General features: G+C 42.8%; 2 protein-coding genes across 6 annotated transcripts in view; one reads left to right on the top strand and one right to left on the bottom strand.

Annotated features, from left to right (window-relative positions):
• Positions 1-2,901: 2,901 nt before the first annotated feature.
• On the bottom strand, positions 2,902-42,538 carry LOC106600370 (uncharacterized). 5 transcript variants are annotated; one of them, XM_014191674.2, is made up of 22 exons: positions 42,451-42,538; positions 42,149-42,205; positions 17,639-17,710; positions 17,477-17,539; positions 17,318-17,389; positions 16,940-17,017; positions 16,782-16,853; positions 16,564-16,638; positions 15,087-15,164; positions 10,688-10,738; positions 10,501-10,578; positions 10,157-10,234; positions 10,008-10,067; positions 9,799-9,888; positions 9,470-9,523; positions 8,495-8,572; positions 8,225-8,284; positions 6,196-6,258; positions 5,449-5,523; positions 5,219-5,261; positions 5,079-5,130; positions 2,902-4,938 (listed from the first exon to the last, which is right to left on the bottom strand). In XM_014191674.2, the coding sequence occupies exons 1-22, from the start codon at positions 42,451-42,453 to the stop codon at positions 3,972-3,974; spliced, it is 2,319 nt and encodes a 772-aa protein (XP_014047149.2). In that variant the 5' UTR covers positions 42,454-42,538; the 3' UTR covers positions 2,902-3,971. The 5 variants fall into 5 exon arrangements, with proteins under 5 accessions (XP_014047149.2, XP_014047151.2, XP_014047152.1 ...); XM_014191676.2 differs by having other exon boundaries at positions 5,219-5,258; XM_014191677.2 differs by lacking the exon at positions 17,477-17,539.
• Positions 42,539-54,572: 12,034 nt separating this feature from the next.
• The window catches only part of LOC106600378 (E3 ubiquitin-protein ligase ZNRF1), a 17,923-nt gene continuing 11,547 nt past the window's right edge, over positions 54,573-60,948 (top strand). Inside the window, exons 1-3 of the mRNA XM_014191683.2 lie at positions 54,573-55,293; positions 58,523-58,618; positions 59,152-59,257. Coding sequence (XP_014047158.1) covers positions 54,780-55,293; positions 58,523-58,618; positions 59,152-59,257 — 716 coding nt within the window. The 5' untranslated portion in view covers positions 54,573-54,779. The remainder of the gene's footprint in view (positions 55,294-58,522; positions 58,619-59,151; positions 59,258-60,948) is intronic.

The raw sequence follows: 60,948 nt of genomic DNA, 5'->3' as shown, positions 1-60,948 counted from the left end.
AATACGAGCCTTTGGTCAATAATATGGTCAAATCCGTAAACTATAATTTCGAAAAACAAAACGTTTATTCTTTCAGTGAAATACGGAACCTTTCTGTATTTTATCGAACAGGTGGCAACCCTAAGTCTAAATATTGCTGTTATATTGCACAACCTTCAATGTTACAGTTGAAGTCAGAAGTTTACATACACCTTAGCCAAATACATTTAAACTCAGTTTTTAACAATTCCTGACATGTAATCCTAGTAAAAATTCCCAGTCTTAGGTCAGCTACGATCACCACTTTATTTTAAGAATGTGAAATGTCAGAATAATAGTTGAGAGAATTATTTATTTCATCTTTTATTTCTTTCATCACATTCCCACTGGGTCAGAAGTCTACATACACTCAATTAGTATTTGGTAGCATTGCCTTTAAATTGTTTAACTTGGGTCAAACGTTTCGGGTAGCCTTCAACAAGCTTCCCACAATAAGTTGGGTGAATTTTGGCCCATTCCTCCTGACAGAGCTGGTGTAACTGAGTCTGGTTTGTAGGCCTCCTTGCTTGCACATGCTTTTTCAGTTCTGCCCACACATTTTCTATAGGATTGAAGTCAGGGCTTTGTGATGGCCACTCCAGTACCTTGACTTTGTTGTCCTTAAGTCATTTTGCCACAACTTTGGATGTATGCTTGGGGTCATTGTCCATTTGGAAGACCCATTTGTGAGCAAGTTTTAACTTCCTGACTGATGTCTTGAAATGTTGCTTCAATATATCCACATAATTTTCCTACTTCATGATGCCATCTACTTTGTGAAGTGCACCAGTCCCTCCTGCAGCAAAGCACCCCAACAACATGATGCTGCCACCCCCGTGCTTTATGGTTGGGATGGTGTTCTTCGGCTTGCAAGCCTCCCCCTTTTTCCTCCAAACATAACGATGGTCATTATGGCCAAACAGTTCTATATTTGTTTCATCAGACCAGAGGACATTTCTCCAAAAAGTACGATATTTGTCCCCATGTGCAGTTGCAAAGCCGTAGGCTTTTTTATGGCGGTTTTGGAGCAGTGGCTTCTTCCTTGCTGAGCGGCCTTTCAGGTTATGTTGATATAGGACTCTTTTTACTGTGGATATAGATACTTTTGTACCTGTTTCCTCCAGCATCTTCACAAGTTCCTTTACTGTTGTTCTGGGATTGATTTGCACTTTTCGCACCAAAGTCTAGGAGACAGAACGCGTCTCCTTCCTGAGCAGTATGACGGCTGCGTGGTCCCATGGTGTTTATACTTGCGTACTATTGTTTGTACAGATGAACGTGGTACCTTCAGGCGTTTGGAAATTGCTCCCAAGGATGAACCAGACTTGTGGAGGTATACCATTTTTTTTCAGAGGTCCTGGCTGATTTCTTTTGATTTTCCCATGATGTCAAGCAGAGAGGCACTGAGTTTGAAGGTAGGCCTTGAAATACATCCACAGGTACTCCTCCAATTATGTAAATTAGAAGCTTCCAAAGCCATGACATCATTTTCTGGAATTTTCCAAGCTGTTTATAGGCAGTCAACTTAGTGGATGTAAACTTCTGACCCACTGTAATTGTGATACAGTGAATTATAAATGAAATGATCTGGCTGTAAACAATTGTTGGAAAAATTACTTGTCATGCACAAAGTAGATGTCCTAACCGACTTGCCAAAACTATAGTTTGTTAACAAGAATTGTGTGGAGTGGTTGAAAAACGAGTTTTAATGATTCCAACGTAAGTGTATGTAAACTTCCGACTTCAAATGCATGTCATAATAATGTCAAATTCTGGCAAATTAGTTCGCAACAAGCCAGGTGGCCCAAACTTTTGCATATACCCTGAGTCTGCGTGCAATGAACACAAGAGAAGTGACACAATTTCCCTAGTTAATATTGCCTGTGTGACGATCGTCGAAAGGAGGAGACCAAGGTGCAGCATGGTAAGTGCTCATATTTCTATTTTAATTTAACTCAGAACACTAAATCAAAATAATAAACAACGAAAACCAAACGTCACGTTCTGCAGGCTTACTGAGTTGTACAAAAACAAGATCCTACACTGAAGGAGGGGAGAAAGGGCTGCCTAAGTATGATTCCCAATCTGAGACGATAGACAGCTGTCTCTGATTGGAAACCATACTAGGCCAATCAAAGAAAAAGACAATATAGAAATATAACACAGACTGCCCACCCCACACCTTGACCTAACAAAATAGAGAAATAAACCGTCTCTCAGGTCAGGTCGTAACAGCCTGCTAACATTAATTTATTTTAATTAAATATCCAGGTTTTAAAAAAATATACTTCTGTGTTGATTTTAAGAAAGGCATTGATGTTTATGGTTAGGTACATTTGTGCAACGATTGTGCTTTTTTCACGAATGCGCTTTTGTTAAATCATCCCCCGTTTTGCGAAGTAGACTGTGATTTGATGATAAATTAACAGGCACCACATTGATTCTATGCAACACAGGACAATCTAGTTAACCTAGTAATATCATCAACCATATGTAGTTAACTAGTGATTATGTGAAGATATCTTATAAAATACAATCGAAGTTTAATGCTAGCTAGCAACTTACCTTGGCTCTTTGCTGCACTCACGTAACAGGTGACCTTATTTTAGATTTTCAGAAGCAGAAATTAGAGCTACTAAATGAAAACAACCCACTTGCCTTTGCCCCTTCCCTTTGCCCCTAAATCAATCGCTTACCTTTTTACAATCTTTGCCTTTTAAGTGCAGCGCATACAAATATATACGGCCTACCACCTTGCCACAGCAAACATTACTATGGAGGTCAATTTGACAAATGAGCTCAGCTATTTGTCGAACAAATACAATATCAAAGGCCTATTGACACAGCAGCAGTGGCAGAAAGAAGGAAATGTCTGCAACCCTGTTCAAAGAACCGTATGTTAACATACATTTCAAAATTTATTGGCAACTTATTACATTTCATATATCTTTAGATAAATACAAAAACACTACTAAAGTTGACCAATGAACAATTACAACAACAAAAAAATACTAGAATTAAAGCTAGAATCCTTACATGAAACAATAAATTGGCCACCCTGCCTCTGTTTTGGTTAAAGCTGAGAGATCGGCCTAGACATATGTAACCACTCTCAAATTCATAGACGGAGCTAAAGATGCAAGGACTGACCATCAATGATATCAAAATTATAGTTTTAAACCGAGACAGGGAAATAGAATAATCCTAAAGTGCTTGAAAGGCATCATATACATGAGGAGGCACTCATCAGTAATAGAACATACATTCCTAATCTAAAATACAAATTAGATTTAATAAAAACCTGAATGTTTCAATATGAACTAATATTCCCCTACCAACCTAAAAATAAAACAAAGCAATGTAACAAGCAATACTCATAGGAATCAAATAGTGACTAAATCCCTACCCTTCATACTGTAAATGCATAACCTATGAATAATCTAAACCATCAAAATATGTCTTTGGCTGAACGTGAAAATATTATGTATAGCTTTTACATTTGGCTCTGAGGAAAAGATGTTAGCAAATTTTTGTAACCTCATTTCATAATTCGCATCTCTGAACACTTTCCTGCCTCCATGAACAAATTGCTTTAGCTCACAACCCTTACTTTTCATAAAGTACTGTAGATAATGTTGTCAAGACAGGCTCAATGCACACATCTACAATTACGAAATATGGACATGGGCTTGTTGTACAACATATCATTTCCCCAGATACTACAGAGAGGAAGTTTTAATAATAATTCTTCACCCTAGCCAGTGGTGGGTGACTGGTGATGTTATCTTTTCACCTGCCTATGCGCAGTCTATGTAAAACAAAAGTTTCAGGCATTGGTGCTTGTGCCATCACAGAGAGACATATGAATCATATCCTCAGAGTTCCGGCTTCTAGTCGTTTTAATGCAGACAGGATAGTTTGTGTAGTTGAGATGGGTTGGAATGAAGTACAGTTTAGGCTTTGCTGGTCTTATGGCTGTTATCTGCAGTATTTATGTGATCAACAATGCTTTTGCTGTCAGAAGTTTTATAATTGTCTGTATCGTCATCACTGTCCAGCTTTTTACGATTATTGGTACTGTCTGGGGTGTTGGTGTCATTGGTGTTGTCTGGATCTGTGGACTGCAGCTCAACACGTATGCCATTAAGCTCCACCAGTCCATCATGCAGCTGGGTCGCCACCTCCCTGATCTTGGCAGCAAACTCAGACTTGGCTCCCTTCTTCAACTCCTTGGAGTCCTTGGCCACAAAGTAGATGTCCATGCCCACAAAGAGGCCGGTGAGCACTCCGGTGGCCATGCTGGCAATCTGGACAGCTCTGGCCGCGGTGCTGCCAGCCACATTGGCTATCTGCACCACACGCATGATCTCGTTGGCGTTGATGAGGATGGCCTTCCCAGCCATGGCACCGTCCTCGTAGATGTTGTTGAGGCCTGGGAAGTCACGGTTGTACGCGTGCTTCTTCATCTTCAGCAGGTCGAACCTGCGCAGGCTCTCAATCCCTTGCTTGATGAACAGCATGCACTTGTTGATGTCGGTCATCTTCTTCTGGTAGTCCGTCACGATGGCCTCCACCTTCTTACGGTCCATGGAGTTGTTGACCGTGTTAGAGAGTCCAGCTCCGGCTGAGGTCAGGCCACCCGCTGTGGCCACGCTCAGTCCCACCGCTGTGATGATCAGGGAGGTTCCCATGGTGACAGGGGCCAGGGCGAGGCCTACAATGGTACACACGCCTCCTACAGCGCTGGTGGAGCCGCCAGTGATTTGGGCGATCTTGGTCTTCTTGTTGAAGCAGTCGAGGGCATCTGCGATGCTGTTCAGGTCAATGACGTGCTGCCACAGGCTCTCTGCACGCTCTGAGAACAGCTTGTTGAACACACGGATACCTTTCTGCACCTTCTCAGCTGTCACTGCAAACGCCCTGGAAAACAAGTTCATATAACCATCATCAATGCTTACTACAGTGTGAATTACCTGATTACCCAGGGGCTTTATAACAAGGCTCTTCTGTACGTGTGTGTGCCTGTACACAAAGTGAGACCCAACTATAGCATCACTTACTTGGCCTCCTCTTTTTCAGTCAAGTCATCATCTTGAGGCATGTCTTCCCACTCTGTAGCAAAATAAAAATGGCATCATTTGGATGAAGTGTGTGTGTGTGTGTGTGTGTGTGTGTGTGTGTGCGCGCGTGCTGGACTCACGCTCCACTGTGCCCCACCAGTCCATCAGGCCATCCATATCCTGCTGAGAGACATTTCTCTAAGTCAGCTTTGAATCACCACTTTAGAAACTCCTACTTTTCAATCAAAAATCTATTTCAATCAAATGCAAAACTCAATGGCAGTTAGCAGTCAGTGAGAGGAAACCAAGTTTGAAAAGTAATCTTAAGAGTACAGATTGACATTATTTAGCATTGTTTACAGCAACCAACCTGCTCCTCTGGCTCTGCCGGATTAACACGGAATTCCTCCAATTGGTCAAATAAAGATTTATTTCCACCGTCATTCTGAGATAGGAAGGTGGGGGTGATGAATACATGCTGTTATGTACTGTAGGTCTGTCTATACATTCTACACAGTAGAGAAACATAGAATATGTCTTGGCAAAACAATGTTTGTCATGCCAGAGTAGCAACATTGTACTGAGGGATACAGGAGTATGATACAGAGATCACATTCACAGGCCAAAAATGAAAATAGAAAATGTGTGGACAATTTCAGATTACAGACAGAAAGAGGGAAATGGCATATATTAGCTCTTCTGTTTTGCAGAAGTGTGACATTAAAATCTTCCTGGGTTCAAAGAACAAGGAAGCAAGGGAACAAGTTTGGGCACATAGTAATCTAATCTAATCTGCAGTGGAAAGGAATGGGCACAACAATCTGGGAGTGGTGGTGTGGGTGGCAGTTTGGTAGGTAGAGAAAGAAATAAAAAGAACAGGAAAGAACACCACTTGAACATAATGTTCTCTGATAGGAGTCAAAGAGCTAGAAAAATAACCTAGTCATCTAATGGATCAGCCAATGTGACGGCCATTTTGTAATCCTGGACCACTTTTCAGTCTGCCAGCCGTGACAGTCAAGCCTTCGTATACAAAAACAAAACCCTAGGTATCCATTATAACGGTACCGGTATGTGGAAGAACAGTGTTAGAAGGAGGATCATGGAGTAGAGTTACCTCTTTTGAGTCACTGCCTGTAGCTCCCGGCTGGGTTTCAACCTTCTTCGGCATGGCTTTACCCTGAAACAGACACTCTGTTAAAAAGGTGGAATCCATAGCGGTGAAACTGCCACGTACGTTTGCTATATTACAGCAACAATTTTTTTTCTTCCCTCGGACATCATTGCACGCGCGATAGAACAGCAAAGAATGTAGTAGATGTTTTACAATGATGCTGGATGCTGATTTCCTCAAAACAAAAACTATAAGAAATGCACTTAGGGGGGCAAGTGGCGCTGTTTCAAATGTAACCAAAAAAAAAAATAATAATAACTTTTACTCTACAGTATTATACAGTTTTCCCACAACGCAACCATAACATACAGTGCCTTCGGAAAGTATTCAGACCCCTTCACTTTTCTCACGTTACAGCCTTATTCTAAAATGGATTCAACTGTTTTTCCCCCTCATCAATCCACACACAATACCCTATAATGACAAAGCAAAAATAGGTTTTTATACATTTTTGCTAATTTATCAAAAATGTACATAAGTATTCAGAACCTTTACTCAGTACTTTGATGAAACACCTTAGGCAGCAATTACAGCCTCGATTCCTCTTGGGTATGACACTACAAACTTGGCACACCTGTATTTGGGGAGTTTCTCCCATTTCTCTCTGCAGATCCTCTCAAGCTCTGTCAGGTTGGATGGGGAGTATTGCTGCACAGCTATTTTCAGGACTCTCCAGCGATGTTCGATCAGGTTTAAGTCCGGGCTCTGGCTGGGCCAATCAAGGACATTCAGAGACTTGTCCCGAAGCCACTCCTGCATTGTCTTGGCTGTGTGCTTAAGGTCGTTGTCCTGTTGGAAGGTGAACCTATGCCCCAGTCTGAGGTCCTGAGAGCTCTGGAGCAGGTTTTTATCAAGGATCTCTCTGTACTTTGCTCCGTTCATCTTTGCCTTGATACTGACTAGTCTTCCAGTCCCTGCCACTGAAAAACATCCCCACAGCATGATTTTACCACCACCATGCTTCACCGTAGGGATGCTGCCAGGTTTCCTCCAAATGTGACGCTTGGCATTCAGGCCAAAAAGTTACATCTTGTTTCATCAGACCAGAGAATCTTGTTTCTCATGGTCTGAGAGTCTTTAGGTGCCTTTTGGTAAGCTCCAAGCGGGCTGCCATGTGCCTTTTACCGAGGAGTGGCTTCCGTCTGGCCACTCTACCATAAAGACCTGATTGGTGGAGTGCTGCAGAGATGGTTGTCCTTCTGGAAGGTTCTCTAATCTCCACAGAACTCTAGAGCTCTGTCAGAGTGACCATCAGGTTCTTGGTCACCTCCCTGACCAAGGCCCTTCTCCCCCAATTGCTCAGTTTGGCCGGGCTGCCAGCTCTAGGAAGAGTCTTGGTGGTTCCAAACTTCTTCCATTTAAGAATGATGAAGGCCACTGTGTTCTTGTGGACATTCAATGCTGCAGAAATGTTTTGGTACCCTTCTCCAGATCTGTGCCTCGACACAATCCTGTCTCGCAGCTCTAAGGACAATTCCTTCGACCTCATGGCTTGGTTTTTGCTCTGACATGCACTGTCACCTGTGGGACCTTAAATAGATAGGTGTGTTTCTTTCCAAATCATGTCCAATCAATTGAATTTACCACAGGTGGACTCCAATCAAGTTGTAAAAACATCTCAAGGATGATCAATGTAAACAAGATGCACCTGAGCTCAATTTCGAGTCTCAAAGGAAAGGGTCTGAATACTTATGTAAATAAGGTTTTTATGTTTTTAATTTCTAATACATTTGCAAACATTTCTAAAAACCTGTTTTCACTTTGTCATAATGGGGTATTGTGTGTAGATTGCTGAGGATTTTTATTTATTTAATCCATTTTAGAATAAAGCTGTAACGTTAAAAAAAGTAAAGGGGTTTGAATACTTCCCGAAGGCACTGTACATATTGTAAACCCAGACAAACTATGGTTAACACCTGGAGGAAGTGAAACGTAGTGTACACAATATGATGGGAGATCATTTACATGTTACCTTGCCTCCTGCACTGCGTGGCATGAACGGATTGTGTCGCCTAGGTTTTTTCATCTTGGCCTAAGAATAGAATAAAAAATTATACATTAATTCAAAGGGAAAGTAAAGGGAAGTGAGAAACATTGTGAGAATCTGGAAAATACCAGCATTTTGTAATGGAATAATAACAAACTAAACTAAAGAGAAACCCTGATATTTGCATGATTGCATGGCCACAGTAAAGAACACTGGTCTAGTGGAAGCTGTGCTATCCGTAGGGTTAACCACCACCTCTCCGTCCTTGTCTTCTCCCTCCTCCTTTTCCCCAGTGAGGAGAGATTCACCCTCTTTAAGATCATCAGATTGGTCCTGAAATAACCAACAAACAAATGTCATTCCAATAGATTGTCAGGCAAAATCATATTACAGAAAATATGACAGAGTGTGTGTGTGTGTGTGTGCTTCACTTGTGGGCTTGTATTACTATCTTCGTGGGTACCGGAAATTCCCACAAAGATAGTAAAACAAGAATGGACATTTCCCAGGTTTCCACGAGGACAAAGTCTATTTTAGGCTTAGGGTTTAGGTTTAGGGTTACAAACAAACTGCTATGGAGCATATTGTAAAATGGTGTTCAACTCCAAGTTGATAAGAAAAGGACAGCATTTACACATTAGCACAAACTTTGCCCATAATGATTAACCAATGCGAATGTACTGTACATTTAATTAGTTGAATGTTACTCTGTTAATTAGACCGGGAAATACTATGGAAAACATGATTTAAGTTAATTGCATTAATTCGTTTAAATTACCATATTTTGTCAACTACACTTTAGTTTCAAAGAGAGAGCTACATTAAATAGAACATGATTAAAACCACTATTCGGGGAGACTGAAAGCATGGGTGAACTAAGCACTAATTATCTAACTCATCACACCTGTCTTAAACTGGAGCAATCAACTCATTAAAAAACAATTGAGGTCAGGCACACCTAAACTGGTGGATAAGTACGGTATGCATGGCAATGGACTAGTGCACTTTATCCAAACCACTCATGTATATACTTAAGCATTTGAGATAATACAAACTTCATCACCATTTTAAAATGGTGATGAGGCCAGTCAAAGGCAGCCTCATCACAGAGTTAGGATGAGGAGTTAAGGTTAGCGGTTAAGGTTAGGTTTAGGAATTAAGGAAAATAGGATTTTGAATGGAAATAAATTGTAGGTTCCCACAAGGATAGTTGTGTGTGTGTGTGTGTACCTGATTGTCTTTTTGAATTTTTTGCTGACCAAGTCTGGCTGGTATGTTAATCTCCTGGAATCAGAAGACAAAATCCTGCTGTACTTCTGCATTTAGACAGGCAACCCAATTCTAATCAACTTTTGACTAATCACATCAGATCTTTTCACATCAGACCTATTTCAGATCTGAATGGTCAAAAGACCAATGGCAATTAGTGAAAGAAATATCAGAATTGTGCTGCCTGTCTAAACGCAGCCTATGAGCCACCATTACACCGGACAACTGATAGATACAGATAATTTAGATATGAATATCAATCGTGATCAGTCAGAATTCTCCTAGCCTACCTCTTCTGTGGGTCTGGAAGGAACCTCTGGAGTTTCAGCAGTTTTCCCCGTCCTCTCTCTCGGGATCATATTCCTGTTAGCCTGAATTAGCTAGAACGACAAATATAGTCACTCTAAACTGTGCATTAATTTACAGAGATACAGGTACGCTACATATAGATGTTATTACACATACGTCAACAAATGAACATGACTGGTGTAAACCGCACCTGATTGTCGCCCATCTCTCTCTTCTTCAGTCGGTCATGTAAGGCTGTAACCTTCAGCTCCTGCGGAGGAGAAGTGACAGACAACCTTAGCAGAGATATTATAAAATTAGACATAAGGTGAGGAGGAGCAGTTTGATCTGTCTGCCTACCTCTTCAGTGGGTCTAGGAGCAACTGCTGGCATTTCAGTTCCTTCCTTCCTATCTCTCTGGATAAGATTGCTTTTGACCTGACAAGGACACACACAGTCACTCACTGTTCTGGTCCTGTCTCTTTGTGGGAGTTGGAGTGAAGCAAAGACTGGTGGGAATGTGTGTGCCGTATAAATTATGTAACAAACTCCGTTTTTTTTTTTTTTTATGTTTATGTTGCCATATTAAAAATATACTCTATCAAAGGTTAAGTAATAGTAATATATATATATATATATTCAGCATTGAGATTCCATATTGTAGAATTGAAGAGTACTGAAAGACATTCTACTAAAATTCTTACATCTTTGGCATTGGAATGTTTATCAGATGACGTTAATTTGTCCCTTGAACTTGATGTGTCCTCAGTCCTCTCCTTATCCTGCGATTGAAGAAGGAACGTTATCAATCTCATCATCAATAACATTACTTGAAGAATGAAAGCCTACTTGGTCATACAGTCTAGTAATTTTTATACAGTAATGGATTACCTGAGTTGAGGAGTTAAATGGATTCCTGAACATCTTCCCCATTATACCACCCTAAAACAAAACAAGATTGAATAGCCATCAAACAGGCAAAGATCGAATCGTACTACACCGGCTCCGACGCTCGTCGGATATGGCAGGGCTTGCAAACCATTACAGACTACAAAGGGAAGCACAGCTGCCCTTTCCCACCTGGACAAAAGGAACACCTATGTGAGAATGCTATTCATTGACTACAGCTCAGCGTTCGACACCATAGTGCCCTCAAAGCTCATCAATAAGCTAAGGACCCTGGGACTAAACACCTCCCTCTGCAACTGGATCCTGGACATCCTGACAGACTGCCCCCAGGTGTTATGGGTCGGTAACAACACATCCGCCACGCTGATCCTCAACACAGGGGCCCCTCAGGGGTGCGTGCTCAGCCCCCTCCTGTACTCCCTGTTCACTCATGACTGTATGCCCAGGCACGACTCCAACACCATCATTAAGTTTGCCGATGACAACAGTGGTAGGCCAGATTACCGAAAATGACGCAACAGCCTATAGGGAGGAGGTCAGAGACCGGGGTGTGTGGTGCCAGGACAACAACCTCTCCCTCAACGTGATCAAGACAAAGGAGAATTGTGGACTACAGGAAAAGGAGGACAGAGCACGCCCCCATTCTCATCTCAGGGCTGTAGTGGAGCAGGTTGGGAGCTTCAAGTTCCTTGGTGTCCACATCACCAACAAACTAACATGGTCCAAGCACACCAAGACAGTCCTGAAGCGGGCATGACAAAACCTATTCCACCTCAGGAGACTGAAAAGATTTGGCATGGGTCCTCAGATCCTCAAAAGGTTCTACTGCTGCACCATCGAGGGCATCCCGACTGGTTGCGTCACTGCCTGGTATGGCAACTGCTCGGCCTCTGACCGCAAGGCACTACAGAGGGTAGTGCGTACGGCTCAGTACATCACTGGGGCCAAGATTCCTGCCTTCCAGGACGTCTATAACAGGTGGTATCAGAGGAAGGCCCTAAAACTTGTTAAAGACTCCAGCCACCCGTCATAGACTGTTCTCTCTGCTCTCGCACAGCAAGTGGTACCGGAGTGCCAAGTCTAGGTCCAAGAGGCTTCTAAACAGCTTCTACCCCCAAGCCATAAGACTCCTGAACATCTAGTCAAATGTCTACCCAGACAATTTCATTGCCCCCCTCTTTTACACCGCTGCTACTCTCTGTTGTTATCATCTATGCATAGTCACTTTAATAACTCTACCTACATGTACATATTACCTCAACTAACCAGTGCCCCCACACATTGACTCTGTACCGGTATCCCCCTGTATATAGTCTCGCTATTGTTATTTTACTGCTGCTCTTTAATTACTTGTTACTTTTATTTCTTATTATCTGTATTTTTTTAAACTGCATTGTTGGTTAGGGGCTTATAAGTAAGCATTTCACTGTAAGATTGTTGTATTCGGCACATGTGACTAATAAAATTTGATAAACACATATCCTTCCCACAAATCTGCATGGGTCTCTAAGTAAAAAAGATACATCAATAATATTTATAAATGATAAAAAAGGTACATTACATGACAAAAAATATGTGGACACCGGCTCGTCAAACATCCCATTCCAAAGTCATGGCCATTAATATGGAATTGGTCCCTCCTTTGCTGCTATAACAGCGTCAACACTTCTGTGTGGGGACTTGCATCCATTCAGCCACAATAGCATTAGTGAGGTCAAGCACTGATGTTGGGCAATTAGGCCTGGCTCGCAGTCGGCAACCATTTCTGTATGTACCTCACGTTGTGCACGGGGGCATTGTCATGCTGAAACAGGAAAGGGCCTTCCCCAAACTGTTTCCACAAAGTTGGAAGCACAGAATCATCTACAATGTCATTGTATTCTGTAGCGTTAAGATTTCCCAACATTGGAACTAAGGAGCCTAGCCTGAACGATGAAAAACAGCCCCAGACTATTCCTCCTCCACCAAACTTTACAGTTGCACTATGCATTCGGGCAGGTAGAGTTCTCCTGGCGTCCGCCAAACCCAGATTAGTTCGTTGAACTGCCAGATGATGAAGCGTGATTCGTCACTCCAGTTCCACTGCTGCAGAGTCCAATGGCGGCGAGCTTTACACTACTCCAGCTTGGCATTGCGCATGGTGATCTTAGGCTTGTGTGTGGCTGCTCGTCCATGGAAACCCCTTTCATGAAGCTCCCGACAAACATTTATTGTGCTCACGTTGCTTACAGAAACAGTTTGGAACTCGATAGCGAGTGTTGCAACTGAGGACAGCTCTAGGCGCTTCAGCACTCAGCTGTCCCATTCTGTGAGCTTGTGTGGCCTACCACTTCGCGGCTGAGCAGTTGTTGCTCCTAAACGTTTACACTTCACAATAACAGCACTTACAGTTGACCGGGGAAACTCTAGCATGGCAGAAATTTGACGAACTGACTTGTTGGAAAGCTGGCATCCTATGACGGTGCCACGTTAAAAGTCACTGACCTCTTCAGTAAGGCCATTCTACTGCCAATGTTTGTCTTTGGAGATTGCATGGCGGTGTGTTTGATTTTATGTACCTGTCAGCAACGCGTGTGGCTGAAATAGTCGAATTGACCAATTTAAAGGGATGTCCACATGCTTTTGTATATATAGTGTATGTAAGGACTGGTGTAGGTTGGCGGGAAGGTTTTTTCTGATAAACTTTCATTGCTGGCCGAGAGATCATTGTTTGTAGAAAGTTTGTCCTGACACACGCAGAGAGAGAACAAGTACCTTAGACTTGACCTGAACACCAAGGTTGTTATACACTGCTCAAAAAAATAAAGGGAACACTTAAACAACACAATGTAACTCCAAGTCAATCACACTTCTGTGAAATCAAACTGTCCACTTAGGAAGCAACACTGATTGACAATAAATTTCACATGCCGTTGTGCAAATGGAATAGACAACAGGTGGAAATTATAGGCAATTAGCAAGACACCCCCAATAAAGGAGTGGTTCTGCAGGTGGTGACCACAGACCACTTCTCAGTTCCTATGCTTCCTGGCTGATGTTTTGGTCACTTTTGAATGCTGGCGGTATTTCACTCTAGTGGTAGCATGAGACAGAGTCTACAACCCACACAAGTGGCTCAGGTAGTGCAGCTCATCCAGGATGGCACATCAATGCGAGCTGTGGCAAGAAGGTTTGCTGTGTCTGTCAGCGTAGTGTCCAGAGCATGGAGGCGCTGCCAGGAGACAGGCCAGTACATCAGGAGACGTGGAGGAGGCCGTAGGAGGGCAACAACCCAGCAGCAGGACCGCTACCTCCGCCTTTGTGCAAGGAGGAGCACTGCCAGAGCCCTGCAAAATGACCTCCAGCAGGCCACAAATGTGCATGTGTCTGCTCAAACGGTCAGAAACAGACTCCATGAGGGTGGTATGAGGGCCAGACGTCCACAGGTGGGGGTTGTGCTTACAGCCCAACACCGTGCAGGACGTTTGGCATTTGCCAGAGAACACCAAGATTGGCAAATTCGCCACTGGCGCCCTGTGCTCTTCACAGATGAAAGCAGGTTCACACTGAGCACATGTGACAGACGTGACAGAGTCTGGAGTGGAGAACATTCTGCTGACTGCAACATCCTCCAGCATGACCGGTTTGGCGGTGGGTCAGTCATGGTGTGGGTTGGCATTTCTTTGGGGGGCCGCACAGCCCTCCATGTGCTCGATCCTCAGACCCCTTGTGAGACCATATGCTTGTGCGGTTGGCCCTGGGTTCCTCCTAATGCAAGACAATGCTAGACCTCATGTGGCTGGAGTGTGTCAGCAGTTCCTGCAAGAGGAAGGCATTGAGGCTATGGACTGGACCTGAATCCAATTGAGCACATCTGGGACATCATGTCTCGTTGCACCACAGACTGTCCAGGAGTTGGCAGATGCTTTAGTCCAGGTCTGGGAGGAGATCCCTCAGGAGACCATCCGCCACCTCATCAGGAGCATGCCCAGGCGTTGTACGGAGGTCATACAGGCACGTGGAGGCCACACACACTACTGAGCCTCATTTTGACTTGTTTTAAGGACATTACATCAAAGTTGGATCAGCCTGTAATGTGGTTTTCCACTTTAATTTTGAGTGTGACTCCAAATCCAGACCTCCATGGTTTGATAAATTGGATTTCCATTGATTATTTTTTGTGTGATTTTGTTGTCAGCACATTCAACTATGTAAAGAAAAAAGTATTTAATAAGATTATTTCATTCATTCAGATCTAGGATGTGTTATTTTAGTGTTCCCTTCATTTTTTGAGCAGTGTATGAAATAGAAATACTAAGTACGTTTCGAGGACTGAAGTTCCCAATTGAAGTATAAAGAGTACCAAAAATAGTACAAAAATAAACCCCACAAAAATCCTCACCGGCTTGGCTTCAAAGTGTTTGTCAGAAAAGGTGAGTTTCTCCCTAGAGTCTGATAGGTCTTCATCCCTTTCCTTATCCTGCAATAAAGTATAAAATGTCATCACTCATCAACATCAAAAGCATCTAATGGAGTTAAAGCCTACTGGATAATATTGTTTAGTTGTCCTTTTCATATAGTAGGGTATCCAATCAAAAATGTATATTTTAACCAATGTGTAGATAATCCTCTACGAAAACCAATGGTCCAAACCTCATGTCGTTATCATAATTCGTTCAAAGGTTATTGGAGTTTTTACCCTTGTTGGCCAAAATTAGGGTGACTAACTCAATGGAGGACAGAAAAAAAACAGGTAAAAAATAAGGAAGATTCACAGCTAATGTCAGCTAAAGTTAAAAACCCAAAGCTGTTTTTGTAATTTTATTTTTAAATAAAAAGTATTCGTTAAGCATTCAGACCCCTTCACTTTTTCCCATAACGACAAAGCAAAAACAGGTTTTTAGAAATGTTTGTAACATGTATTTAAAAAAATAAACAGAAATACGTGATAGTTCAGTTAAATTACATTTTATAAATTTGCAAAAATTTATAAAAAACTGTTTTTGCTTCGTCATTATGGGGTATTGTCTGTAGATTAATGAGGGATTTATTTTTATCAAGGCTATAATGAAACAAAATGTGGAAAAATTGGAAGGGGTCTGAATACTTTCAGAATGCACTGTATGTCTAATAAATCACTGTATGTATTTATTTAATGAAAATAATTCCAAAATATATTTGCAATATTTTATTTCCCTGAGCCTCCTTTGGCCCTAGAAATGCTCAGTTTTGATCGTGTGGGCGTCAGGAAACTAATTTGAAGATATTTACATACACAGCCCTGATAGGATGGTCTAGAGCCACCCCCTTACCCAGATGAACAGTCATTGGTTTATTATAATCAGATCACATTACTTTCCAGTTAAACTCGCCTATATGAATGGACAAGTCTTTTATTTTCAAATGCTTTTACATTTAATTCAGCTAGTGTCAAGCTAATTTAGCTTTTTGTGACCCGCTGAAAAACTTTGAAGACCACCACAACATGTAATATTCTCTAAAGTTGTTGCGAGAAAGCTACACTGCTCTGTCAACAGAGCTCAGTGCTTATTATCTGATCTATTAGTTTATGAAATCCGAATTTGTTGATATAATGTTAATTAAATGTTAGAGAAAGAGCCCAATGAACGATTCAGAACATGAATAATCATATTTGTCTTGGTAAAATGTATTTTATAACATAAGGAAGTAAAATTTCATCAAAGCTCATTTTCACCGACTCTGGATAGAGTGGGTGGACACCCTACATATAGTAATGGACTGAGTCGAATAATTATACAAAGAATTAGTACAGGTACAAGCAAATAGTATAAATCAACGTTAAGCAGAAATTATAACAGTAAAAAGAGGACTATGCTAAATTTATGGGTAAGACTCGCCTTCGAGGTCTTTTCCGAGAGACTGTCAGTGCTGGCTGAGAGATCACTGTGAGTAGATAGGTCATCCAGATTACCCTAAAAGACACAAAGATGACAATATGCATTTTAGATTTACCTGTGACTATCAATGTTGCCATGTGAAAAACTACTATTCCGTTACGAGGATGTTTACTGTTTCTGCTAGGTAAAGTATACCTCTGAAGAGACATCACACTCACCTGAGAATGTATCCTAGCCTCCAGGGGCTTGGGGGATTTTCTAAACATTCCACTGAACACTCCTCCCTTCTCCTGTAAAATAAGGGCAGGTCAGTGGTGATCCTACTGTATGCCATTGGAAATAGTCAAAATGAGGAATCTGTTAACTGAAGACTAACCTTAGTGTTGATGTTGACAACGAGACTGTCATTGCTGCCTCGCCTGGATGAAAGCTCACTGTCTGTTGACAAATGATCCTGAGAAACAGTAAACAGTACATGTGTTATAAAAATACATATACTTGTGCATATAAAAATGTTTCATACAATATCCTCAAATTACTGAAACATCAGTTAAGATAATATACACTGAGTGTACAAATCATTAGGAACACCTGCTCTTTCCAGGACATAGACTGACCAGGTGAATCCAGGTGAAAGCTACAGTATGATCCCTTATTGATGTCACTTGCTAAATCCACTTCAAATCAGTGTAGACGAAGGGGAGGAGACAGGTTATAGAAGGATTTCTAAGCCTTGAGACATGGACACACACACCTGAGCATGTGTTACATCTTGGGAAGGCTTAGGAGACTTCTTTAAAATTCCTTTGAACATCCCTTCTTTCTCCTGAAAAAAAAAAGTAGGAGGCAAGTTGATAATTTTGCCCATTGATCAATGAGCAGTGATGAAAGTCTCCCCCAGCCTCATACACACCTTAGTGTTGTTGTCGAGGCTGACATTGCTGGCTGAGAGCTCAGTGTTTACAAACAAATTATCCTATCAATAGGATGCATGTTCAGTCAATACAGTCAGACTCCATCAAATCAAGATGTAGATACATTGTAATAGTTTAATATATTGATATATCATTATCACCTGCACAGGTACTGAGTGTCCTGCGGGTTTAGAGGATCTTTTGAACATCCCACTGAATTTTCCTCCTTTTTCCTGGGAAAGGAAAAAGAAGAGTAGGGGTAAGGATAAGAGTAGAAATCTTACCCCTTTTCCGAGAGACTTTGGAAATAGTCAAGAGTGAGGTAAGAGTAGAAATCAATGACTGTATATATGAATGGACAAAGCCATCGATCACGTGACACCATTCATTCCTATTTGAAGACTCAATGGCTGCAGTCTAAACACGTTCATTTTACCCCCTCAGCCGTCGCCTTAGCCACTTTCCCAACTTAGTTAAGTGGAGGTCCAATTCACAAACGTCGCCCCCTCGGCTCGAGGGAGCAAGTGAAGAACTTTGATAACTTGTGGGGTTGATATGACCCACAGTTTAATGCAAACTGTAGTCACGTGTCAAGCTCTGGTGGCCACTAAATACCAAATTTAATCAACACGGCTGCATTTTCAGCATGTGAGACATAATTATGACGCTAGCTTGCTAAAAAAATATATATAGATGACATTGATTTTAGCGTTGGCAAATGAGAATGACACTCAAATTGGCTGTCTCATAGGAAGGAGCCTGTACAACGTAGCTAGCTTCATAAACATATTTTGTGTAATTCTGAAATGTAATGGAATAAATTACCAAAACTATAAAACTAGTTAGCCAGCTATGGGTAACTGTAGCTAGGTAGATGACAGGAGTGATAGCTAGCTACGTTAGCTTGCTAGGTACATTAATAGCTTTAGGTTGCCACTCTGATCATCACTCTCCCTCGCTTGAGCAAGGGACATTTGAAGTACACCCGGATGTGACGATGTAAAACGTCATTCAAGGGCCGAGGGCTGTCTACTTTGCGTTTGGACTGCAGCCAATAGCTCATTGAAGACAAATTAAGTTGGTTAAATTGTATCTCATGGAGACATAACATGCTCCTTTTGAGCTACTCCAGGAAGTGGCGTTGCAGGCTAGTTCACTACTGCCCCCTCTCATTGAATAACTCGAGTTGAAGGCCGACTGAGGTACTGCAGCCTGCCATTAGCAACTAAATTATCATTTTTTAAATGTATTTTACCAGGTAAGTTGACTGAGAACACATTCTCATTTACAGCAATAACCTGGGGAATAGTTACAGGGAACAGGAGGGGGATGAATGAGCCAATTATAAATTATTAGGTGACTGGATGGTTTGAGGGCCAGAATGGGAATTTAGCCAGGACACCGTGGTTAACACCCCTACTCTTACAATAAGTGCCATGGGATCTTTAATGACCTCAGAGAGTCAGGACACCCATTTAACATCCCATCTGAAAGACAGCACAGGGCAGTGTCCCCAATCAGTGCCCTGGGATAATTTTTTTAGACCAGAGGAAAGAGTGCCTCCTACTGGCCCTCCAACAGCACTTCCAGCAGCATCTGGACTCCCATCCAGGGACTGACCAGGCCCAACCCTGCTTAGCTTCAGAAGCAAGCCAGCAGTGGTATGCTGCTGGCTTTTAACTTCATCTGTGTGCAATTTTTAAAGAATCGGTTCAAGGAAATACATCTGGTCTATTACAAAAAACTATTGGTACCATGATTGTCTTTGTGTGTGTGTATATATATATATATATAATTATTTTTTTACACGAAGATTGACATTTTTCCATTCACTATAATGGGGGATCCTGTTTTCCACTAACGATACCTGCAGTACCGCCCAGCCTTCAACTTCCGTAACTTCAAAGACAGAGTCAGTAGTTCACCCCTGGTAGAAATATACATTGTATCACCATTTTTTAGGAAATCATGATGAAAGTGGACATTTTGGGCCCTTTTTAGACCTATACATACACAAGACCCTATGATCTGTGAACCGTACATGATACAGACATCATCTTGGTGTCATTATACTCCTTATAGTGGGCTCTAACATATGGAGTATGTCTTGATTCAGATTTTTCTTCTCACATTCATTTATTAAACATTCAAAATATTAATATCTCAAATGTACAACTTTTTGTGTTAATTTCAAGACATTGTTTGGAACAATATACTCTACAAGTACATCAAATGTCCAGAGTTGGCACTCAGCTAATTTTGAAGGTATGATCCATTTTATGAGCACCACCAACACAGTGAATGGGAAAATGGATTCAAAGGGAACTCCTTCTGCTGGTGATTTGCTGAATGTGCAATCCTAAAGGAGGGCTGTGATTGGTTAATGACTTATAGGGCTCTATTTTAACAAACCTAACGCAATGGTAAATCTATGCACTGACGGTAGCGCTATAGGTCCGGGGGTGTCAGAAATATTAGAGCTAATTTCACATCCATTATTATGAGCGCAATAGCTGGCGGTGGCGCAAAAGTGCTGGGTTTTGATGAATAAACAAGTTGTAGGTGTGAGGAGGACTTGGCCAGTCACTGGCCAATCAAGGCTTTCCATGGCTTAATAATGCATGTTTTTGTCTCGAGTTCTGTAGTTTATTGACCGTTTGCATTGTCATCAACTCCAATTTGGCTGGGGGCACGGAATATTCTCATCCTAGTCCATTGTGGATTGATACTACACTAATTAAATTGCATAAGCTACAGTAAAGAGTGATAGCAACAGCAACAAGTTAAACGGAAAACAAGCAATTGTTACAGGAAAATAACTTCAATGTTTCTAAATACCAGTGTCACCAGATTATCTCATTCCATGATGGGCATATAGTCTACATCAGGAGTGTCAAACTAATTCCATGGAGGGCCTAGTGTCTGCGGGTTTTTTGGCTTTTCCTTTCAATTAAGCCCTAGACAATGAGGTGAGGGGAGTTCCTTAATAATTAGTGACCTTATTTCATCAATCAAGTACAAGGGAGGAGCAAAAACCCGCAGACACTTGGACCCTTGGTGGAATGAGTTTGACACGTGTGGCCTACATGGAAGTTTTTATGCACATCCAAAATAATAACAGGAGCTGGCTACAATAACGTAATAGCCTACATAGATTAAAAAAAGGGGATGTTTGGCTGCTGCCGAACTTGATCTTTTAATAAAGCTTTGGTAATTAAGATTTATTTCAAAGTGGTATCATGAGCTTAACACTTTATGGTCTATAGTTTTGACTACTTGGCAAATGGATTGGCCATGACCAAAAAAAAAAAAAAAAAAAAAAACTGCCTTCATTGAGAGGAGGGGAACCTACGCGTGGTTCTTAATGAAATGAAACAAAATGGGGAAAAAAACATTTGTTTTCAATTTTTACAGGCACAAAAAAGCACATCTCTCTCTTGTTCCATGTACATATGGGCACTATGCGTCACGGTTGGAAAGGTTGCGCTTCCGTTGTCAAAATCCATGCCATAACCAACCACGTTACTGCTAAGACCAGCTTTAGGTTGGTTTTAAATATCCCCACCAATGAATACTGAAATTGGAACTTTGGCACATGTTTTTAAGGACACAGCTCAGATATTGCCACCCCTCTCACCTTAGCACAAGCGAGCTTATATAAAACAGGTACATTATCAATCCTGGCGCTAGGGTTTGAAAATATACTGAACAAAAATAGGAACGCAACATACAATATTTTCAAAGATTTTACCAACTACAGATATGCATCTGTTAGTCACAGATATAGTACCTTCAAAAAAAAAAAAATATGGGCTTGGATCAGAAAACCAGTCAGTATCTGGTGTGACCACCATTTGCGTCGGGACACATCTCCTTTGCATAGAGTTGATCAGGTTGTTGATTGTGGCCTGTGGAATGTTGTCCCACTCCTCTTCAATGGCTGTGCGAAGTTGCTGGATGATGGCAGGAACTGGAACACACTGTCGTACACGTCGATGCAGATCATCCCAAACATGCTCAATGAGTGACAATGGGTGACATGGGCCTCTCGTCACAGTTTCTTTGTGCATTCAAATTGCCATCGATAAAATGCAATTGTGTGCGTTGTCTGTAGCTTATGCCTGCCCATACTGTACCATGACCCAACCGCCAAACATGGGGCACTCTGTTCATAACGTGGACATCAGCAAACAGCTCGCCCACACAACGCCATACACGTGGTCTGCGGTTGTGAGGCCGGTTGGACGTACTGCCAAATTCTCTAAAACGACGTTGGAAGCAGCTTATGGTACAGAAATTAACATCAAATTATCTGGCAACAGCTCTGATGGACATTCCTGCAGTCAGCATACCAATTGCACACACCCTCAACTTGAGGCATCTGTGGCATTGTGTTGTGTGACAAAACTGCACAGAGTAGCCTTTTATTGTCCCCAGCACAAGGTGCACCTGTGTAATGATCATGCTGTTTAATCAGCTTCTTGATATGCCACACCTGTTAGGTGGATGGATTATCTTGGCAAAGGAGAAATGCTCACTAAAAGGGATGTAAACACATGCGAGAAATAAGCTTTTTGTGCATATGGAACATTTCTGGGATCTTTTATTTCAGCTCATGAAACATGGGACCAACACTTTACATGTTGCATTTGTATTTTTGTTCAGTGTAGAAGAGCAACTGCTGTAACAGGTCGAAATTACAAACAAGCATGCATTTGATAATTATGCTCACTTAACGCCAGCCAAAAATATAGCCCATTATGTCCATTTCTGTGTACAGTGTCTTCAGAAAGTATTTACACCCTTTGACTTTTTCCACATTTTGTTGTGTTACAGCCTGAATGTAACATTGATTACATTTAGATTTGTCACTGATCTACACCCAATACAGTTTTGAAATTAATTTAAGAAGTGAATCCGTAATGTCTTCAGTCAATAAGTATTCAACCCCTTTGTTATGGCGAGCCTAAATAAGTTCAGCAGTAGAAATCTGCTTAACAAATAGCCTAATAGGTTGCATGGACTCATTTCCTGTTCAATAATAGGGGTTAACATGATTTTTGAAAAACTACCCCATCTCTGTTCCTCAATCTAGAAGTGAAAGTCAAGCACAGATTCAACCACAAAGACGAGAGAGGTGTTTCAATGCCTTGCAAAGAAGGGCATCGTTTGGTATGTGTAAAAAAATTACATAAAATAAAAAGCAGACACTGAATATCCCTTTCAGCATGGTGAAGTTATTAATTAGGCTATTGGATGGTGTTTCAATACACCCAGTCACTACAAAGATACAGGTGTCCTTCCTAACTCAGTTGCCAGATAGGAAGGAAACTGCTCTGGGATTTCACCATGAGGCCAATGGTGATATTAAAACAGTTACAGAGTTTAATGGCTGTGATATGAGAAAGCGGATGGATCAACAACATTGTAGTTACTCCACAATATTTTAACCTAAATGAAAGAGTGACAAGAAGGAAGCATGCAGAATAAAACTATTCCAAAACATGCATCCTATTTGCAACAAGGCACTTAAGTAATACTGCAAAAAAGGTGGCAAAGAAATGAGCCTTTTGTCCTGAATACAAAGCATTATGTTTTGGGCAAATTCAACAACACTGAGTACACTTCATATTTTGAAGCATGGTGGTGGCTGCATCATGTTATGGGTATGCTCATCATCAGCAAGGACTAGGGAGTTTTTTTAGGGGGGAAAATAAACTGAATAAAGCTATAAGCACAGAGGGAAACCTGGTTCAGTCTGCTTTCCAACAGACACTGGAAGACTAATTCAACTTTCAGAAGGACAAAAACCTAAAACACAATGCAACATCTACACTGGATTTGCTTACCAAGATGACATTGAATGTTCCTGAGTGGCTTAGTTACAGTTTCAACTTAAAATCAGCTTGAAAATCAATGGCAAGACTTGAGAATGACTGTCTAGCAATGGTCAACTATCAATTTGAGAGAGCTTGAAGAATAAAAAATAAAAAAGGGCAAATATTGTACAATCCAGGTGTGCAAAGCTCATAGAGACTTACCCAAAAAGACTCACAGCTGTAATAGCCGCCAAAGGTGCTTCTACAAAGTATTGACTCAGGGGTGTAAATAGTTATGTCAATTAGATATTTTTGTATTTCATTTTCAATAGTGGCTTAATTACAGTTTGAACTTATATTCAGCTTGAAAATCTTTGGCAAGACTTGAGAATGGCTATCTAGCAATGATCAACAATCAACTTGACAGAGCTAAAAAAAAAAAAAAAAAGGGGAAAATATTGTACGATCCAGGTGTGCAAAGCTCAGAGACTTACCCAAAAAGTGTCACAGCTGTAATCGCCGCCAAAAGTGCTGCTAAAAAAGTATTGACTTATGTAAATTATATATTTCTGTATTTCATTTTCAATACATTTGCAAACATTGATTTTTTTTTCTCACTTTGTCATTGTGTATTGTGTGTAGATGAGTGAAAAAAAATTTTTAATCCATTTTGAATCCGGTCTGTAACACAACAAATTGTGGAATAAGTGAAGGGGTATGAATACTTTCTGAAGGCACTGTATAAAATGGGTCATATCATTAAAAGTACCAGAGAGCCCACACTGAAAATTTGACATGTTTGAAGAGTATATTGTCACAAACAATATGTCTAAAGGGGTGCTTTTGAGATACTAATACAGTATTAATATTCTTTATGTTGTATAAATGAATATATGAAGAAAAATGTAAAAGCATGTCAAACATCCTTCCTCCCAATGAATTTACTATGTGAGAATGCTGATGAAGGCTACCACCGAAACAAGGTCCATTTGTTTTGCATTTGTCCTACAAAAAAATAAATATATACAGTACATTAAAACATAAAGAATATTTCAGTGAGTGCGGGTTTTTCCTTTCTTCAAGTACTATGTGATAATTGCCAGAACTATCTGTGATAGCAAAAATATTTTCAGGCTACGCTGGTGTGGAATTTTTAATAGTGGTATTAAAGACCAATCTATTACACTTTTTCCCCCTACTGTCCAGTCCTTCCAGATTTCTATGAAATAAAACCAATACTTCATTATAATAAGATAAATAGTTTTCCTTCCAACTTTTTTTATTAGGCATGTTGAATAGCAGCTTTTATGTGTTGGAATGGTGTGGGCGTACCCCAACAACCGTCACACCTGCTCCCACTCTCTGGCGCTCGACGGCCCATCATCATTACACACGCCTGTCACCATCGTTACACGCATCAGCACTTCATTGTACTCACCTGGACTCCATCACTTTATTGATTGCCTCCTCTATATCTGTCTATTCCTCAGTTTGATCCCCGTGTCAGCATTAATGTTGTTATAGTTCCCTTGTCCAGACGCTGTCCGTGGTTTGTTTCCTTTCTTTTTTTCATTAAATCTTCACTTGTAAATCTTCACTTGTAAATCTTCACTCTGTACTTGCTTCTCATCTCCCAACGGCTGTCTTTACAACTACAGTAGATCGCTGATTGGCCAGTTCATGACATCATCCTCTGAGGCAAAAGCAATAATTTTTTCAACGGTCTGCTTGAGATACAAATTTGAGGTGGGGTTTTTGAAGTTTTTTTTATTCTTTGATTTTTTTTCAATAAACTTCAACAACTGAATTAAGAATGTCTCTTTTTACCTTTTTAGTCTAGTTTTTTCTTTTTTTGTCTTTGAACTCAAGTCTCTTAACTGAGCACTCTTTTGTTTCTGTTTATTTACAGGTCAGGTTTTTTAGGGACCATACAGGTCCTTTCAGGGTACCTGTGCTCTGCAGGCTTTCGTGGCAATCTTTGAGTTTACTGGAGCTGGTAAGTTTCCAGTTTCCAGTGCTGGTTGTGCAACTTGATGTAGCCTGAGGTTGCTGTCCGGGAACATTGGCGAGTGGTCAGGACTGGAGCTGTCTGTTGGGCAGAGGCCCTATACGCAAGTTGTGTAGGGCCCTGCAAATTACGCAAGGGCCCCGCCTCCCCCTCGTGTCAAAGTGGGTGGCAATGTTTACAACTTCGATGAGAGGATGAAGCAGAACTATCCTTCTGGTCACGAAAAGAGAAAAAACACAATGAGAGTGAATTACGGGAACAGCAATCAGGTAAACTTGTGTTCTCCCCACTCATAGATTTGATGTCAGCAAATGACACTAAAGTTAATAAGTTGATGTGCTAGATTGCAGTGCATCTCTCTCTAGTCTGTCTGTCTTGCTAACCTAGCTGGGCAGTTAATCTCTTGGTCTGTCTGTCTTGCTTGCCAGCCACTTCCAGGGCTGTGTTCTGTGACTTTGTGCCTGACAAAAGTGAGAGTGAAATACAACCATTTTACTTTTGATAAACGCCAACGGTAATGGTGTTTATAAAATGCAGCTCGGAAAAGATAACCGCGTTGCGCATTAACATGTGTTCATATGCACAAAATGAAACTCGCGCTTTCCAGCAGCAACCTCTGCGGGGACCAGTCCAGACAATATATGGGCGTGATGGCACTCCTCATAGGCGCACATATTTTAAAACAAGACAATGATTATCTAGTCTCTCAGTCAAGGTTTAGTTACAACTCTGGACTAATGCAAGATGGAAAGCAATGAATTGACAGACTATTTATATATTGAATTTAAAATGTTGATTAGATGGGCATACTGGGCAATATGGATGCACATCTCTCAGTAAATAATAACCATAAGTATTCAGCCAAGCCATAGCATTTTATATTTGAAAATGTATAAAACGGAAATCTGGGGGAGCCAGTTTGAATGGGCCTGATGCAGCTATAATTTACAAGTGATCATCAGCCAGTACAAGCATAGACTCAGGTGATCCATATCCAGCCTCAGCCAGTACTAACACAGACCCAGTACAGCCGACTTCAGCAAGTACTAACACAGACCCAGTACAGCTGGCTTCAGCAAGTACTAACACAGACCCAGTACAGCTGGCTTCAGCAAGTACTAACACAGACCCAGTACAGCTGGCTTCAGCAAGTACTAACACAGACCCAGTACAGCTGGCTTCAGCAAATACTAACACAGACCCAGTACAGCTGGCTTCAGCAAGTACTAACACAGACATAGGTGAAGTACAGGCAGCCTCAGCCAGTACTAGCACAACCAGAGGTGTACAGCCAGCATCAGATACAAGCAGCTCAGACCCTAGTAGAACAGTTGCTGCTCCACCAAATAACCTAGCAGATTGGCCCCGAGGCTTAACAGACTTTATGAGGACTGAGTTAGTACGCAGAGGTTCATTCAAACCAGGACTGGATTATTCTTACCCTAAAGACAAGTCTAGAAAAGGTTTCAATTCAGGCTTATTACAGAGACAGCTGTCAAATGGAGAAAAGATTACCAGGAGCTGGCTTTCATACTCAAAAACAACGCTGTGTATCGTTTTTGCAGTAAGCTCTTTTCTACAAAAAAAATACAAAATAATAAATGAAGGCGTGAATAACTGGTCAAATATCAACACCATGAGGGTAGTTCTGAACACAAACAATAGTGGAGAGAACTTGATCTGCACCTAAGTCGGGGACAGACTCTTGACCAGATACAAATGACAAATTTGGAGGCTGAAAGAGATGCCTGGATGTCCTTACACGTTTAAATATCACCCAGTCTCTGGCTGAAAGAAACCTAGCATTCAGGAGTTCGTCAGACAGGCTCTTCCAACCAGATAATGGAAACTTCTTAAAAGAGGTTGAATTACTGGCAAAATTTGACCCCGTTATGGAAAATCATCTCAGCAAAATTAAAGATGGAGAGACACATGCTCATTACCTTGGGAAGCGCACACAGAATGAGCGTGACAAGATTCTGGAAGCAATGGTCACTCAAGTAAGAGACTCAAAGTACTTCTCTATTATCTTGGACTGTACACCTGAGATTAGTCTCCAGGAGCAAATGTCCATTATTCTGAGAAGCGTGGCTTTAAAGGGAAAGCCAGAGTTCAAGGAGCACTTCCTCGGCTTTGTGAATGTTGAGGTTACAACAGGCTTGAATCTGTCCACTGTCATCTTAGATAAGCTGAACGAGTTGAAGATTCCATTTGAAGATTGCAGAGGGCAAGCTTATGATAGTGGGGCCCAAAATGAAGGGCAATCACCAAGGAGCACAAGCCAGACAGCTCAAAAGAAATCCCAGAGCCGTGTTCGTCCCATGTGGAGCACATACTCTAAACCTTGTCATTGCAGATGCTGCCAAAAGATGCAGTTGGGTTTTTGGGGCATGTGCAAAAGCTCTTCACCTTCTTTCAGCTGGCACACAAAGATGGAGTGTTTTGAAGAAACATGTGAACATAACCGTGAAGTTATGGAGTGACACAAGATGGGAAAGTAGGCTCCAAAGTGTTCATGCAATCAGGTCTCAGGCTTCTGAAGTTCAGGAGGCATTACTGGAAGACAGACAGACGATCATTGATCCTGTGGCCAAAGTGGAGGCACAAGCACTTGCGGAGGAAGTTGGGTTCTACCGCTTCTTGATTTGCTGTGTGATACTGACAATGACAAACAAGGTGAACAAGTTCCTCCAATCCGCCTCAATGCATTTGGATATGCAAAGGCCTCCCTCAGTACATACCAGAAAACTGGATTCTCTGAGGCCCAGACAACAGCCAAAAGTATTTGTGAATTAATTAATGTGGAGGCTGTTCTGTAAGAGAAGAGACTGAGAAACAGCAAGAGGCATTTCAGATGAGGCTCCTGATGAACCAGTGACTGATGCACTGAAAAACCTTGAAGTCAACTACTTCAACATTGTGGTCGACTCTTCTGTGACGTCCATGGATGAGAGATTTGAAACACTCAACCAGGTGAAAACCAAATATGGAGTTCTGCTGAACATCAGCACTGCCTCTCAAATGTCCAGTGAATCTTTAAAGGATCACTGCAAAAAATCATTGTAAACACTGACCTAGGGAGCTCTGAGGTATCGGAACACGAGACGAAAAAAAGAAAAGAAAAATCACCTTTTTATAGTAAAGCATTGCATGCATATCATCGTATTTGCATAGTGGCATAGAGCAGTAGTATAACACATGGATAACATTTTTAGTGGCCTAGAGTCTGGGGAAAATGTGGCCTTTTATAAACGCATTTCATGCAATTCTACATCATTTTACATGACTGGAGACTTTGGCATAATCTTTTTAATGCCGTGTTTAAAACATGGGAACTCGGAACTGGTAAATCTCCGACTTCCGACGTCAGTGAGTTCAAGACAACTGGGAAGTCGGGGGGAAAAAATGAACTCCAACTGGGAAAATTAGTTTTGAACGGTCATCCAACTCAGAATTCAAAATGACAGGCTACTTTTACATTGACAAACTGAGAATCTGAGATCAATGAAAACAACCTTGTCTTGAATCCATCAATTGCCTAGGCCTAGGCGTATGGAGACACATATTGTAGGCTACACTATGAGGAGGAAATGATAGTCTTAAAAAACTTTTCAGTTTCACTGACTCACCCAATGATGTGCAGCTCACTGGCTGGTGATGGCCTAGTGCCATAAGCCTCTCTCTTGTTTTACTTTGTAAAACAAAAAGCCTATTTAGAAGTTTAGTAGCTGCGCCCCCCTGAACCCTTTGCGCAGCTATGATTCTATAAGGAAATAAATTATGAAGTGCAAAGCTGGAGAGATGAGAGTTTCAAGCTCATTCATGTCTATCAGAACAGAGAGATCATAGAAAGTGAATCGCGTTCCAGGTCTGTGAGAGACACAGGCCTGCTTCTCACACGGCCACATGTTAGTCTCAAACATAGGCTACAATGTTGCGCAAACTTTAAGCCCTGGCCAACCCGACTCAACACAACAATATCAGGAATTTTTACATTACAAAAAGTGAAAGAAAAAAAATCATGCCTTGAGAGGTACCGGATCCGGCCAAATAGGTCCCAAAAAGCAGAGGTGGATCCAGCGCTCGACGTCGCAGGTCTACTAACCACTGGTCCTGGCAACCATCATTACGCACACCTGCTCCCAAATGTTATGCACACCTGGACCTCATCATCACCTTGATTACTCTCCCTTTATTTAGCCCTCAGTAATCAGGTCGTTTTGGTCACGTTCAGTACACGTCTCCTGTTTTGTGAACCTGCCTTATTCTTATCATTAAACTCACCTTCTGCACCTGCTTCCTGACTCTCAGCGTTACACCGGCACAAATTAAGTACTGGCTGTTCGAGGCGAGATGATAGGCGGGAAGAAGGGTCTGCTTGATTCCATTGTTTTTCAGGACCAGCTGGGGTCCGTTGTCTGAGACGATTTTTTTCGCACAATCTGTAGGATGCGAACAGCCTTCGTATGTTTTCGATGAGGTTTGCTGATGTCATTGAAGTCATGTGATTAACTTCCAACCACTTTGAATAGCTGTTGATGATCACTAAAAAGTACTTGTCCTTTTCAGTGAAACAAATGTGAATTCTCCAAGGGTGAAGTGGTGCGACAGTATTTTAGCGACAGATTTATGTGCGAGCTGTCTAGTATGTGCAATTAAAAATATGCATTTTGTATAAGGAACTGGCAACTCATTCTCAATCTGAGAAATAAGCATATTCTTATCCAGGCAGGGCACTTGATTTCAACATCTAAACAAAGTGAACAGGCTATGTTGTTCAAGCAGTTGGCGATGGACAGCAGGGTCTATTCATAACAGTTCAACTGTTGGCTAGACTTTAAATATAAAGATTAGCTGGCTACTCACTAGCTGTGGGCTTGTGCTTGAGAGATTATTTATGAGACCTGTGATCATTTTTCTATAATACCTGCTACCAGAAACTGTCATCATTAGTGGATGTGCATTGTGCATGTAACAAAAAGGGCATTTTCAGTGATTATTGCACTAAAGCAGGTTAAACTATTTTGATAAAATACTGTCATTATTTGTGGGTCTTCTGGTTGAAGGCTAGGTATATTTGAGTCTAGGTATAATTTTACAATCCCTGAATTCATTACATTATTCCTGACTGTTTGAAATGAAGTGTATTGTGTAACAAAGATTATTTAGAGAAACTTTTTTAAATATTGAGATGTATATCGTGATTCGCCCATAAATTTGAAGAAAATTGAGATGATTTTTAGGCTATATCGCCCTACTTTGATGAGATTTTGCCCTTCTGAAAACACCACCTGATGGTGCTGATAGCTGGGTCAGTCACAGCCTTTTCCACTGAAAATATGTTCTGCCAGTTCAACTGTATTTTCTCTAGTAAGTTATGGCCTATCAGTGCAGGTCTGTCTCCTTTAACAATTATCCATGGCAAAGTCACATTTAGTTTTTCATACTGCACTGGCACTTGAAATAAAATATTTTATTTTTCACATGCACCAAAAACAACAGGTGTAGACTTTACCGTGAAATGCTTACTTACGAGCCCTTTCCAACAATGCAGAGTTAAGAAGTACGAACATTTGCACAGAAAAATAAAGGAAATAGTAACACAAAATTATATACAAGGAGTACCGGTACCGAGTCAATGTGCTGGGGGTACAAGGTAGTTGAGGTGATTGAGATAATGTACATGTAAGTAGGGGTAGAAGTGACTTAGGCAATCAGGAGAAATAATAAACAGTAGCACAGTGTGTGAAGAGTGCAAAAGTGTGTGTGTGTGTGTGGTGTCAATATGTGTGTGTTGGAGTTTCAGTGTAGTATGTGTGTGTGTGGGGTAGAGTCCAGTGAGTGTGCAGAGAACTAGTTCAAAAAATGGTAAATGAAAATACTCTGGGTAGCCATGTGATTAACTGTTCAGCAGTCTTATGGCTTGGGGGTAGAAGCTGTTCAGGAGCCTTTTGGTCCCAGACTTGGCTCTCCCTGGTACCACTTGCCATGCGTTGTGTGGATTTTTAGGGCCTTCCTCTGACACTGCATGTTATAGAGGTCCTCGGTGGGAGGACCCAGTGATGTACTGGGCCATGCGCACTACCCTCTGTAGCGCCTTGCGGTCAGATATCAAGCAGTTGCCACAGACGTGCCACCTGTCCCAGACCTGCTGGAACCCTGACCTGTTCACCGGACGTGCTACCTGTCCCAGACCTGCTGTTTTCAACTCTCTAGAGACAGCAGGAGCGGTAGAGTTACTCTCAAAGATCGGCTATGAAAAAGCCAACTGACATTTACTCTTGAGTTGCTGACTTGTTGCACCCTCGACAACTACTATGATTATTATTATTTAACCATGCTGGTCATTTATGAACATTTGAACATCTTGGCCATGTGCAGTTATAATCTCCACCCGGCACAGCCAGAAGAGGACTGGCCACCCCTCATAGCCTGGTTCCTCTCTAGGTTTCTTCCTAGGTTTTGGACTTTCTAGGGAGTTTTTCCTAGCCACCGTGCTTCAACACCTGCATTGCTTGCTGTTTGGGGTTTTAGGCTGGGTTTCTGTACAGCACTTTGAGATATCAGCTGATGTAAGAAGGGCTATATAAATACATTTGATTTGATTTGATTTGCCATACCAAGCGGTGAGGCAGCCAGTCAAGATGCTCTCAATGGTGCAGCTACAAAACTTTTTTAGGATCTGAGGGCCCATGCCAAATCTTTTCAGCCTCCTGAGGGGGAAGAGGTGTTGTAGTGCCCTCTTCACAACTGTCTTGGTGTGTTTGGACCATGATAGGACCTTACTGATGTGGACACCAAGGATCTTGAAGCTTTCGACCAGCACCACTACAGCCCTGTCGTGCTCAGCCCTCCATTTCCTGTAGTCCACGATAAACTCCTTTATCTTTCTGATGTTGAGGGAGAGGTTGTTGTACTGGCACCACACTGACAGGTCTCTGACCGCCTCCCTGTAGGCTGTCTCATCATCGTCTATGATCAGGACTACCACCATTGTGTCATCTGCAAACTTAATGATGGTGTTGGAGTTGTGCGCGGCCACGTAGTCGTGGGTGAACAGGGAGTACAGGAGGGGACTAAGCACGCACCCCTAAGGGCCCCCCCCGTGTTGACGGTCAATGTGGCGGATGTATTGTTGCCTACTGGGGGGCGGTCCGTCTGGAAGTCCAGGATCCAGTTGCAGAGGGAGTTGTTTAATTCCCGGGTCCTTAGCTTAGTAATGAGCTTGGAGGGCAGTATGGTGTTGAACGCTGAGCTGTAGTCAAGGAATAGCATTCTCACGTAGGTGTTCCTTTTGTCCAGGTGGGAAAGGGCAGTGTGGAGTGCAATAGAGATTGCGTCATCTGTAGATCTGTTGGGGCGGTATGTGAATTGGAGTAGGTCCAGGGTGTCTGCGATGATGATGTTGATGTATATACTTACCCTAGCGAAGGGGTTTTCTCACTTGAGTAGATAATCCCTTGTAACTGCATATTCTTTAACGGTAGGTGAGACAGAGCATCCTGGTAACACACTTCTGAGACCCGAGAGACAGCGGCCCTTGTGTCTAACTGCATATCCAAGACTTTTCCATACAAAGTGACATTCAATGTAATGCCCTTTTTCCCATTGGAGGTAGTGTAAACTGTATACACCCCAAACAGCTCTGAATCATCCTCGTTTTCTTGTCATTTTCCTCAGTAGTTTCAACATACTGTATCTGTCCCGCTCTGCGGTTCCTACATGCACGTGCTATGTGTCCAACTTTAGAACAGACATTTCAAATTGTTCAATCTGCAATCACCAGCAGAATGTTTTCTCTGCACCTGTAGCATGGTTGCTGACATGCATTCACTTGCTTTGTCATTTTTCTGACACTGTTCCTCACCAGTGTCCTTTTACTCGCATAGGATTTTATTTTTGCATTTTTGTTCACTGCATTTACTGACTGAGCCTCTTTTGTTTTCCCTGAAAGCTTCCCAGAACACCAGGGACTTAACTTCATTGACAAAACCATCTCACATGCCTTTCTGAATGTTAGATCCTTTTCTGCTAGAATCTTGTGCTGCGTCGCTTCAAAGCAGAGTCCTACTTACAAGGTAATCTCTCAGTGCATCTCCTAGATATTGTCCAAAATCCCAATTAGCTGACAGCTGTCTCAAAGCCAAACGCTGAAGAACATACGCACATCCAGGTACTTTCCGCAGGTGCTGGAGCTGTAGGCAAACTCATGGACAACAGAACGGAAAACGCCGCACACTGCTGCTCATCCTCCCAGGTGATATTTATTTATAACAATGTGTCGACCCTTAGATCTTCATCAGGCATCCATATCCCAGGTGGGGGTGGAAGGTCCTATATATAGGGGCAGTACTCAGTGACATCACTTGGGCCATGATTTTCGCTAGGTGAAAATTCCATGAGGAAGTACAGAGAGCTTGCAAATCATTTTGAGTTTGTGACTGAGTTGCATCTCCATGTGAAAGACTGATTATGCAAACAAGGATGAGATGGTCAGGGACTGTATTGTATTTGGAATACAATCACCGTGCGTGAGATACATTTTTGAATGATGGGTCTGAGCTAATACTGGACAAAGCTATTGACATAGCCAGATCTCACGAGCTAGCTCAGATAAAAAACATTTAAGGTGGCAGCACGAGTGCATCACGTGAACAAGCAGTGCATGCAGTCAGGCAGACCTAAAATCACACCTCCAGAGAGCGTGCTTCAGAAGGGACAGAACTCCAAAACAGAGCAACACAGACTCAAAACGCCCCAAATCACGTGGATATTGTGGATACAAAGTGCATGGTGAAGAGGAAAATTGCCCAGCTAAAAGGTAAACAGTGTACTAAATGTGGAAAATGGAATCACTTTGCAAAAGTGAGCAGAGCTCACCATGGGAAAACGGTACACACCGTGAATGAAGATGAAATCAGAGTCAAATGCTGATGAACTGTTTATCATCTCAGAGATCGTCATGCAACAGATACTACACCAGAAGGGCCTGAATGAGGTTCTGCGGCGCCAGTGTGACCAGCTCATTGATGCCAGACGTCAGAAGATGCAAGAGACGCAGCGCCGTTCCACATCAGCTTCACCATGTTCATATTTCCTGGGTTATGTTGGCGTTCCGTGTGTTTGTGTCCTATGTCTCTGACATTCATTTTTTTTTTACTTGACTTGAGATTAGACTTGTGACTCAACTCGACTTGCTCTTAGTATGCACGACTGACTCGACTTGACCCATTCTCCTTGGGACTCGACTACCGCATGTCGGAGGCATGAAAAATGTATGAATGGACTTAAACGGATGCTGTAGCCTACGCTCCAAAATGTGATGTGGTTCGAGGAGAACACTGAGATTTTGCCAAGGCCTAGATGAGTGGCTGCCACAGAAACTCGCGCAGACCGCAGTGGAAGCATAAATTCTGGCCTAATGACAATTGCCAAATGTCATGACACTTTGTGGTGTTTTGAGTAACAGATGTCTCTTTCCGTTCACCACTGTTTGGAGACTGGAAATATGTTGCGAGTGGATGAACGTGCGAGGGTACCCTAATAAAGGAGCCATTTGAAGTGATTGTTCGACAATCAGATGAAAACATGACTAGTTTTGTTTATGCTACAATAAAAGGTAATACATTTTAAAAGTTAAATGACATCTTTATGACTAGGCACACAAAGATCCTATTGAATTAATAGGGATTCTATATGTAGTTCTATGATAAGGCCCATCCATTTTTGGTGCACAGGTTCTGTACCGTTTCTACTTTCACCCCTGGTTGTAAATGAAAAACACTGTTGAATGCAACTGTATATTTTGCATTTGTGAAACTATTTTAATGTGATATGAATGTAGAGGGTTTTATGTTTCTAGAACCATACTGCAATTGAGAATTGATTCATGCTTAGATGGAGTATTTGGCTATTTTGGCTACCAGAGCCAGTTTGCCTTAGAACATAGTATGTAAGGTCCTTGGACATGATAAAGATGTTGTTTACTGGTTGATATCTGGTCTGGATGTCTTGTAACCAGCTCAAGATGTCTTTTTCATGACGTCTTTTTGGTTGATATCTGTTTTTTGGTTTAAATCTGCTTGAACTACTGACCAGTTATCTAAATCAGGGATGGGCAACTGGTGGCCCGCGATGAAGGCCCTCTGAGAAATTTTTAGGAACTTAGTCGGGGTCTCAACTTACTGTTGCAAGTTAAAATAGTAGACTAACAACGTGCAATTTCAAAATTTGGTTGTGCATCTTCAGTTTTACTCTTGTTATGTCAGTTACTGATAGTCAGTCAATTAGCCCATGTCAGCGATTTTGTTGTTGGGATTGCTAAATTAGTTTAGTGGCCAGCTATCTAAACTCGTTATCATGGTCAAATTACAGGGAGACCTCATTGATTTTGTTAGTGTCCTTCAGATATTAAAAACTGCAATCATTTCTCTCCACCCTATGGAAAAAAAATTGTAGAATTGCAGGACATTAGCAGTAAGACAGCTAATTCTCATCTCTGCCTCATGCCAAAATGAGTAGAACTGCATTGTCATAAAATTACAAAATCTTCTCTCCGCCCCATGGCAAAATTTGTATAATTGCAACAAACTTGCTTTAAAACTGCAACATTTGCTCTACAACCCATGGCAAAATTAGATTTGCATGAAATTAACTCTAAAACATAAAAAATGTATCTCTGCTGTCAAGAGGAGGGCAACTAAGATATGATTTGCTTGCAATATGGGGGATATAGATGTGGGTATGACTTCATATTTTTTGTGGCCCGTACCCCCATCAAACTTACCCATCCCTGATCTAAATGTTACTCACTTAATAGACACCAATCTAAGAGCATGATATTTGTGGGTCATGCACCCATTGCATATAATACACTAGAACCAATCTTTTTCAATCTTTTTTAGCAGGGTTTGCATGATTCAGCTTAGCAGAGCGCACCAAAGCAGGTTAGGGTATTGTGGAATACTGTACCCAGTCAATACTCTGGGCTCGGGCCTATTCTGTTTGAGACTCTGGGACTTGGCATGGACTCGGACTCAGATGGCTTCATGCGGGCCAAGCGCTTCCCGAGTCCGGCAGAATCAAATTACTCTGGACTCCGGAAGCCCAGCCGCGAGCTACCCAGTGACACGAGCCTACCAGACGAGCTAAATGACTTCTATGCACACTTCGAGGCAAGCAACACTGAAGCATTCATGAGAGCACCAGCTATCTCGGACGACAGTGTGATCACGCTTTCTGTAGCCGATATGAGTAAGACCTTTAAAAAAGGTCAACACTCACAAGGCCGCAGGGCCAGACGGATTACCAGGACGTGTACTCAGAGCATGCGCTGACCAACTGACAAGTGTCTTCACTGACATTTTCAACCTGTCCCTGACCGACTCTGTAATACCTACATGTTTCAAGCAAACCACCATAGTCTCTGTGCCAAAGAATGCCAAGGTTAACCTGCCTAAATGACTACCGACCAGTAGTACTCATGTCTGTAGCCATGAAGTGTTTTGAAAGGCTGGTCATGTCTCACATCAACACCATCATTCCAGAAACCCTAGACCCACCCCAATTTGCATACCACCCCAACAGATCCACAGATTATGCAATCTCTATTGCACTCCACATTACCCTTTCCCACCTGGACAAAAGGAGCACCTATGAGAGAATGTTGTTCATTGACTACAGCTCAGCGTTCAACACCATACTACCCTCAAAGCTCATCACTAAGCTAAGGACCTTGGGACTAAACACCTCTCACTGCAGCTGGATCCTGGACTTCCTGACGGGCCGCTCTCATCTGGTAAGGGTAGGCAGCAACACATTTGCCACGCTGATCCTCAACACGAGGCCTTTTAAGGGTGCATGCTTAGTCCCCTCCTATACTCCCAGTTCACCCACGACTGCGAGGCCAAGCACAACTCCAACCCCATTCTTAAGTTTGCCGATGACACAATGGTGGTAGGCCTGATCACCGACAACAATGAGACAGCCTATCGGGAGGAGGTCAGAGACCTGGCCGTGTGGTGCCAGGACAACAACTTCTCCCTCAACGTGATCAAGACAAAGGAGATGATCGTGGACTACAGGAGAAGGAGGGCCAAGCATGCCCCCATTCACATCGATGGGGCTGTAGTGGAGCAGGTTGAGAGCTTCAAGTTCCTTGGTGTCCACATCACCAACAAACTATCATGGTCCAAACACACCAAGACAGTCGTGAAGAGGGCACAACAATGCCTATTCCCACTTGGAGGCTGAAAGGATTTGGCGTGGGTCCTCAGATCCACAAAGGTTCTACAGATGCACCATCGAGAGCATCCTGACTGGTTGCATCACTCCCTGGTATGGCAACTGCTCGGGATCCGATCGCAAGGCGCTACAGAGGGTAGTGCGTATGGCCCAGTACATCACTGGGGCTAAGCTTCCTGCCATCCAGGACCTCTATACCAGGCGGTGTCAGAGGAGGGCCGCAAAAATGGTCAAGGACTCCAGCCACCCTAATCATAGACTGTTCTCTCTGCTACCGCACCGCAAGCAGTACCGGAGCGCCAAGTCTAGGTCCAAAAGGCTCCTTAACAGCTTCTACCCCAAGCCATAACATTGCTGAACAGTTCATCAAATGGCTTCCCGGACTATTTGTATTGACACCCCCTTTTTTTAACGCTGCTGCTACTCGCTATTTATTATCTATGCATAGTCACTTTACCCCTACCTACATGTACATATTACATCGTCTAACTGGTGCCACCGCACATTGACTCGGTACCGGTACCCCCTGTATATAGCCTCGTTATTCTTATTTTATTGTGTGACTTATTTGTGCAATACTTTAGTTTATTCAGTAAATATTTTCTTAACTCTTATTTTTCTTAACTGCATTCTTGGTTAATGGCTTGTAAGTAAGCATTTCAGACTAAGGTCTAGACCTGTTGTATTCGGCGCAAAATTTTATTTGATAATGGAATTCGGGCCGAGTCCACTTCAGCTTATCCAGACAGATTAATTTCTTCAGGAGTCGGGCCATTTGAGGTTTTTACTCACCGGGTGATGAAATATATATCTTTTTTTAAATCTAAGAAATGTGATATTTCACCTCCAATTCATCCCAATTTGATAGGTCATTAAAAGCAAACATTTGTGACAGTCTCTATGGTCCAATAGCTATCAGCGATGGTCCCTAATTTAGAGAATCTCTGATGCTATAAATACTTTTACTACAGGCTATGGCAGTGTTTTTTGTAGTTTGCATTCCATCCAGTTGAAAAGTGCACATTCACTTCCATAACATTTGTTCTAGGTACCAGCATGTAAGATAAACATGTACAATAACACAGGATACCCTTACAAAAAATGTATTGCCATTAAAATACAGTAACTGCAGTACAATTAAATAATGGTTGTTTAATTAATGATATCTGGTAGCTTACTGTGTGTTGGCTTCTAATGGTCATATTTTGTGTTAGCTAATTGTACTGTTTATTGTGCTGCATATTTTCTTCTGTTCCACTGAATACTGTTTTGATGTTCTAATACGACTAACTACATTTTTTTCAGAATTTAACAAATAACACGTAGGCCTGTCTTTTGTCTTTCAATATCCTACTACAATCCTCCAGGATTTACACAACCCTATTTTTAAACACATTTATTTCCATAAATAATCAGTCAAAAATTATTGCACCTGAATTTGACCCTGAAAATATGACTTATATTTTCCTTTAAAGCTTTTAATCAATTAACATAATACGTGCAGTAATTTTATTTGAATTTTAGTAGCTAAATAAGGAGGTATGCATATCAGGCTGTATCACATCCGGCTGTGATTGGGAGGCCCATAGGGCGGCGCACAATTGGCCCAGCGTCGTCCAGGTTTGGCCGGGGTAGGCCGTCATTGTAAATAAGAAAATCAGTTCCTGATGAATACACAATAGGATACAGTTTGCCTATCCCTGCTCCCCCTCAACACTCATTCCAATGTTACTTTTTTTGCAGGAATCTTCAAGCTTGGATGCCAGGATGGAGGAGGGAACAAAGGGAAGGAGTACAGAAGTTATCCAGCTGGCTGACTAAGAAGTGTAAATAGCCTATGTTTTGCTCTCTCTCTATGTCTCTATGTCTCTGTCTCTCTCTGTCTCCATGTCTGCCAGACTGCTGAGGGGCAACATAGTCAATGAACTTGCTAGGCTAATTCTAACTTAGTGAAGGCCTTAGGTAATGGTTAATCTTGATTCCTCTTGGTCTTTACAGTTCCTGAAACATGTCAATGACCTAATGCATTGCCCACTCCGTTACCAGTGACCTATTCTGCCACATCCTAGGGAAAGGAGAGAGCAGCACCACTACTCCTTAAATCCATAGTCATTGACAGTAAGTTTTTTTGTGCAATTTTTTATTTTTTTTTCTCTTTGATACTCTGATCTTCAATGTGTATAGATTCCTACTAACCAGCTTTGTAAGAACTACAGTAGGGTTGTACTAGCTATGCTGATGATCATGAACGTTTTTTCTCTGCATCAGGTCTCATTGAGACTGGATTTCCCAAGAGACATGCTATCCAGCTGCCCATGATTGCCTGATCTTATACAAAAAAAATAAAGATGCTTGCTAGAACCTAAAAGGGTTCATTAGCTGTCCCTGTAGGAGAACCCTTTGAATAACTCTTTTTGGTTCCACGTAGAACCCTTTTGGTTCCAGGTAGTACTCTTTTGGGTTCTATGTAGAACCCTTTCCACAGAAAGTTCAACATGGAACCCAAAAGGGTTCCACCTGGAACTAAAAATAGTTATGTGCGGAACCAAAAAGGGTTCTCCTATTTGGACAGCCAAAGAACTCTTTTTTTTTCTAAGAGTGTAGTGTATGTAGATCCAACTTAAACAGCATTGCTTCTAATAATATAAGTCTGTAAAGCAAATAGGATTTTATTTTAACTCGCCTTTTTTTCAGGTACAAAACCCTTGTGTCCTGATTCAAAAGACACCTCCCTTGGTGAGTCATGTAAAGTTTCTCCCATTTTTCTCTTGCTCATTCTCCCTGACAATGTTTGTTGCAGGAATGATTTGACAGTCACATAACATTTGAAAAATATAGTATTTTATTGTCTCTTTATTGCCTCTCTACCTTTTTTTAAAATGATACTTCGGGCCCTTTATCTACTTCTCCAGAGTCAGACTAGCGATAGCTCAATGACTGGAAGTCTATGGATATCTGCTTGCATTGCGGTAATGCTAATAAGCATTGGCTCAGGAAACTAGTTCTTAACATTCTTCATACTGGACACAGAGACATAAAAGTGGTATCCAATAGTTAATTTAACTCTGGAGAAGTAGATAATGGGCCTCATTGCCAAAATCCCGAAGTATCCCTTTAAGACTGCCAAGCTGTCCTCAATTTGGGGAACCTCTGTCCCGGACAATGTCCTCAAGAATACCGAGCGGTGTGTTTTATAAAACGTTTTTGAATATTACAACATGTATTAAGAGTAAGCAAAACTTTACAATTTAGAGATTAGTTCAAAATAATAATTATCCAACTACTGTCTAATATTGATATCCTCTTTCTTAAAATGTTTCAGATTGATGACCAATGAATTAATGTCCCACTTCAATATGAAGGGACAGAGGAGCAAACATGCCTTTGCTACCACTCGTGTGTGCTCCATTGTAGTAAGTAAATGTGAGCAGTTGAGACATTTGACATAGACAATGAGACATTTTTTGTAGATTCAGACTTTTTAAAGATATTATACTGTGCGTTACTGTTCTGTTGTGTCCTGCATGCCCACAATATGCCATTCGCTATTTTATTTTCTTCTCTTTTATGCTGAAGTGTCACGAAAAGTCAGGAAACTTAGGAGGTTAATGAGTTGCGGGCCCTCTGGAAAGTCCTAAAATATGCCCCTGACCGCCGTGGTGGATGAGGATGGAAGGAGGCATAAAAAAGTTGCTATTTTATGAAGATATCGCTAAGTTATAACTGCCACAAGCTTGTTCAACTTCTTCAACTAGTACCATGGAAATACTTTAATTTAGCGGAGTCCAAAAAAATGTCTTCAGGAATGATAAAGTTGTATCACACAACTCTTCAAGAGGGCCACTACACTCCAGATCGCCTTCTGTGCTCAGAGGTCCTCGATGAGGATCTACCCCATCACACCACTCTTATTAATCAAATAAAACAATCAGCCTTTATATACTCTGTGTTCCAGTATTTCTATGTATGTAATGTATGTGGGTGAATTATGAAACAATTACTGTATGCAGATGTGCTGCAATGTTTGATGTAGATTTGTTTTTGCCATTGCTTAATCTATTTTAAATGTAAGAATATGTTGCGGATTTAAACTTTAATTGGTGACTATGGAAACAAATAGAAATGTAATGAATTATATTTTCAATATCCAACTCTATTCTCTGCAAAACTTTTTACAGTAGGTAATAAACTGTAGTCAGGTGGTCATTACCAGGTTATGATGAGGTCTTAACTATGACCATTAGGCTACATAATATAACACATAATATAGTGGTCAGAATTATTACCAGCCGGTCAGATAGAGGTCACAATTATGACCAACTGTAAAAAAAGATATATATATATATATATATACAGTATATATTTTCAACCAGTTTGCGACAAGAATAATATGTCATAATTCAGTCAGGTTTTACCAACTGGGAAGGGTAGGCTACACTCCTTAACAGTACATTCTTGGGCTAGGTAGCCTATATGCATTCATTCGCAGAGGATTTATAAAATTACACAGAAGGATTGGTCCTTGCTCTTGGATTAAAGAAAACATATGTAGTCTACTCAGATTAGAATAGAATGATGCTATTCAACAGTGCAAGTCTCACCATAACTTCTCCCTCACACTCCAAATCCACCATAGCATCATATCGCCCTTTCAGATCCTGTCAACACAAATGTTAACCAATGTCAGGCTATCTCCCATAATAACTCGAGCAATTTACCATCAGTTTACAATTTACAGCATTGTATATCCCCCAACAAATAATACATATCGGCTGACACCACTGACGGTATCACTTAACATGACTTAAATGTATAAACATCACTTAAAATGTATAACCATAATAGTTCCAATATTCAAAATGACATGAGTCGCTTCAAGTGAGAGCAGCGCTCCACCGCTTACCATTAGGACTGCCTGCAGTGGTTGTTTGTCTGTGAACTAATGGCAATATACGATTTGCTCGCTTAGCTGGTGGTTGCTGAAAGGCAGGGTGTGCCGAATAGTTTCTTTGTCTGGACTTGATTGTTTGAAAAGTCTAAAAGGGATCCTTGGGACGTCCAAGCTCTGACGTTATCCCTATGGCCAGTAGACTACAAAATATAGCACATAATATAGTGGTCAGAATTATGACCAGCTGGTTGTATGGTGGTCAGAAAAATACACTATACATACAAAAGTATGTGGAAACCCTATTTCAGCCACACCTGTTGCTGACAGGTGTATAAAATTGAGCACACAGCCATGCAATCTCCATTGACAGACATTGGCAGTAAAATGGCCTTACTGAAGAGCTCAGTGAATTTCAATGTGGCACCGTCATAGGATGCCACCTTTCCAACAAGTCAGTTTGTCAAATATCTGCCCTGCTAGTGCTGCCATGATCAAATGTAAATGCTGTTATTGTGAAGTGTAAACGTCTAGGAGCAACAACGGCTCAGCTGCGAAGTGGTAGGCCACAAAAGCTCACAGAACGGGACATCCGAGTCCTGAAGCGCGTAGTGCGTAACAATCACCTGTCCTCGGTTGCAACACTCACTACTAAGTTCCAAATTGGCTCTGGAAACAAAGTCAGAACAACAACTGTTCGTTGAGAGCTTCTTGAAATGGGTTTCCATGGCCGAGCTTTCGCACACAAGCCTAAGATCACAATATGCAATGCCAAGCGTCGGCTGGAGTGGAAACACGTTCTCTGGAGTGATGAGACAAGCTTCAACATCTGTCAGTCCGACGGTCAAATCTGTGTTTGGCAGATGCCAGGAGAACGCTACCTGCCCAAATGCATAGTGACAACTGTAAAGTTTGGTGGAGGAGGAATAATGGTTTGGGGCTGTTTTTCATGGTTCGGGCTAGGCCCCTTATTTCCAGTGAAGGGAAATCGTAATGCTACAGCATACAATGACATTGTAGGCAATTCTGTGCTTCCAACTTTGTGGCAACAGTTTGGGGAAGGCCCTTTCCTGTTTCAGCATGACAATGCCCCCGTGCACAAAACGAGGTCCATACAGAAATGGTTTGTCGAGATTGGTGTGGAAGAACTTGACTGGCCTGTACAGAGCCCTGACCTGAACCCCATTGAATACCTTTGGGATTAATTAGAACGCCGACTGCGAGCCAGGCCTAATCGCCCAACATCGGTGCCCGACCTCACTAATGCTCTTGTGGCTGAATGGAAGCAAGTCCCCACAGCAATGTTCCAACATCTAGTGAAAAGCCTTCCCAGAAGAGTGGAGGCTGTTATAGCAGCAAAGGGGGGACCAACTACATATTAATGGCCATGATTTTGGAATGCGATGTTTGAAGAGCAGGTGTCCACATACATTTGGTCATGTAGTGTAAATCATATTCTGGTCAGTAAATTTTGGGGGGGGATGTTCGAGCTAATACTTCATAATTCAAATCAGGTTTTGCCCACTGGGAAGGGTAGGCTACACTCCTTAACAGTTCATTCTTGCGCTAGGTAGCCTATGTGTATTCTTTCACAGAGGATTTATACAATTACACAGAGGGATTGGTCCTGTGTCTTGGATTAATGAAAACATATGTAGGCTACTCAGATTAGAATAGAATGATGCTATTCAACAGTGCAAGTCTAACCATAACTTCTCCCTCACACTCCAAATCCAGCATGTCATCATATCACCCTTTCCGATCCTGTCAACACAAATGTTAACCAATGTTAGGCTATCTCCCATAATAACGCAAGAGCAATTTACCATCAGTTTACAATTTACAGTATTGTATTTCCCCCAGTCAATAATGCATCTCGGCTGACACAACAGATCAAAATATCCCTTAAACTTATAACGAAAAAAAAAAAACATTTTACATCTCAGCTTTGGCAAAAAAGGTAGTTGTATAATTAAGAACAGTATCTTGCGCGATTCAATAGTTGGAATTGTAAGAATTGTTGCCTTGTCCCTTTCTCTGCGATTGTCATTCTAAGGACCGATTTTTTTCCATTTACGTAACATTGCAAAAATCTGAAACTTTCTGTCCTAAAATGATGCAGAAAAGTTAATCCATGCTTTTGTCACTTCTAGATTAGACTACTGCTCTACTTTCCGACTACCCGGATAAAGCACTAAATAAACTTCAGTTAGTCCAAAACACAGCTTGCTAGCATTTTTTAAATTTATTTTACCTTTATTTAACTAGGCAAGTCAGTTAAGAACAAATTCTTGTGTTCAATTACAGCCTAGGAACAGTGGGTTAAATGCCTTGATCAGGGGCAGAACAACAGTTTTTTACCTTGTCAGCTCGGGGATTCAATCTTGCAACCTTTTGGTTACTAGTCCAGCACTTTAACCACTAGGCTACCTGCCACCTCAAGAATCAAGAATCTTGACTAGAACAAAACATTTTGATCATATTACTCCAGTGCTAGCCCCTCTACACTGGTTTCCTGGGCTAGGGCTGATTTCAAGGTTTTACTGCTAACCTACAAAGCATTACATGGGCTTGCTCCTACCTATCTCTCCGATGTAGTCCTGCCATACATACCTACACATACACTATGGTCACAAGACGCAGGCCTCCTTATTGTCCCTAGAATTTCTAAGCAAACAGCTGGGGTCAGGGCTTTCTCCTATAGAGCAACATTTTTATGGAATGGTCTGCCTTTCCATGTGAGAGACGCAGACTCGGTCTCGAACTAAAGCCTCTACGGGATCGATGACCCTCCACTGGGACGGTTAAGCTAACGTAAGCTAATGTGATTTGCATGACATTGTAAGTAACAAGAAAATGTCCCAGGACATACATTGGACATGTCTTATATGGGCAGAAAGCTTCAATTATTGTTAATCTAACTGCACTGTACAATTTACAGTAGCTATACCATGCTATTGTTTGAGGGGAGTGCGCAACAACGAAAAGCTTTTATCACGGCAACAGGTTTGATATATTCACCTCTGAAAGTATGTAATGTACTTACATTCAGTAATATTGCTCTGATTTGTCATCTTGAGGGTCCCAGAAATAAAATGTAGCATAGTTTTCTTTGATAAAATACATTTTTGTATTCAAATGTAGGAACTGGGTTCTACAGTTTGAACCCCTGGGTTATATCCTGTCTGGTTGGCCCTGTCCGGGGGTATTGCTGGACGGGGCCACAGTGTCTCCCAACCCGTCCTGTCTCAGCCGCCAGTATTTATGCTGCAATAGTTTATGTGTCGGGGGGCTAGGGTCAGTCTGTTATATCTGGAGTATTTATCCTGTCTTATCCTGTGTCCTGTGTGAATTTAAGTATGCACCCTTTAATTCTCTCTCTCTCTCCCTTCCCGCCCGGAGGACCTGAGCCCTGGGAACATGCCTCAGGACTACCTGGCCTGATGACTCCTTGCTGTCCCCAGTCCACCTAGTCGTGCTGCTGCTCCAGTTTCAACTGTTCTGCCTGCGGCTATGGAATCCTGACCAGTTCACTGGACGTGCTACCTTGTACCAGACCGGCTATTTTCGACTCTCTCTCTCTACCGCACTTGCTGTCTCTAACTCTGAATGCTCGGCTATGAAAAGCCAACTGACATTTACTCCTGAGGTGCTGACCTGTTGCACCCTCTACAACCACTGTGATTATTATTATCTGACCCTGCTGGTCATCTATGAACGTTTGAACATCTTGGCCATGTACTGTTATAATCTCCACCCGCCACAGCCAGAAGAGGACTGGACACCCCTCATAGCCTGGTTCCTCTCTAGGTTTCTTCCTAGGTTCCTGCCTTTCTAGGGAGTTATTCCTAGCCACCGTGCTTCTACATCTACATTGCTTGCTGTTTGGGGTTTGAGGCTGGGTTTCTGTATAGCACTTTGTGACATCGGCTGATGTAAAAAAGGGCTTTATAAATACATTTGATTGATTCTAATGGAAACCAGAAAGAACAAAACACTGTCCTCAAACATTTAGTCTACATCAAAAGGTGCAAAGTTAGTTTGTGATTATGTGATGTGATGACTAACTTTGCACCTTTTGATGTAGACTAAATGTTTGAGGACAGTGTTTTGTTCTTTCTGGTTTCCATTAGAATCAATCAAATGTATTTATAAAGCCCTTTTTTACATCAGCCGGTGTCACAAAGTGCTATTGTCACGTCCTGACCAGCAGATGGAGCTAGTGTTTTAGTTTTGGTCAGGACGTGGCATGTTTGTGTTGGGTATGTTTGTATTGTTGATTGGGACTTCCAATTGAAGGCAGGTGTGTTGAGTTGCCTTTGATTGGAAGTCCTATATAGGTGTGTGTGTTTTTCTTTGGGGTTGTGGGTGGTTGTTTTGCACTGCGTTTTTTAGCCTGCAAACTGTTGCTGCTGTCATGTTTATTGTTTCCTGTGGATGCTTTACTCCTTTTGTTGGTTAATTAAAAAATGAGTATTCACATACCTGCTGCGCCTTGGTTCATTTCAGAAGACAGCCGTTACAGAACCACCCACCAAAGGACCAAGCAGCAGAAGAGGAGGAAGCCGCAGGAGAGGAAAATGGAGGAATGGACCTGGCAGGACGAAAGAAAATTCTGGCCAGACAAGTTAAGGGAGCTAAGGAAACCCGAGAGGCACCCCCAATAATTGTTTTTGGGGGGGCACACGGGTAGCTTGGCCAGGCCAGGGAAGAGCCGTAAGCCAGCTACCCGTGACTACAGGGAGGTGCATATGAGGTGGAGGGCGCCATGTTACGCTGTGGTACGCACCATCTCACCTATACGGACGCACAGCCCAGTTCGCCCAGTACCAGCGCCCCGCAGGTGCCAGGGCAAGGGGAGCATCGAGCCGGAAGGGGTGATGCCAACCCTGCACTCAAGACCGCCAGTGCGCCCTTTCGGTCCGGTGTTTCCCGCTAGACGCACTAGCATGGAGGTGCGTGTCTCCAGGCTGGCACGTCCAATACCAGCCCCACGCATCAGGAGTCTAGTGTGTCAGCCCAGCCTCTCCAGTCAACAGTCACCAGAGCTGCCCGCCAGTCAACAGTCACCAGAGCTGCCCGCCAGTCAACAGTCACCAGAGCTGCCCGCCAGTCAACAGTCACCAGAGCTGCCCGCCAGTCAACAGTCACCAGAGCTGCCCGCCAGTCAACAGTCACCAGAGCTGCCCGCCAGTCAACAGTCACCAGAGCTGCCCGCCAGTCAACAGTCACCAGAGCCGCCCGCCAGTCAACAGTCTCCAGAGCCGCCCGCCAGTCAACAGTCACCAGAGCCGCCCGCCAGTCAACAGTCACCAGAGCCGCCCGCCAGTCAACAGTCACCAGAGCCGCCCGCCAGTCAACAGTCACCAGAGCCGCCCGCCAGTCAACAGTCACCAGAGCCGCCCGCCAGTCAACAGTCACCAGAGCCGCCCGCCAGTCGTAAGTCGCCAGAGCCGCCCGCTAGTCAGAAGCCGCCAGAGTGGCCAGACTGCCCGGTTCTGCCAGAGTGGCCAGACTGCCCGGTTCTGCCAGAGTGGCCAGACTGCCCGGTTCTGCCAGAGTGGCCAGACTGCCCGGTTCTGCCAGAGTGGCCAGACTGCCCGGTTCTGCCAGAGTGGCCAGACTGCCCGGAACTGCCAGAGTGGCCAGAGTGGCCAGAGTGGCCAGAGTGGCCAGACTGCCAACTGCCCGGAACTGCCAGAGTGGCCAGACTGCCCGGAACTGCCAGGTGGCCAGATCCCAACTGCCAGAGTGGCCAGACTGCCCGGAACTGTGGCCCTCCGGCCCAGCCCGAGTGGCCCTCCGGCCCAGCCCGAGTGGCCCTCCTGCCCTCCGGCCCAGCCCGAGTGGCCCTCCTGCCCCCGGCCCAGCCCGAGTGGCCCTCCTGCCCTCCGGCCCAGCCCGAGTGGCCCTCCTGCCCTCCGGCCCAGCCCGAGTGGCCCTCCTGCCCTCCGGCCCAGCCCGAGTGGCCCTCCTGCCCTCCGGCCCAGCCCGAGTGGCCCTCCTGCCCTCCGGCCCAGCCCGAGTGGCCCTCCGGCCCAGCCCGAGGGGCCCTCCTGCCCTCCGGCCCAGCCCGAGGGGCCCTCCTGTCCCCCGGCCCAGCCCGAGGGGCCCTCCTGTCCCCCGGTCCAGCCCGAGTGGTCCGTCTGCCAGGGTCAGCCCGAGTGGCCCGTCGGCCCGGCGCAGCTATCGGCGCCATCAAAGTGGGCGACGCCGAAGGTGGAGCGAGGTCCACGGCCTGCACCTGAGCCACCTCCAGGATAGGTGGGTTGGGGAGGGAGGGTGTAGCACAGTGCCGTCGGTGACGGCAGCCACCCTCCCTTCCCTCCCTTATTGTTTAGGGGTTATTGTTTATGGGTTTTTTGTTGGTGTTTTTCTGTTGGTAGGTGCATTCCGGGGTCTGCACCTTGAGGGGGGGGTACTGTCACGTCCTGACCAGCAGATGGAGCTAGTGTTTTAGTTTTGGTCAGGACGTGGCATGTTTGTGTTGGGTATGTTTGTATTGTTGATTGGGACTTCCAATTGAAGGCAGGTGTGTTTAGTTGCCTTTGATTGGAAGTCCTATATAGGTGTGTGTGTTTTTCTTTGGGGTTGTGGGTGGTTGTTTTGCACTGCGTTTTTTAGCCTGCAAACTGTTGCTGCTGTCATGTTTATTGTTTCCTGTGGATGCTTTACTCCTTTTGTTGGTTAATTAAAACATGAGTATTCACATACCTGCTGCGCCTTGGTTCATTTCAGAAGACAGCCGTTACAGCTATACAGAAACCCAGCCTCAAACCCCAAACAGCAAGCAATGTAGATGTAGAAGCACGGTGGCTAGGAATAACTCCCTAGAAAGGCAGGAACCTAGGAAGAAACCTTGAGAGGAACCAGGCTATGAGGGGTGTCCAGTTGGTAGAACATGGTGTTTGTAATGCTAGGGTTGTGGGTTCAAGTCCCATGGGGGACCAGTTTGAAACCAGTTTGAAAAAGTATGATAATGTATGCACTCACTACTGTAAGTTGCTCTGTATAAGAGTGTTTACTAAAAAATAATGAATATACCATTTCAGTTTTCACATAGAAATAAAGTGCATTTGCAAAGTATTTAAACAAACTGGACAGAGCCTGTTTATCAGATTCACTTTTTTGTACAGATAATGATTAGACTCAAGTACAAATGCTGGTAAACATTTAAATACTTTTAGTTTAAATTTGTTCGCAAAAGTAGTGCACTGAGCCTTTACTAGTCCTGTATTAGCGACCAATATTGACATCTTCATCATGTGGTTGCTGAAAGGGAGGTTGTGCCGAATAGTTTTTTTTGTCTGTATTTGATTCTTTGAAACAGAATCCTTGGGACGTCCAGACTCTGACGTCACCCCATTGAAGTTGACATTTAAAACGGTTAAGGTTAGGTTTATGTAAGGGTTACGGTTAGGTTAGTGGTTAGAGTTTAGTGTAGGGACGTCCCAAGGATCCCGGATTGCACTAACCATTGATTATTTGAGCGAGGCTGTAAAACGTAACCTACTTCTCTGTCCTCCCTTGACTCTTTCTCTTGAAGAACATAAAAACGCGTCCAAACGAGTAAGGTGAGTTCCTCTTACCTCACCAAGAACAGTTGGCTAAAACAGGGTGCAGCTGTCACGTGCAAAGTGAAGTTGGTATTTATCTATGACCTGCTGACAAGAATAATTGGCAGGCAGCCTACTTTTTTGGAGTCCTTTTCGTACACTTACACTGGGGAATCTCAATACTCTTGGCTCATCTCCTTGGCTCCTTCCCTTCACCTGCACAGATCTGAAAACCCTGGACAGGTGAAAGCAATATGGTGGATACTGGGATTTTGGTTTCACCTGTTCAGTTATTTCAAATCAGTGTAGATTATTAAAGCGGAAGTGGAGAGGACGCTACACTGAGATCCAACCCTGGCTACGTAAAGACCTGTATCTTGTCAATAGAGGGCGTCAAAGTTTAAACATATAATAAATAGGTCACAATAAGAGGAGTTGTCTCTCTTAAGAAAGAGAGTAAGAAAATGACAAAATAATGTGATAGAACTAGGCCTGCCCTATGTTTCCATGGGCTGGCTTTGATATGTTTCAGGGGTTTCAATTGAAACGGTCGCCAGCTGCCCAGGCGGCCACCACTGACAGATTTTTAACGCACATGTTAAATCTAGATTCCTTAATTGCTACGTCAATGTGTTGATGTCGGAAACGTTGCACAGCGACGTTGGTCCATGCTGACGTCATGGCATCACGTAGTTGCTGCAGATTGGACGGTGGTACATTCATGCTGTGAACAGCCTGTTCCATCTCTCAATAGATGCTCTATTGGCTTGAGGTCTGGGGCCTGCGCAGGCCACTCAAGTAAACTGATCTCACTGTCATGTTCCAGGTGATGTTTTTCCACTTCTCAATTGCCCAGTGTTGGTGATCGGGTGCCCACTGGAGCTGCTTCTTCTTGTTTTTAGCTGATAGGAGTGGAACCCGGTGTGGTCTTCTGCTGCAATAGCCCATCCGTGACAAGGATCAAAAAGTTGTGCGTTTCCTGATGCCGTTCTGCACACCACTGTTGTACTGCTCTATTATTTTTCTGTTTGTGGCCCACCTGTTAGCTTGCACGATTCTTGCCATTCTCCTTCGACCTCTCTCATCAACTGGTTGTTTTCGCCCACAGGAAAATGAGGGATATGGAGAGGGTGTACATTTTTTTTATCAAATTTACTATCCAGTCATCAGACCAGGGATATTTTAAGGTAGGGGAGAAGGAAGAGTGTGCTTGAAAGTATTCGAATGGGGCCTGCCCTACAGTAAATGTCATTCTAAAAACGCAAACGGAAACTGAACTCTGGCCCGTCAAGCATTAGCATTTTAAATGAGATGAGACAATGGCAGAAGTGGTTATGGAGCTTAAATCTGATGGCGGTGGAAGTAAGGATGAATGGACTTTTGTCCAAAATAATAGAAAATAAACTAAGTACATGTGGGTGAGAAAACATCTAGTGTTGCTAATATCCCATTGTACAGTATCTAGTAGCCTATGTTTTCTGGGAATATTTGTGCCCGACTTGAAAATATGAAAATATCCAAAATGGTGATGAAAGCTACCGAGACAGATTCAGGTAGGATATTCAACGGATATTCACCTGTAGTTTTCCGTACGTCCTCTAACAGCAGTTAGGGACCATCAACATAGTGTCAAATCAAATTTTTCAAATTTCAATAGCTCTTTAACCAATACTCCTAAAACTTTAAAAACTGGTTCTAGCTAACCCGATGACATAGACACACATTGCACACACTTTTTTAGGCCCACACACCAACAAGGTTCATAATGTCCACTTAGTGGACCTACACATTGCACACCCTTTTGTTTGTCCATTTGCATCTCATGAGATTTTAAAATAATTTTTTCAAGATTCAAATTTCAAATCTAATTACATTCTGAACCTTGTTTGAAGTCAGTAGGTCACATGACCAAGGAGCAATTGAAATTTTACATTTTGAAAAATGTATGTAAAATGTGTGTGATGAAAATGGACAAACTAAACGGTGTGCAATATAGAAGGGTAGTCAGTGGACATTCTGAACCTTGTTTGAGTCAAGTAGGTCACATGACCAAGGAGCTACTGAAATTGTAAATTTAGGAAAAAATCATGTAAAGGGTGTGCAATACAGAAGCGTAGTCAGTGAACATTCTGAACCTTGGTTGAGGTCAGTAGGTCACATGACCAAAGAGCTATTGAAATTCGAATTCAAAAAAAGTTTGTACATTGTTTACGCAAACTAATTCAACTAGGAAAATCAAATCAACGTTTATTTGTCACGTGCGCCGAATACAACAGGTGTAAACCTTACAGTGAAATGCTTACTTACAGGCTCTAACCAATAGTGTAAAAAAGGTATTAGGTGAACAATAGGTAAGTAAAGAAATAAAACAACAAAGACAGGCTATGTACAGTAGCGAGGCTATAAAAGTAGCGAGGCTACATACAGACACCGGTTAGTCAGGCTGATTAAGGTAGTATGTAGATGTAGATATGGTTAAAGTGACTATGCACACAATGCAAATAGTCCGGGTAGCCATTTGGTTACCTGATCAGGAGTCTTATGGCTTGGGGGTAAAAACTGTTGAGAAGCCTTTTTTTTCTAGACTTGGCACTCCGGTACCGCTTGCCATGCGGTAGTAGAGAGAACAGTCTATGACTGGGGTGGCTGGGGTCTTTGACAATTTTTAGGGCCTTCCTCTGACACCGCCTGGTGTAGAGGTCCTGGATGGCAGGCAGTTTAGCCCCAGTGATGTACTGGGCCGTACGCACTACCCTCTGTAGTGCCTTGCGGTTGGAGGCTGAGCAATTGCTGTACCAGGCAGTGATGCAACCAGTCGGGATGCCCTCAATGTTGCAGCTGTAGAACCTTTTGAGGATCTCAGGATCCATGCCAAATCTTTTTAGTTTCCTGAGGGGGAATAGGCTTTGTTGTGCCCTCTTCACGACTGTCTTGGTGTGTTTGGACCATTCTAGTTTGTTGTTGATGTGGACACCAAGGAACTTGAAGCTCTCAACTTGCTCCACTACATCCCCGTCAATGAGAATGGGGGCGTGCTTGGTCCTCCTTTTCCGGTAGTCCACAATCATCTCCTTTGTCTTGGTTACGTTGATTGATAGGTTGTTATTCTGGCACCACCTGGCCAGGTATCTGACCTCCTCCCTATAGGCTGTCTCGTCGTTGTCGGTGATCAGGCCTACCACTGTTGTGTCGTCTGCAAACTTAATGATGGTGTTGGAGTCGTGCCTGGCCATGCAGTCATAGGTAAACAGGGAGTACAGGAGGGGACTGAGCACGCACCCCTGGGGAGCTCCAGTGTTGAGGATCAGCGTGGCAGATGTGTTGCTACCTACCCTCACCACCTGGGGGCGGCCCATCAGGAAGTCCAGGATCCAGTTGCAGAGGGAGGTGTTCAGTCCCAGGATCCTTAGCATAGTGATGAGCTTTGAGGGTACTATGGTGTTAAACGCTGAGCTGTAGTCAATGAATAGCATTCTCACATAAGTGTTCCTTTTGTCCAGGTGGGAAAGGGTATTACAGACTCAATCAGGGACATGTTGGAAATGTCAGTGAAGACACCTGCCAGTTGGTCAGCAAAATACAAAATGCTGCTCACATTTCCACATGTTTATTAGCTTTGGAAAGAGAATTAATGTCCAAAATCGTGAAAATAATACCTGTGCAATGTTGTGTGCCGTGTGGCTCAGTTGGTAGAGCATGGTGTTTGCAATGCCAGGGTTGTGGGTTCGATTCCCACAGGGGACCAGTATGGAAAAAAATGTATGAAATGTATGCATTCGCTACTGTAAGTCGCTCTGGATAAGAGCGTTTAGTAAAATGTGTGCAATTTTTCCAACATCATGACACTTATTTGGAGTCTGTGGCTCAAGTGGTGTGAAAGCGTGAATATCAGTTGAATATCCAACTTGAAACTTTCTTTACCTTGGTATGAAAGCTTTGGGTAAAGTACCATCGGTGAAGATCACGAGAAGTGCGCATGTTTTGATTTATTGTGTTTGTGCTGATCAGAAGGAATGTGTGTTGGGCCTCACTCAAGTTGATGATTATCCTGGGTCATGCATTGAGCTACGGAGCAGGGCACCTGTCAAAAGAGTAATTTCTGGAGTGTCGGAAGAAGTTGAAATTGATATACTAAAGAATATTTTTGGAGTGGTAGATGTTCGTATGATGAATCATATGGTTAATGGCTTTTATAGCAATGGTGGTGAAAGGCACTGTGCAAGTTGAAAATGTGTAAAAAAAAAGATTGACATTGATGTTCCCGTTGGGATTAAAAGACATGAGGAGCTACATGGAGTACTGGCTCGTGCAGAGCCACACTCTCAGGCCCCAGAGCCTGAGCAGGGTAATTTGAAGTTTTGAATGTCTGAAGGAGTGGGAATATATATTATTTATGTTTGTAAATTATTTTGTAGTTTGTGTGGATTAATTAAAATGTTCTCTTTCCCATAATGGAATGTACTTTTATTTTGTGAATTTCTTCACAACCATCCAGTTGGTGGCGACGATACACCTTTTTGCGCGTAGTTCGCAATTAAATCCAAAAAAGAAGAAGATGAAACTGAATTCACTTCCGCTGGCAACCAAAAGCAGTCAGACGAGAGGGACGTCAAACAAAATCAAATGTGGAGAGAAGAGACGATTCAGAAACAGGAAAGGAACCGTTTGACAATACGCTATTTATAGAACAAAGATCATTTAAGAGATCGTGGGAATAATTTAAATAGACATTTCGAAAATAACACATTTTTAGCAAAATCTCCTGTTTTGTGGGTATAAACGAAAGAGATGGGGACAAGAGCTAGTCGTTTACAAGAGGACCCAGTGTCTTCGGCTTTCGTCAAAGATGGCATAAAGCGGGATTCCTATCGACGACCCCGCTGCAATAGGCCCGCCAGTCTTAAGATAGACTTTTCGGGGAGTTTTGACGATTCGGAGACCAACCGTAGCCGATCGGAGGAGGGCAGCGATTCGGACATAGGGCAACAGGCGAGCGCCGTTGGAAGCCCCGCCGACCACAACAGCCACCCATCCATCAGCCAGTCATCACCAGCGGAAGACAACAGCGAATGCAAGCGCGAGGAAGACTGTAATAGCAGTCCCGAGGGTGCTGTCAACGAGGAACATCTGCCTGGAGAGGAGACAGGCCGCGTGTCTCACCGCACTTTCTCTGAACGTTTACCCGGTAATCGACACACTAACGGGCGCAACGTCAGCGCAAGATCCGCACGAATGAGAGGCATCAATCAACGCCCGGTGTCGGAGGCTTGGATTGGCCTCTACCGTGTCAACAACCGACATGGTGACAACCCTTTTTGTGTTTTTTTATGTATTGTTTTATTACGTTGCAGTTCCTATTCACTTTTGGCAGATTTCAATCCTATACACTGCATCATTTAGACAGTCAGTCAGTGCGAACAAAAACACAAATGTACCCTAGGTAGCAACGTTAATTGGCTTGGGCGCAAACATCTGTTATAGCTAATATGTGAGACGTGACACAAATTGGCCAGACTTACTACTGAAACGGCATTCTTGGAGGGATGCTTTTTCTCTTGTGCATACAAGCTACTTGACTTACAGCTGAACCCCTTGTATTAAGTTGTGACAATCAGGCTGCTGTGTCGTTCCACCTCAAAAAGCACAAGAAAGAGAATTGACACCCACCATCTCAGATTGTGCTGAAATGTTTTCTGTAGTTAAAGAGACAGAAAATGGGATGCTTGGGATGTACCTACGCAATGGAAGTTTACATTTTAAATGGTTATGCTTAAGGTTTGGCTAGGGGTTAATGTTAAGAGTTTATGGTAGTGAAGTCCCAGTAAAAGTCAGCTAATAGTTTTTATTAGAAGTATGAATTTCAGCACCCTGCAGAAGGGCCACAGTTGTTCAGGACAAACATAGGTACAGTTAAGCATTTTCAGAATTGCCATTTTTACAACAATCGACTGATGGTGACTCAATGTTTGACAAAGCAAAAACTGTTTTTTAGACATTTTTGCAAATGTAAAAAAACTAAAACTAGCATGTTTACATAAGTATTCAGACCCTTTACTCAGTACTTTCTTTAATCACCTTTGGCAATGATTACAGCCTCAAGTCTTCTTGGGTATAACACTATAAGCTTGGCACACCTGTATTTGGGGAGTTTCTTGCATTCCTCTCTGCAGTTCCTCGCAAGCTCTGTCAGGTTGGATGGGGAGCGTCGCTGCACAGCTATTTTCAGGTCTCTCTAGCGATGTTCGGTCGGGTTCAAGTCTGGGCTCTGGCTGGGCCACTCAAGGGCATTCAGAGACTAGTTCTGAAGCCACTCCTGCATTGTCTTGGCTGTGGGCTTAGGGTCGTTGTCCTGTTGGAAGGTGAACCTTCACCCCAGTCTGAGGTCCTGAGCACACTGGAGATGGTTTTCATCAACGATCTCTCTGTACTTTTCTCTGTTCATCTTTCCCTCGATTCTGACTAGTCTCCCTGCCTCTGAAAAACATCCCCACAGCATGATGCTGCCACCACCACGCTTCACCGTAGGGAAGGTGCCAGGTTTCCTCCAGCTTGGCATTCAGGCCAAAGAGTTCAATCTTGTTTTATCAGACCAGAGAATCTTGTTTCTCATGGTCTGAGAGTCCTTTAGGTGTCTTTCGGCAAACTTCAAGCGGGCTATCATGTGCCTTTTGCTGAGGAATGGCTTCCGTCTGGCCACTCTACCATAAATTGGTGGAGTGCTGCAGAGATGGTTGTCCTTCTGGAAGGTTCTCCCATCTCCACAGAGAAACTCTGGCGCTCTGTCAGAGTGACCATCGGGTTCATGGTCACCTCCCTGATCAAGGCCCTTCTCCCCCGATTGCTCAGTTTGGCCGGGCAGCCAGCTCTAGGAAGAGTCTTGTTTGTTCTAAACTTCTTCCATTTAAGAATGATTGAGGCCACTGTGTTCTTCGGGACCTTCAATGCTGCAGATATTTTTTTGGTACCCTACCCTAGATCTGTGCCTTGACACAATCCTGTCTCGGAACTCTACGGACAATTCCTTCGACCTTATGGCTTGGTCCGTGCTCTGACATGCACTGTCATTTTGGGATCTTATATAGACAGGTGTTTCTTTCCAAATCATGTCCAATCACTTGAATTTACCACAGGTGGACTCCAATCAAGTTGTAGAAACCATTCAAGGATGATCAATGGAAACAGGATGCACCTGAGCTCAATGTCGAGTCTCATAGCAAATGGCCTGAATACTTATGTAAATAAGGTATTTCAGTTTTTTATTTTTAAGACATTTACAAAAATGGCAACTTTTTTTGCTTTGTCATTATGGGGTATTGTGTAGATTGTTGAGGGGGAAAAAACAATTGAATACTTTTTAGAACAAGGCTGTAACATAACAAAATGTGGAAAAAGTCAAGTGGTCTGAAAACTCTCCAATTGTACTGTATGAGATCATCACATTATATTTTGCTCTTAAACACACAGGCTTGGTGATTATCGAGGGGGAGATTGTTGGAAAGATTTTTCAAATAACCTACTGTGAGGAACAATAGTTTTAATAGGTTTATATTGTCATTCGCATTGGATGTAAAAAAAATAAAAAAAAAAAATACTTTGACTTTCCTACATTGCTGCGCAGCAGGCCAGGTACTTCTATGGGTCCCCCTGGCACCCACGCTCCCTCAACATTAACAGGACAGAGAAAGTAGACACATGCTCACATGGAACACTCCAAACAAAAGACAATGGAAAAAATGGACAACTCGTCAATTATGGTTATGAAATAAACCAAAACGCGTTTCGGGTTGTGTAGCAGGTTGTGAACTCTGCAAACTACGTTTCCACTCCGAGAATGTGAACGGTAAATTACTGTAATTAATACATGCAGTAACAGAAATTGATGTAACCAAATTACGGGGATTAACTGTACAAGTACTGCTGGTGGCATGTAATGGGGAATTTATAAAAATAAGCTTCCCTTATAGTCATAGGCCTACGAAACAATCCACAGCTATTTTTTAAAAAGAAGCTTTCACATATGGCAAGGTCCTGACTGACAAGGAAGAATCTAACAGTGTAGGCCTATATTATTAATCAGACAGATGGACAGAAGTGGTTGTATGTCAGTGAGACCCCTACCCAAACCAAGCTTTGGATTTATTTTCCCACGCGCCATTAATCCAGCCCCCAAGCAAGTCTAGGAAATGGGTCAAAGTCCTCACGTGGGCACAGCTGACAGCAGGGCCAGAGAGGGAGGGGATATGTAGGCCAACTGGGCACACTCTTCCCCCATGTCGTCCCACCCCTGAGGCTGAACTCTTGTTATGCATGTTGTCTGGTGGAATGATGATGACTGGAAAACTAATCATGAGTTAGTTGACCTGACTTGATCATTGTCAGGATGATACTCGGATCACACAAATGCAAATGTCAACATCTACTGAAGACCCATGGCATGCATGATGGACAAGTTGATTTGATCTTCTCCCCGCTTTTGTTTGTCTAATGTTTCGTTGTTAATCATGGGCATGTTTTTGTCATCTCATCCCCAGATATCCGCTGTCCGTTCTGCTCCAAGTCTTTCTCGGGGGGCAAGATTGAGAATCACCTGTTGAGCTGCCTCACATCTCCACCTCTCCCTTACAACAGTGAGTATGAGTCCACCAAAAACTCAGAGCAGAGGCCTGTTTCATTTGTTACAAACAAAAGAGGCTCTTTACGTTCACCCAGAGAAAGGGTTGACATTGTATGGTAAACAGAGGTGTTATAATGGTGGCAGGTTAGAGCGTTGGGCCAGTAACCGTAATGTTGCTAGTTCAAATCCCCGAGCCGACAAGGTGAAACATCTGTCTGTGCCCTTGAGCAAGGCACTTAATCCTATTTGCTCCAGGTTTACCTTTGAATGGCAGACCCTGGCCGTGACCCCATTCTCAGAGGGATATGGGGGAAAAAACACATTTCCAAATCACACACATTAATACACACTTGTACATGTTTGAAATAGGACAAATGTAAGCACCCACCAAATAATAATTACAGTCTATTACACAAACAGTAGCATATATAAAAGTTCAGGCATAATGTGTGTTGAAAGTATGTTAAAAGTCCCTTCCCTGCCCCCTGGGTTTGTGATGACACTTTAACGTCTAACTGTCGTCTCTGTGATGTGTTGTGTTCTCAGCGGACGTGCTCAGTAAGGACAGCGGTGAGTGTTCCATCTGTCTGGAGGAGCTGCAGCAGGGAGAGACCATTGCCCGGCTGGCCTGCCTATGTGTCTACCACAAGGGGTAATAGCACTAGGCCTTTTCACACGCGTTGTTCTTAACCTCGGGCTATCTTAGCACCAGGCTATGACTGACCCTGGGCCTAGCCTATCCTGTGTTCACCAAGCATTTGTTAACATGGGCTAAGCTTTAGCTCAGGGCTAAGGATTCACACTTCTCAAAGCCCTGGGCCAGTGGTTCCCAAACTTAAATATATATTTTTTTAAGGAGCTCAGTCAGGCTTACTCTTGAAAGTTGTAATATTACAATGCACAAGGTGCAATTTTCAAAGCAGCAGTTTTCCTCTTGTAATTGCAGAGTTAAGAAAGAGCTGTTAATAACTTGGAAGAAATGTCTAGATCAACTAGCCCATTTCAGCTAACGGTATTTAGCTAGGTTTTTTAGCCCATTGATTTTGTTGTTGTTTGAGTCACTCAGATATCACATGAACACACAAGGCATGGCAAGGCTTGTAGAATTGCAGGAAATGAGCTTTAAAACTGCAAAATTCTATCTCCACCTCATGTCAAGATGTATAGAATAGCAGGAAATGAGCGTTAAACCTGCAAAATGTTCTCTCCGCCAACAAGAAGGGTGTGAACAGTTTGTCATGGACAGTGCTTGTGCCCATCTCAGCCACGTGACCAATGTTATAAGCAATAAGGCACTTATTAACACATTATTACCTCTCCAGTTGTGCTCGTTTCACCAGCTAACGACGTGCCTGGCCCAGCATGCATTTGTAGGCTCCCTGTGTTTTGCTATAGCCATATTAAGGCCTAATTTATTTATTTAAATTGACTGATTTCCTTATCAGTAGTTCCCAAACTTTTTATTGCCCCGTACCCCTTCAAACATTCAACCTCCAGCTGCGTACCCCCTCTAGCACCAGGGTCAGCGCACTCTGAAATGTTGTTTTTTGCCATCATTGTAAGCCTGCCACATACAATACATTTCTTTCTCACAACCAGGCTTGTGGGAAGTGACAGAGCTCTTATAGGACCAGGGCACAAATAATATAATAATAATCAATAATTGTGCAATTTATTTAACCATTTTACACACAAAACCTTATTTGTTCATGGGAAATTGTGAATAACTCACCACGGGTTAATGAGAAGGGTGTGCTTGAAAGGATTCACATAACTCTGCAATGTTGTATTGGAGAGAGTCTGTCTTAAATCATTTTCCACACACAGTTTGTGCCTGTATTTAGTTTTCATGCTAGTGAGGGCCGAAAATCCACTTTCACATAGGTACGTGGTTGCAAACGGCGTCAGTGTCTTAACAGCGTGATTTGCCAAGGCAGGATACTCTGAGCGCAGCCCAATCCAGAAATCTGGCAGTGGCATCTGATTTAAATGACATTTTCACAGAACCGCTTGTTGCAATTTCGATGAGGCTCTCTTGTTCAGATATCGGTAAGTGGACTGGAGGCAGGGCATGAAAGGGATAACTAATCCAGTTGTTTGTGTCATCCGTTTTGGGAAAGTACCTGCGTAATTGCGCACACAACTCACTCGGGTGCTTCGCTATATCACATTTGACTTTTTTTTTAACCTTTATTTAACAAGGAAGTCAGTTAAGAAAAAAAATCTTATTTACAATGACGGCCTACCGGGGAACAGTAGGTTAACTGCCTTGTTCAGGGGCAGAACGACAGATTTTTACCTTGTCAGCTCGGGGATACGATCCCATTGTCCGTAAGCTTGAGT

The sequence above is a fragment of the Salmo salar genome, chromosome ssa03 (genome assembly GCF_905237065.1).
Source record: "Salmo salar chromosome ssa03, Ssal_v3.1, whole genome shotgun sequence".
Lineage (NCBI taxonomy): Eukaryota > Metazoa > Chordata > Actinopteri > Salmoniformes > Salmonidae > Salmo > Salmo salar.
The sequence above is the reverse complement of the archived record's forward strand: the minus strand, read 5'-3'. Positions and strand labels throughout refer to the sequence as shown.

Bases quoted from the DNA above. Each gene is read 5' to 3' on its own strand.
- LOC106600370 (XM_014191674.2), bottom strand. The intron at 10,579-10,687 runs GTAATCCATTAC...CTTCAATCGCAG, and splicing joins CATTTAACTCCTCAACTCAG to GATAAGGAGAGGACTGAGGA. The intron at 10,235-10,500 runs GTAAGAATTTTA...TGTCCTTGTCAG, and splicing joins AACATTCCAATGCCAAAGAT to GTCAAAAGCAATCTTATCCA.